Below are 72089 nucleotides of genomic sequence, written 5' to 3'. Positions count from 1 at the left end.
TGCCTTCGGGTCTTAGCCCGGATATATCAACTCGCACAAATGCCTTCGGGTCTTAGCCCGGATAAAATCACTAGCATAAATGCCTTCGGGACTTAGCCCGGATAAAATCACTAGCATAAATGCCTTCGGGACTTAGCCCGGATATCATTCAAATGCTCATGCACACATATATCAATAATCATGACACATCCATATTTCATTTTCGTTACTAAGGCTCAAACACAAAACATTTATTAAACCTTTCCAATTTCGGCTCAATAGCCACACACAAAGAGCATGATTTCAATTGGCTTTATAACATAGTCTCTATGCACATTCGGCTATCCGTCATAGTATGACTAATCATTTCAATATAATTCAAGTAGGGTCATTACTCGAAGACTTACCTCGGATGTTGTCGAACGATTCCGATGGCTATTCGACCACTTTTTCCTTCCCTTTATCGGATTTAGTTCCCCTTTGCTCTTGAGCTTAATTTAACAAATAAATTGATTTAATCATTTGAGCATCGAAAAGAGGAACTCAAGGTACTTGGCCCACATATATTCATTAGACATTAAAGTCACATATGTACGGAATCATGAATCAAACTCAACACATTAGTTAATACTCTCCTTAGCCGAATTTTCTAAGTCAAGATAAAGCCTTCAATATGCTTACCTATGGCCGAACAACACATCAACCTATGTACTCATTCATGTGGCCGATTATGCATGTCTATGTTGAGGCCAATTATATACTCAATATCACACACAAATGGCATACCTTTTACTAACTAATGCATTACATATTATAACTCAATACGCATCCATCATGTACTCCATAACCGAAACACCATCATATGTAAATATATACCTTGAGATATTGTATATGTCATACCAATACGTCATGTGCAAACATATATATATGTGCAAGAGCCGAATCTCAAAGTTGATTATAACTAAACATGAACATAAATCCAAAACACAAATCTTACCTACCATGCAATAAGCATAAATCATACTTATGGATATACCATGGCCGAATACATCACAACACCATACCATTTCAATTTTGGTCATGGTTAAACAAAGAACTTAATGTCTCACTCAAAAATGCTAAAAAGAAAATCCAAGAGTCATCAATCCACCATCACATGTATCATTAACAAGCTTCATATTTAGCATGCAATGGCATTAACACAAAATCCACCTAGGCCGAATATCATCCCCATGACATAGCAAAGATTTGAACCATGGGCTAATTAGAACTCAAGCTAGCAACTAAAAACATGCATGAATCTCATGGCACAACCTCAAACATACCTTAATCTAGATACAAGTATGGCCAAACCTCCTCCTAATCCTCTTCCAAACCAAACATGAAGCAAGAACTCCTTCCTTCTTCCTTAGAATTTTCGGCCAAAAGAAATGAAAAAGGATGAACAAATTTTTTTCTATTCTTCACTCACAGCAATGGGGGGGAACACTCACACACATTCTTTTTTTTTTGTTTTCTTCCTTCCATTTCTTATTAGTTTATTGCCCATGCTTCTTATTTTATTTTTCCATTAACACAACATGTTTCATGACATGTTTTGCCCATCATCCCTTGTCATGGCCGGCAACTAGTACTTAAATGGGGGGAAATTGACATGCAAGTCCACCCCTTTGATTACATGCACTATTAGTCCACTTGTATTTGCCTAGCACATTTCTAAATTTTCTGACATAAGTCCTATCAACTAAATTCACATGCAATTAACTAAATCGAAGCTTAAAACTTTCACACATTTATATTCACATATTTTAGGCAATAATTATCACATTCAAATAATTTGGTGACTCGGTCTAGCGGTCCCGAGACCGCTTTCCGACTAGGGTCACTTTAGGGCTGTCACAACTCTCCCCCACTTAAAAAATTTTCGTCCCCGAAAATCTTACCGGTAAATAGGTTTGGGTATCGTTCTTTCATCGAGCTCTCGGTTTCCCAAGTAGCTTCCTCGATCCTGTGTTTGAGCCATAACACCTTTACTAACGGAACCCTTTTGTTTCGCAACTCTTTCACTTCACGAGCTAGGATACGCATCGGTTCTTCATCATAACGTCGTGAATCTTTTCAAGTTCAGGGGGCAAAATCAATCGATACGCAACTGGACCGACTCGTTCGGATATTTACTATGGCCCGATGAACCTCGGACTCAATTTGCCCTTACGCCAAAATCTGAGTATCTTTTTCCAAGGTGAAACTTTAAGAAACACCTTATCTCCCACCTGATACTCAATGTCTTTTCGTTTCACATCCGCGTACGACTTCTGGCGATCTGAGGCTATCTTTAGACTTTCACGGATTACTTTTACTTTCTGTTCAGCATCTTTAATCAAATCCACTCCGAAAATTTTACTTTCACTGAGCTCGGTCCAAAACAATGGTGTACGGCATTTACGCCCGTACAAAGCCTCGTAAGGTGCCATCTTGATACTTGATTGAAAACTATTGTTGTAAGCGAATTCAATCAATGGTAAATACCGTTCCCATGAACCACTAAACTCAAGGATGCAACATCTCAACATATCCTCAAGTATCTGAATTACCCGCTCGGATTGACCATCGATTTGTGGATGAAAAGCGGTGCTAAAATGCAGCTTGGTACCCAAAGCTTCTTGCAATTTCTTCCAAAATCGCGAGGTGAATCTCGGATCTCTATCCGACACAACAGAAATCGGTACCCCGTGTAATCTCACAATCTGAGAAACGTACAATTCAGCTAGTTTATCCAATGAAAAATCCGAACGCACGGGGATAAAGTGAGCCGACTTAGTCAGTCTATCAACAACAACCCAAATCGCATCCTTCTTACTTGCTGACAATGGCAGTCCGGACACAAAGTCCATTGTGACTCGATCCCATTTCCACTCGGGTATCATGATCGGCTGAAGTAATCCTGAAGGCACTTGATGTTCCGCTTTCACTTGTTGACATATTAAACATCTCGAAACAAAGTCGGAGATGTCTCGTTTCATACCATGCCACCAAAACTGACGTTTCAAATCGTTGTACATTTTCGTACTCCCCGGGTGGATTGACATTCGGCTACAATGGGCTTCGTCCAGAATCATCGAAATGAGTTTCGAATTCCTTGGGACACACAAACGACTTCTGAACCTCAAACAATCATCATCATCAATTTGAAACTCCGATTCCTTGTTCAGAACACACTCAGCTCGTTTTGCAACCAATTCATCATTGACTTTCTGAGGTTCACGAATTTGATGAATCAATAATGGTTTGGGTTTTAATTCAGCTACTAACACATTGTCGGGTAGAACAGACAAGTGTACATTCATCGCTCGCAAAGCAAACAGTGATTTCCGGCTTAAGGCGTCCGCAACCACATTAGCCTTTCCCGGGTGATACTTAATGACAAGCTCATAATCTTTCAACAACTCAAGCCAATGCCTTTGTCGCAGATTCAAGTCTCGCTGGGTCATCAAATATTTGAGACTTTTGTGATCCGAAAATACATGGCACTTCTCACCAAACAAATAATGTCGCCATATTTTCAAAGCAAATACGATGGCGGCTAGTTCGAGATCATGGGTCGGATAATTTCTCTCGTGTGGCTTCAATTGTCTCAACGCATAGGCCACAACTCCACCTTCTTGCATCAATACGCAACCCAACCCAAGTAGGGATGCGTCACTATAAATGACAAACTCTTTGCCTGATTCGGGTTGCACTAAAATTGGAGCTTCAGTCAAATAAGTTTTCAGTTGATCGAAACTTTTCTGACATTTCTCCGTCCATTCGAACTTAACATCCTTTTGAAGTAGCTTCGTCATTGGTGTGGCTATCATCGAGAAACCTTTTACAAATCGTCGGTAATAACCGGCAAGCCCCAGGAAGCTCCAAATTTTGGTAATATTTCTTGAAGGCTTCCAGTTAAGTATGGCTGAAATTTTGCTCGGGTCAACTCGAATACCCGATGCGGATACCACATGACCCAAGAAGCTAACCTCTCTTAACCAGAACTCACACTTACTGAACTTAGCATATAACTGCTTATCCCGCAAAATTTGCAACACTAATCTCAGGTGCTCAGCATGTTCGGTCTCATCTCTTGAATAGACCAAGATGTCATCAATGAACACAACTACGAACCGGGCCAAATACTGTCTGAAGATCCGATTCATCAAATCCATAAATACCGCAGGGGCATTAGTGAGCCCGAACGGCATCACTAAGAACTCGTAGTGACCGTACCTCGTTCTGAAAGCAGTTTTGGGTACGTCCGAATCTCGAATCCGCAACTGATAATAACCCGATCTCAAATCTATCTTTGAAAACACTGAGGCTCCCTTTAGTTGATCAAACAAATCATCAATACGCGGTAACGGATATTTATTCTTTATCGTCACTTTATGCAGTTGACGATAGTCAATGCACAACCTCATGGTTCCGTCCTTCTTTTTCACAAACAATACTGGTGCACCCCAAGGTGAGAAACTTGGTCGAGCGAAACCTCTATCCGTCAATTCTTGCAACTGAGCTTTCAACTCTTTTAACTCGGTTGGTGCCATACGATACGGAGCTATCAAAATCGGCGTAGTCCCAGGTACAAGCTCAATACCAAACTCTACCTCCTGAACAGGTGGCAAACCCGGTAATTCTTCGGGAAAAACATCCGGGTATTCACAAATTACTGGTACCGACTCAAGTTTCTTTTCTAATTCCTTGTTATCAAGTACATACGCAAGGTATGCTTCATACCCCTTTCTTACATATTTTGAGCCAACATTGAGGATATTACAGCTGGCAACCTATCCAAGTCCGTAGACTCAACTCGGATTACTTCGTTATTTGCGCACCTCAAATCAATAGTCTTGCTTTTGCAATTCACAACCGCATCATGCACGGTCAACCAATCCAACCCGAGAATAACATCAAATTCATCAAATGGCAGAAGCATCAAGTCCGCCGGAAAACAGGAACCTCGAATTACTAGGGGACATTTCTTACACACTTTGTCGACAAGCACGTAACGACCCAAGGGATTTGACACCCGAATTACGAACTCAGTAGACTCAATAGGTAAAGTCTTACTGGATGCTAAGGTTTCACATATATAAGAATGAGTAGAACCGGGGTCAATTAAAGCAATTACATTAGTATCAAAGAGAGTAAAAGTACCGGTAATAACATCAGGCGAAGAAGCATCCTCGTGGGCACGTATAGCATAAGCTCTAGCAGGCGCACGAGCCTCAGATCTGGTTGTAGCATCTCTAGATCCTCTCTGACCGCCACTAGCATTGCCCGTGTTTCTAGACGGTCTACCCCGAGCAGTAGTAGCACCTGGTTTCCCACTCTGACTTACATTTTGTTCAGGCAACCTCGGGCAATCCTTGATAAAGTGGTCAGCTGATCCACACTTATAGCAGGAGCGGTCATGGAACCTACAGCTCCCCGAATACCATTTACCACAATGCTGACACTCCGTTCTGTCTCGACGTTCATTCCCAACACTGGCGACCGAAGTGCCTCGTGTACCCACAGGGGGTCGATCACGATCTCGTCTAAAAAGGCCCGAAGTGCCTCTAGACCGGCCCACATCATCTCAAAATTTCTTCGATGCCTGTTGAAGAGACTTTCCCGAGGATCTTTTACGAAACTCTCCAGTTCCCACATCAACTTTTTGTGTTTCTTTTCTAAGCTCTTCGGCTTTACAAGCTCGCTCGACAAGTACTACGAACTCTCGTATTTCAAGAATGCCAACGAACATTTTTATATCTTCATTCAGCCCATCCTCGAAGCGTTTACACGTGATAGCCTCGGACGAAACACATTTCCGAGCGTATCTACTAAGTCTAACAAATTTTCGCTCATGATCAGTAACTGACATAGAACCTTGCTTAAGCTCAAGAAATTCCTTCCGTTTTTGATCAACAAATCTCTGACTGATATACTTTTTCCGAAACTCATTTTGGAAAAACTCCCAAGTTACTTTCTCTCGGTGCACAACAGAAGTCAGAGTACTCCACCAATAGTAGGCAGAATTGCGTAGCAAGGAGATAGTACACTTTAGGCATTCATCGGGTGTACAAGATAGCTCATCGAGTACCCGGATAGTGTTGTCCAACCAAAATTCAGCTTGCTCGGCATCGTCGCTATCCGTAGCTTTAAATTCAGTAGCCCCATGTTTTCGGATTCTGTCAACTGGGGGCTTATTTGACCTTATTTGGTCAGTTACCGGAGGTATTGTAGGTGCGGGGGTTTTATTAGTCGGGAATGGAGGTTGTGGAACAGCCGTATTAGTTCGAATGTATTGGTTGAACCAATCATTCATCACGCTATAAAAAGCTTGCCTAGCCTCATCATTCGGATTGCTAACAATCGGTTGAGAGTCCGCCGGAGCTGTCCCTTGTGCGGGAGCAGGCGCCACACTCTCAAGATCATCAGCTACCGCTTGGTCGGGATCGGGATCCATTACTATAAATAAACACATTTTCAATTGTCAGAAATCACCACACTATCAAATAATCACAAAATGGCATGTATAGCTAGACCCAAACGTATTACGGTAGTCCTAGAATCGACTAAACCGTGCTCTGATACCAATAAAATTGTAACACCCCGTACCCGAGACCGTTGCCGGATTCGAACACGAGGTGCTGACCGACTTAATTCATTTACTTGCACAGTTCATTTACATAATTTATTCACTATTTAATTCCATTCCTACTATTTTTAGTGATTTTTCACATCCACATCGCTGCTGCTGTCAGCATCTGCCTTTAAGGTAGACTTTACCTATTTCATAGTTTCCATGATTCAATTAGCCCCTTTTTTTGCATACATAGCACAAAGTATAATCATGATTAACCATTCCAATGGCTAATCGTTTCCAAACATTTCCATACCTCTCGACGGACAACATACAAAACGATTATAGTACTATGCTAAAAACGTATATAAGCCATTTTCGCATGGCTATCCAAATTTACACAAAATCCATGGGTACATGACCAACAACAAGAAGGGTAGTCCTATACATGCCATATCCAGAGTTCAACTAAAAGAGTACCAAAAGGGCTTTGATAGTGTAGATGACTTCGACTTCGATGATCCCGAATCCGATAGCTAACGAACAAAATCTATAAAACAGAGAGCCAAAGCAATGGGGTAAGCATTTTAAAGCTTAGTAAGTTTCAAGTAATGAAATCGACTTTGACTAAAGTATTACATTCACATAGCTAAATGAATCACTTTATTAATACACATTCTCATAAACATACTTACTTCACACTTCATCAACATATACACACAAGGTATCAACCTATCTAAAAGCTGAAAGTTCGTTAGTCGATTGAACGAATACTATTTAAAACGAATAAACTTTTCCGATGCACATGCAAACATACCTTATCGTTTGGGTTTTTCGAGCGTATTAATTGAATTTATTACAGCACAAAACGCTCACCTTCAAACCCAAGTTTCTTCGAAATTTAGCCGGATATAACCACAAGCACAATTGCCTTCGGGTCTTAACCCGGGTATAGCAACTCGCACAAATGCCTTCGGGTCTTAGCCCGGATATATCAACTCGCACAAATGCCTTCGGGTCTTAGCCCGGATAAAATCACTAGCATAAATGCCTTCGGGACTTAGCCCGGATAAAATCACTAGCATAAATGCCTTCGGGACTTAGCCCGGATATCATTCAAATGCTCATGCACACATATATCAATAATCATGACACATCCATATTTCATTTTCGTTACTAAGGCTCAAACACAAAACATTTATTAAACCTTTCCAATTTCGGCTCAATAGCCACACACAAAGAGCATGATTTCAATTGGCTTTATAACATAGTCTCTATGCACATTCGGCTATCCGTCATAGTATGACTAATCATTTCAATATAATTCAAGTAGGGTCATTACTCGAAGACTTACCTCGGATGTTGTCGAACGATTCCGATGGCTATTCGACCACTTTTTCCTTCCCTTTATCGGATTTAGTTCCCCTTTGCTCTTGAGCTTAATTTAACAAATAAATTGATTTAATCATTTGAGCATCGAAAAGAGGAACTCAAGGTACTTGGCCCACATATATTCATTAGACATTAAAGTCACATATGTACGGAATCATGAATCAAACTCAACACATTAGTTAATACTCTCCTTAGCCGAATTTTCTAAGTCAAGATAAAGCCTTCAATATGCTTACCTATGGCCGAACAACACATCAACCTATGTACTCATTCATGTGGCCGATTATGCATGTCTATGTTGAGGCCAATTATATACTCAATACCACACACAAATGGCATACCTTTTACTAACTAATGCATTACATATTATAACTCAATACGCATCCATCATGTACTTCATAACCGAAACACCATCATATGTAAATATATACCTTGAGATATTGTATATGTCATACCAATACGTCATGTGCAAACATATATATATGTGTGCAAGAGCCGAATCTCAAAGTTGATTATAACTAAACATGAACATAAATCCAAAACACAAATCTTACCTACCATGCAATAAGCATAAATCATACTTATGGATATACCATGGCCGAATACATCACAACACCATACCATTTCAATTTTGGTCATGGTTAAACAAAGAACTTAATGTCTCACTCAAAAATGCTAAAAAGAAAATCCAAGAGTCATCAATCCACCATCACATGTATCATTAACAAGCTTCATATTTAGCATGCAATGGCATTAACACAAAATCCACCTAGGCCGAATATCATCCCCATGACATAGCAAAGATTTGAACCATGGGCTAATTAGAACACAAGCTAGCAACTAAAAACATGCATGAATCTCATGGCACAACCTCAAACATACCTTAATCTAGATACAAGTATGGCCAAACCTCCTCCTAATCCTCTTCCAAACCAAACATGAAGCAAGAACTCCTTCCTTCTTCCTTAGAATTTTCGGCCAAAAGAAATGAAAAAGGATGAACAAATTTTTTTTTCTTTTCTTCACTCACGGCAATGGGGGGGAACACTCACACACATTCGTTTTTTTTGTTTTCTTCCTTCCATTTCTTATTAGTTTATTGCCCCTGCTTCTTATTTTATTTTTCCATTAACACAACATGTTTCATGACATGTTTTGCCCATCATCCCTTGTCATGGCCGGCCACTAGTACTTAAATGGGGGGAAATTGACATGCAAGTCCACCCCTTTGATTACATGCACTATTAGGCCACTTGCATTTGCCTAGCACATTTCTAAATTTTCTGACATAAGTCCTATCAACTAAATTCACATGCAATTAACTAAACCGAAGCTTAAAACTTTCACACATTTATATTCACATATTTTAGGCAATAATTATCACATTCAAATAATTTGGTGACTCGGTCTAGCGGTCCCGAGACCGCTTTCTGACTAGGGTCACTTTAAGGCTGTCACAGTTCTGGAAAAAGTTACAAGAAGCGTTGGATACAAAATTTAATTTTAGTACCGCTTTCCATCCGCAAACTGACGGTCAATTTGAAAGGGTAATTTATATTCTTGAGAATATATTACGGTGTTGTGTTCTTGAGTTTCAAGGTAGTTGGGAAAAGTACTTACCGTTGGTAGAATTTGCCTACAGTAATAGTTTTCAGTCGAGTTTGAAAAAGATACTGTATGAGGCATTATATACGCGTAAGTGTCGAACACCCTTGTATTAGACCGAACTCAGAGAGAATCAGATTCATGAGTTGATTTAGTCAGAGAAACTGAAGAAAAGGTAAAGATAATACGTGACTGCTTAAAAGCCATTTTGGACAAATAAAAATCCTATGCAGATTTGAAACGAAAAGAGATTGAGTTTCAAGTTGGTGATAAGGTATTCTTGAAAGTATCTCCGTGGAAGAAAGTTTTGAGGTTTGGACAAAGAGGCAAATTAAGTCCATGCTTTATTGGACCATACGAGATTAGTGAAAGAATTGGGCCAGTAGCATATCGGTTGGCTTTGTCACCTGAGTTGGAAAGAATCCATGATGTGTTCCATGTGTCTATGTTACGCCAATACCAATCAGACCCTTTGCATATAACTTCACCAACAGAAGTTGAGACTCGACTGGATATAACTTATGGAGAAGAACTGGTTAAGAATTTGGCTCGAAAAGTCAAACAATTGAGAAACAAAAGTGTTGCCTTTGTGAAAGTATTACGGAAAAGACATGGGGTCGAGGAGGCTACATGGGAGACCGAGGCAAATATGAGAAACCAATACCCAGACCTTTTCACCGGTAAGATTTTTGGGGACAAAAATCACTAAAGGGGGAGAGTTGTAACAACCCGAATTAGGGTCTAGTCGAAACAGTGGTTTCGAGACCAAAAATCTGAAGTAGAAATAATTTATTATGAGGTCTATGATATAATTGCATGCTTAAGTGAAAATTTCATAAAGAAATTTAATGGAAAAAGTGTCCAATTTGACATTTAGGACTAAATTGTAAAAGTTGCAAAATGTGAGTTTGAGAAGCTTTAAGCATGAAATTGCCATCGATTGTTCATTAGATGTCCTTAAATAGCAATTTGCCCAATTTCTATTTTTATGGACAAAAATGGGCATGAATAGGAAAATTTTGAAAGAAATGCCTTAAGGGCATTTTTGTCATTTGGTTAATAAAAGAATTAAAAGGGAAAATGAAGTAAAAATCTTGTCAATCTTCTCCATCAAGTGCCGAAAACTTGAGAAGCCATAGCTAGGGTTTTTCTTCAACTTTTAAGCCCGTAAATATGTCCTAGCCCCATTTTTAATGTTCTTTATGTTTTTGAGATCTTTGAAGCATGATCTAGCTATTTCTACCATTATTTTAAGCTAGGGTTCATGTTTAAAAAATTACCCATGTGTGACATGCATGTATTTTGGTGTTTAATGGAGGAATATGAAAGTTTGATGCATGATAAACATCTTTTACTAAGTGATTTTTCATGAAAACATCTAAAAAGGATACAAATATCATGACATTAGGGTTATGTACGATCCCACGTAAGACCATGTCTGGGACATGGCTTTGGCATCGATATGTAATTTCATATAAGACCATAGCTGGGCTATCGACAACAATATGTGATCCCATGTAAGACCATGTTTGGGACATGGCATTGGCATTGATCTACGATCCCACGTAAGACCATGTCTGGGACATGGCATTAGCATCGATAGGGGATCCCATGTAAGACAATATCCGCGATATGGCATTGGCATCCTATCATGTGTATGAGAGTTCCCGAGTATCCTTTAGTAATTTAGGGTGGTTCAACGGGTAATCCAAAGACTATGTCAAAGAGATGACAAGGTATGATCATGTTGAAAGGGTACAGGTACATACACAAAGCTCATAAATATTTAGATTATGAATCGATGAGAACTCAATATGATGTGAATGAATGAATTATGATCATAAGTCTTATTGTACATTATGCAAATGACATGACTTAAAACATAACTATGGTACTTGATAACATTATGATAAATATTATCGTCTTATGTGTATAATAATGTATGGCTAATATAGTTAATTATTTACACGCAAACTTACTAAGCTTTATGCTTACTCCTTCCCTTTTCCATTTCCTTATAGTGTCGCCAAGCTAGCTCAGGGATCGAAGGACGTCAGAGTTTGATTCACACATCAAACTAATCTTTTAGGTATAGTGAATTTAAGTATTTTGAGTATCGCATGTAAAGGGACTTGGTCTTTTTGTTATATGTCATATTAGTTTAGCCAAACATGTTGGCTTATGATGATATTGATTTATTTTTGTATAAGGCGATGAGATGTGGCTCATATTGATTATTGCGTTGTAAACCTATTCATATATGCATGCATGCGCCTATGTAATTGTGATGTGGTTGGTTGTTGTGAGAATGGGATGAGATGTGTTGTGGCTATGATTGTTTCTTGATGGAATTATGAGTGAATGACATGATGAAAACTAAGGCATGAGTATGTTAAATGAAAGTAATCTACATCTCTTAGTGCATACAAATTTATAAAAAAATTGGCTTGACCAAGTGTGAAGCCTTATGCATGTTTTAGTAAAGATGAAATGATCATGATCATGTCTTGTTTATGTAAGTTTAAGTGCTCAATTATGCCATGTTAATTACCTTTGAAGTCATGTATGTGTTTGTGGAAATAAGGGTGGCAATTGGCTTGGAAAATAGCCTCAAAGTTGCTCACGTGGATAGACACACGGACGTGTGTCTAGGCTGTGTGTGACACATGGTCTACTCCATGGACGTGTGATTGACCTTGTGTCCCCTACACCCTAATTAGGTGAAATAGAATGCTCTGTAGTAAACAAACGGGTAGAGACACGACCGTGTCTCTCAGCCATGTGAAGGACATGACCTCAGGACATGGGCATGTGACCAAGCCGTGTGAAGTTTACACTTAATTTTTGGAATTTAATTCGCCACACGGCCTAAGCACACGGGCGTATGACTTGGCCGTGTAACCCTAATTGTACAATGATGTCATAAACAGAGCGTTACACGGGCTGAGGACATAGGCGTGTCCCAAGCCATACGACCGTGTGTGAGTACACGGCCTACCCACACAGGCGTGTAACCCTGTTTCATGAAAAAAATTTTAAGTTTTCCCAAAGTTTTCTAAAGTTCTCGGTTTAGTCCTGAACTACTCCCGATGTATTTTTGGGCTTCGTAGGCCCGTATAAAGGACAATTTGCATATGTATGAATGAATTTTAATTGAACAAAATTTTATGGCCTGATTTTGTATGTTTGCTTGTGATTAAGTCCGGTAATGCCTCATATCCTGTCCCGGCGTCGGGCACAGGTAAGGGGTGGTACAAGTTCATTGATAGACTAATTAGTAAAGGGACTAAATTACAGAAGTTGTAAAAGTTGGGGCAATTGTGTAATTTTAAAAAAATTTGAGGGATATTAATTGTGATGTGAATTGGAACTGAAATATATATTAATGAATGAGTAATTTTATATTTTAGATCAAAAGCCCTTAGATACTATTGAAAAAGGAAAATTAGCAGAATAGTCCCTAAAGTTCAGGAAATCTTACAATTTAACCCAGGTAAGTTCGTATGGTTAAACTTAAATATTTATATTGATTTGATGAATGGTTTATGCATTTATTCTACTATTGAAAATGAAATATTGTTAAAGTTACAAAAATTGAATTGAATGTTCAGATTAAATGGAACGTGGGATATGAGTACATTGAGAATTGATGAATTGACAACATTGGAGGAAAGTGACAGGAAATTACCCAAGTAAACTGAGGTTCAGCATTTGTTGCGGACTTTCATGTTTACTTTCTGTTTAGTTCTCACGAGCTTCTATTTAACTCATATGAGTTTTCGTTCATCTCTATTGACCTTCTGTTTAACCCTTATGGGTTTCTATTCAACTCTTACGAGTTCTTTTTAGCTCTCATGAGCTTCTGTTTAGCCTTCAGGCTTCTAATAACGATGTACTCTTATACGTAAGTCGTTCGGTAAGTTTTGATAAGTGACTTATGTAATTAAAATTGAAAGATTTATTGTTATTATTGGTATTGATTTGAAATAAGTGTGTTTATTGATTAAAGTTGTGATTGACAGAGAGATTATTGGTATTGATTTGAAATAAGTGTGTTTATTGATTAAAGTTGTGATTGACAGGGAGATTGCATGAATAATTTGCTTATTAATTTGTTATATTAGGTTCGGTAAGATTTATATTTAACCTAACGAACTTACTAAGTTTCATTAAGCTTACTTGTGTTTTTTATTGTCTTTGTAGATTATCGTGAGGTTGGGAGATCGAATCAGTACATCAAGTCACACTCTCCAACTTATTCTGGTAGCTTTCGAAATGCATACTATGGTTTGTATGGCATGTATAGGGTTGAGATGGTTTTGAGTAAAAGTTGGTTCGTGTAAATATTATGAATTACTTTTTGTTTATATTTCCAATTAACTTATATAGGTATATGCAGCCTTATCATGCTTGATATATGTTTGGGTGTGGTTAGATGAATAATTTATAGGTATGTTAGTGAATGAGATAGTATAGTATAGATGGTATAAAATGAAAATATGAGTTTTGATAAAAAAAAGGTAAATTTGATATGCTATGATATATGAGATAATATGACAGGCTTAGAGCTTGAGTTGAGTATATTGAAGGTCTTGTTATGGTCAATGAGTATGAAATTTGAAGTGTTTAGGTTGAGACTGAATTTGGGTGAGAAATGTGCCCTTAAAATGGCCTATTTTCGTCCACACGCGTAGAGACACGGGCTTGTGTGACACACGGCCTAGCACATTGACATGTGGTCTGGCCGTGTGTCCCCTGCATCTTTAAAATTGAGGAATAGAATGCCCAGGAATTTTCACACGGCCTAGCACACAGGTGTGTGGCTTGGCCGTGTAACACTTCTAACCCATATCTGTCGTCAGAACACGATTTCAAAGTATTACAAAAACATTCAAAACACTTTACAATTTATTTACATAAATTACTATACAATTACCGAGATCATTCAAAACGTCCCTTAATTGGATCCTCAAGGACCAATACGAGCATTAGAATCAAGTCGAGACTTAATCGAAAACTTATAAAAATTTTCGCGCCATTTCAAGAATTTTCCAAGGTTGCAGGGCCCACACGCTCATGTGGTCTAGGGACACGCCCATGTAGTCAGGTCGTGTACTACAAACGCCCGTGTCCCTAACTTGTGTAACTCTCTAACTTTTAAGGCATGAAGAAATTAAAGTCACACGGCTAAGTCACACGCCCGTGTGCTAGGTCGTGTGGCAAATTTTATTTTCAAAATTTAGGTGCAATTTTCAAACAGCCGTGCAACATGCCCGTGTTCAAGGCCATGTCAACGACACGCCCGTGTCTCTGCCTGATAAGTCGTAATTTATACATATTCTTATTCTCTGTTAGCACCTTTTTTGGATGAATTATCATTAGATTTGTGGAATTCGATGCTCCTAAACCCTTAATTTCATGTTTTATACTTAGGTGAACATAGGAGAGTAAAAAGAGTGAGAAACGGTCCAAAAACAGAGAAAATGGGTCAACGTGGGAAATCAAAACGGCCTGGACTTCCCACACGGGTAGACCACACGCCCGTGTCTATTTAGCAGACTCTAACACGGCCTAAGCCACCCCACACGGGCGTGTCCCTGTCGAGCCCAAGTTTAGTTCTATTCGAAAAAAGGCCACTTTTGACGGTTTAGAAGCATTCTAAAGCCTATATAAACACCCTAGAAGGGAACCTAGAAGAGACACGGAGTAGGAGGCAAGGAATTACTCGAGGAAAGCCGATTAATCCATCTCAGAAGCCGGATTCTTCTTCAAGACTAAAGATCTCCCTTCAATTTCCTTTAAGGTTTTTTGGGTTTTCTTTATGTTTTGTTATCATTATTCTTCTGAGATGTTTTGCTTTACATATATGAACTAAATTCCCTAAATACCTAAGGGGGATGAAACCTAAGACGGATCTTGTTACTATTTTCCGAATTATATGATAAACACTTGATTTGTTCTTAATTATGTGTTCTTAATTCTTGCTTAAGTCCTGTCTAAGAGTAGATCTAGCATAATTAAGCGGAGTTGATTGCACCCTTAGACATAGGGCGAAATAAATCTGCCAGACTAGGGTCAAACCTAATAAGGGAATCCATAGATCGAGTTAATGCAACACTAGGGGTTTTAATTAGAAAGAGATTTCAATTAATCAACCTAGGGTTAGACGTTGTTAGTCTCGAGAGAGATAATAATATAAATTAGGGATTTCTACAAATTGAGTCAAGTGAATAAATCGTCTAGTTCAGAGTCAAATAACAAGTGCAGTCTAGGTGGATTCTTCCTTGGGTATTGTCTAAATCAATCAGTTTTCCCAAAAGTATTTCCCCAATTTACTTCATGTGCATTTTTAGTTTAGTTAATTAGTTTAGATAAAGCAAATCCCCTTATTTTTTAGGCTAGATAATAAAATGAAGGTTAATATTAGTACTTTTAGTTCATGTGGGTTCAACATTCCAGTTTTGCTATAAGCTATACTACTGTTCGATAGGTGCGCTTGCTGATCATGATTTTATCTGATAAGTTTTATAAATTTATAATTAATCGTTCTTGAAACTAACTATTATCACGATGTAGGCAAGTGTACCTATCGAACAGTAGTATAATTTTAGCAAGACCGGATTGTCGAACCTAAAGGAACTAAAAGTACTAGAATGACTGTCTTTTTATTATCTAGCCTAAGAATAATGGGGCTTGTTTTAACTAACTAATTAACTAGACTAAGAATTCACAGAAAATAGAATTGGGGGAATACTTTTGGAAAATGATTGAATTAAGACAATACCTAAGGAAGAATCCACCTAGACTTCACTTGTTATTCTAACTCCGAATCATACGATTTATTCATTTAACTTGTTCCGTAGAGATCCTTAAGTTATGTTATTATCCCTATTCAAGACTAATAACATCTAATCCCTAGATTGAATAATTGAGACTTTTCTCTAATTAACACCCTAGGTTGCATTAACTCGATCTATGGATCCCCTTATTAGGTTTCACCCTAATCCGGCAAAATCTTGTCACCCTATCTCTAGGCTCGCAATCAACTCTGCTTAATTATGACAATTGTACTTTTAGACAGGGTATATTCCTCCTCTGAATAAAAGTTTATCTTGAATCAATATCCTGTAATATCAAAACAAGAATTAAGAACACATAATTAAGAACGAGCCAAATATTTATCATACAATTCGGAAAATAATAACAAGATTCGTCTTAGGTTTCATTCCCCTTAGGTATTTAGGGGATTTAGTTCATAACTAAAAAGGAAAACATCTCAGAAGAATAATGAATACAAAACATATAGAAAACCCAAAACTCCTGAGGGAAATTGAGGGGAGATCTTCAGTCTTGGTGGTGAATCCGACTTCTGAGATGGATCAATCGGCTTCCCTTGAGTAGTTCCCTGCCTCCTTCTCTCTGTGCCTTTTTCTTCCTCCTCTAGGGTGTATTTATAGGCTTTGGAATGCCTAAGAACCCTCGAAATTAGCCTTTTTCGAGTTGGACACAACTTGGGCTCGGTAGGGACATACCCGTGTGCGATTACTTTAGGCTATGCTTAAACCTGTTAAAATGGCACGAGCGTGTGTTCTACCCGTGTGAATCGTGCTTTGATTCTGCCAAAGTGACACGGCCGTGTGGTCTGCCCGTGTGAGGAAGTCCAGGCTGTGTTGATTTCGTACTTTGGCCCATTTTCTCCATTTTTGCCCGTTTCTCGTTCCTTTTGCTCTCCTATGCTCTCATTAGTGTAAAACATGAAATTAAAGCATTAGGAGCATCAAATTCACCAATTCTAATGGAAAATCATACATAAAATGCGTTAAACATGGGGTAAAAATATGTATAAATTACGGTTTATCAAATACCCCCACACTTAAGCATTTGCTTGTCCTCAAGCAAAATTCTCAACTCATAATCAAAATAAATTCTTCTCAACTTATAATTTCTATCGATAATATCTCAAAATAATCCATAGGTAATCATACATTGAGAATTCAACTAAAAGAACATAAAAGTTTCAAACATTCCAAGTTGAGTATTTAATCATGCAAACATAGGTGTCTCTCCTCATTTAAGTAATTACCTTTGATTCGGAATATCACAGAGTTTCACATCCTAACTACAGATTCACTCAAATCACTCGAGGTGTTTAAGGACAATAAATGAAGCACTCAATAGTCAATAATGAAAAGTCATTACCATAGGCTTGCATGAAAATCAAATCTCCACCACTATAATTTAAGATGATACATCAATCAAAAGGTCTTTAGAGGGTTGTAATGAGGTTTGGTTTAGGGGTGTGGTAACAAGCTGAAAGGGTTAGAATCGAGATTGAATTGAAAAATTACCTAACTAGAAAAAGAGTTAATTATCACTTGCATACAACAGAGCTTCTTCTCAGACTAAGGAATTTAACTTCTGAAGCTTACAAATAGAATATCACTACTAATATGTATACATGTTTTTTTTTAAGAACACATTAAATTACAGAGTAGAATAAAACATAGCTAAGCAACTATTTCAATTCAAATCTCGACAAAAATGGGGCTTAAATTAATTTAGGGGATTTCAAGAATAATGGGTTAACGGTTAATATTAAGGGTAATACAAGAAATGGCTTGTTAGGCTCAAGGGGGTTTACTAGGGGTTAATTGTGGAGGTAGGCTTTTCATGGGATGAGTGGGTTAATCCTAAGTGCCTTAATCATTTTGACATATCAAATCAAATGGTGTGGTCTCAACATGAATAATCAAGCAAGTTCTAGAATAACAGTTCACTACTGACGCACTCAAAGCAATAATAAAAGTGAGCATGAAAGAATTAATAGATGTTCAAAAGGCTCAAAAATCTCACAAAAATTATGGCTTTTTGATGATTAAAACTTGTGAATCCCAATTCAAAGTAATACCTAAACTTTGAGGAAACAACCTAAGATTTAAATTCTTAAAAATCACCTTATCATGTTTGATTCTCTAATGTCTTAAAGTTTAAACAATCAATGCATAAATGCCTATGTTTTAATTCAAGATATATCAATCAAAATCATAAATCAATCAAAATTTATCCTAAATATGATATGAGAGCTTTTCAAGAGAACAAGGCAGTCATTCAGGGATTTTTCTGATAAAGAAATAAATACCCCCCCCACACTTAAGATGTACATTGCCCTCAATGTACAAAGATAGATATTAGAGTATAAAAATAAGATAGGAAGAGAAGTGAAACTTCCTATATGATGAATTCCTCGAACTGGAGTACTGGAGAGTAATCGGTTCGAGAGTGGAGGAGGATACTCCAACGGTCGTAGAGGTTCATTAAGCCATAAGTCCTGCGCCAAAAGGATATTATCTCTAGTGGTAGCTATGGTCGTGGGTGAGCAGGACATGGCAGTCATGGACAACCTTTCCCGGTGGAGTTTTAGTTCCTATGTGATGATGAGCTTAAGAGCTCTATATAACTGTGATAAAATCAAGAACTTTTTAGGGAATATTAGGAAGAATAATTACTCAAAAAGAAATAACCGAAATTAATAATTAAAAAAAATTCTCAAATCTAATAAAAATAAAAAGTAGTTTTAATAAAAATTAAAAACATAAAATAATAAATAAATGCTTTTAAACATCTTCATCGCTGGATGCTTCACGAGGTGGGACTGGCGATGAGATGTGGAGGTGCTGACAAATCTGCTGTAGAGTAGTATCAATGTTGTCAAATCGTTGAAAACACTACTGATCGAATCGAGTGAGGCGCTCAGAGATGTCAGCATATGAAGCCGCCGCATGAACTGGACGAGAGGGTGGTGGTGGCTGGGATGGTAGGTCCTCGTGCTGTGAAGGGACATCATCAGGAATGTCCTCGTAGGACTCTTCCTCGGTGGATTGGGCGAGACGATATTGAGGAGGGTAGGTTCCTCGGCGCCTCTCGATCATCCTGATGCTAAGCATGCTTGAGATGCCTTGTGGAGACATCTGGCCAATGAGGGTCAAGGATGATACTTGGGCTGCGGTGTCGAAGAGCCCGAAGTGTTGAGCCAATCGCATTATATAGGGGCCAATGGAGATGACCCCCTTCCTTTGCCGCTTCGTCTGGTGCTGAATCGCGAGGGCAATGAAGTAGGCAAGGTTGATGACGTGCCCATGCGACATACACCATAAAAGTAGGCGTCGTGAGCGTTGACGACACTAGTGCTCTCTCGCCTCCCTGTAATCGTGTGAGCTAAAATGGCATGTAGGTACCTCAGGGATGGTGGGAGAACTGATGCCTTGGAGCCACTAGGATTGTAGGAGGCTGCGCCAGGGGCCAAAGTGTGCTAGCACTTCGAGGGAGAAAAATGTATGCGGCGAGTAAGAGCATGTAGTTCAGGAGAGGGTGACGAATTTTCGTGGTTGGACCCGCAGAAGATGATGCTCCCTTCCTCTTCTTCGAGGCAGGTACGACAGTTTTCTTTCCTCTTGAAGACGACATTAAAAGCCTATAATATAAAGAATAATAATAGGTAAACGAATTCGAAGAAGTAAAAGGCATGAATTTGAACTAACTATTTCAGCCAAGACTACTAATATGAAGCAAACTCAACCACAATAACAATGAGAATGAGAATAGAAATGTAATGGGTATGAGGTGTTCTTAATCTCAATTTAACACGAAATGTATGATAACTAACCTAGGTCATGGGAATGTATGATAGACATTGGCATGGTAATAGCATGAGAATAAGTATAGTAATGTCATGGGTATGAGGTGTTCCTAATAACTTGATTTAACATGAAATGTATGATAACTAACCTAAGAATGCAAATTAAATGATAGAAAAATTGAAAATAGTTCAAAAGATATGAAGATTATGTTGATAATAAGCATTAGAGATAAGTAAAATAGAAGTGAAAGGAGTAAACAAATGCTAAGGGAAAGAGATTGAGCGTTAAAGATGAAGTGGGAAACAGCGCACGGGCGTGGCAGAGAGGTCGTGTGGAGTTGCAGTGGCTAGGGTTAGGGTTTTTGAATGGGGAATAAAGTCTATAGTGCAGGGTATTTATAGATTTTGGGCCACATGGCCAAGGCACACGCCCGTGTTCCCCAATTTCAGCCCGTGTGATTCGCGAATTTCAAATTTGGGCGCATCTGACATTTAGTACACGCCCGTGTGGGAAATCGCCACGCCCGTGTCAATCTAACAGGTTCTTCCACGGGTGTTAGACACGGGCGTGTCGCACGCCCGTGCTAGTTTCTCAGTTTCAACCATGGGTCTTCCACACGGGCATGTCGCACACCCGTGTTGTTTTGGCAGGTTCGACCATGGCCATGTCACACGGCCGTGGCATTTTATCGTAGCCCGTGTATGGGAAAATCCTTGCCCTATTTTCACACGGCCATAAGCACGCCCGTGTGCTTGGCCGTGTCTCTGTGGAAAACCTGTATTTGAGATCTCCGTTAGTAAGTTAGATGTTGAAGGCTAAATTTTTAAAGAAGTTAATATAGTTAGTGCTCGGGTTGCCTCCCGAGAAGCACTTATTTATAGTCTAAGCTTGACTTACCTCTCCGTTGAATAATCATGGTGGTTTGAGGAGTTTATACTTCTCATTCCTATTATCAATCTCATCAAAATAAGGTTTTAAATGGGTGTTGCTTACCTTAAACGTGCCGAACTTGGGGTGCCTTATATAACACCCCTTACCCATATCCAAGGCCGGAACAGAGTACGAGGCATTACCAGACTTTTAATTACCAATTTACTAAAATGCCCTTAATAAAAAACTTTTAAATACCTATCATACCATGTCCATTTTTGTCCAAAAACTTCAAAATGGTCTAATTACCATTTAAGGACCTTTAATTTAAAAACTCATAACAATTAGACACTTCTAACATGTAGAACTTAACTTTTGCACTTTTTACAATTTAGTCCTTTTGACCAAATTGAGTGCCCAAACGTCGAAATTTTCGAACGAAATTTTCACGAAATCATTCCGTGAAATCGTATACCATAAAAATATAATAAAAATTAATTTTCCTCATCGGATTTGTGGTCTCGAAACCACTGTTCCGACTAGGCCCAAAATCAGGATGTTACATTTCTCCCCCCTTTAGGGGTTTTCGTCCTCGAAAATCTTACCAGGAAAGTGGTTTTGGTTTTTCACTTGGATTCCTCAATCCTATAATCGATGTCAAAGAACTTCCACTCAAGCTGTGCTTTTACTACCTATCTCTTTAAATTCCACATACAAAAATCGTAAGTGGTATTCACTTTACAATACTTTCACCAAAACTTAATCTGTACCTGAAAGCTCATGTACTCAAAAGTCTGATCCATACCATCATGTTACATAAACATTCGCACCCGAATCTTTTCGGATTCAAATAGCGAAACTAGTCAGTTCATCTCGGCCTCATACTCTTTATAATTCTACACAGTCCAATCCAACTCTTAGTTACCTTTCATTTCAAAGCCTCCTCTGCTTTCCCAAGAAATCATGCTATGAATCCCGGATCTCAATCCGATTTGTGGATATTAAAATTCAATGATATCCAACATTCATAAAGACATGAAATCCTATGAATCTGGTGAGTAGACATTTGGGTATACCAACATAATTTTCATATCTCATAACGTTTAACAACACTACATATTACTTTCCTCTTTCAAGGACAGGAACGATCCAGACAAGAAAATCCATATTAACCTTTTCTATTTCCATTCTAATTCTTAAACGGAAAAAATAATTCTGATGATTCTTACTATACATCTTTAAACTTTTGACATTTCAAGAATTTGTACTCAAAGATAAACAATGATCATTTCAACATTTTTAAATACCCAGATTATCTTCACGTTATCAATATCAGATCTTCTTATCACATTCGATTATTCTAGAAAACATACACTTCTTAATTAGACTATTCTTCTTTTCACCCGTGAAGAAATAAAATCTTATTCTCAAGCATGAACATTTCATTAGATTCTAAACATATATTCCATACAGATTGAACAATCAAGTTGACCTTATTCATCCGTAATTGATATTTCAAGAAATTCTCTCTTCCAGTCAATAGAACAATTCAACATGCATCATTCCAAATTCACTCATCATGCCAATCGAAGACCATAACAAATGCATTAGCATAAGTAATATTGATACCTCAACTGAATACATTAACTCTGATTAACTTACTTGAGAAAGGAAATCCACCATACACATTGGGACTTGAAATTTCACCACAATATCAGGATCAATTCAGAGGTATAGTCATATTTGTTCTTTATATACATCAATCACAAGCTAAAGGTCATGCTCTAAATGCAAGCCATGATCAATAAGTTACAAGATAAAATATCTAGAAAAACCAAGATAGAGAAATCTGAAACAAAGAAGCCTAGAATAAAGAAATCCAAGATAAAGAAATCCATGATACGAGAATCCAATTTACAGCATTGCATCAGAAGACCGAGAACCAAACTCATAAAAATATGAAAGACCCCAATGGTTTTTCAAAGAAAAGAAATCCAAAATAACATCATTCCAAACAACTGACAACAAATATGACTGGAACTATATGCTTCTCATATATATATAAAATCAATCAGAGCAATGATCGATAGAAATAGAATCATGGCACCATACACAATTTCTCATCGATTCCCAACAGGCAGAATATAACAAAATACTAGAGAAAAATAGAACCATGCAGATTATAATCCAATTAGACAACAATACTTTAGTCTAACATTAAGATCAGGGAACATTTCCTTATTTCGAACATTATTCCTTTAACTATTTCTGCCATCCCAAATTCCATAATATTCCCTTCACTAAGAAAACCAGTTCATGGGGGAATTTCAATTAATACATTTCTCGACATCATACCAGGATCGATCGTTTTACCAAAATTAACTTTTTCGCTAACTAAGATGTTGCGAAAGTTAAACAATCTTTCGATCAATCCGATATCTTTCTAGCTCATGTCTGTACTTATCAACCCATTCTCAATCTCTAATCATGCTTATAACCATTCCATCATTGAACTCTTTTGTTTCTCACCTGGGAACTCATTCAACATAAATCTCAAGAACTTTCATTACAAAACACCACTTTGGTAGGGGCGAAGGGGTCATAAGGCCTCTGACTCAACTCTCATATACATATACATGTAACACAGTTTTTATCATAGCAATCATATCTCAATCATGTCATTCATTTCGAGTAACTAACATTCATATTGATTTAATGCCCACTTTCCAGTTATCTCATTTAGTCAAGTATAATTATGCATGCATTCCATGTTTTCTGGATAACTTTACTTATCTATTCATTTAATCATATAATTCATGCACATGATATCATACATGGGCCAACAAACACAGATAAGTTCACCACAATCCATACTTTTACCTCGTACACTATCATTTAGACATATCGTTACAATCATATGAATTAGTCCAAGCAATTGAACACATTTACTTAAGCTATACGAGCTTATCAACCATGATTTTTCATATAAGCATACGTAAACATTCATTCCATCTATATCTTTGGTGAGTAATCTAAACACATGCATTCACTCAAGCAAATCAACCATTTACATCATAGAATTATCTATTAATCATAGATAAGCCATGTACACATTTCATAAATCCTCATTCGTAACTTTCCAAGTTTCAGTTCGTCATGACTATACTTTACTCGAATATTTTAGCATCACATTCAACATGGTCAGTGTAGCTCGGTTGGAGAGTACCTTTGTCTAAACAAAATTCTCTCATACGTGTCAGAAGACATCACACTATCACGGATCGGTGGCATATATAGCTGGACTTTTACACATGCTAGGTTAGTCTAAGAACTGACTAATCCATAGCTCTGATTCCACCAACTGTAACACCCTTTACCCGTATCCAAGGCTGGAACAGAGTACGAGGCATTACCAGACTTAACCATACTCATAGATCAAAATCGGGCCATAAAATTTCATTTAATTCAAAACTTTTCGAACACTTGCATAGACTCATATTTAAATACATATAACGTGGCATAAATAAGCACTTACACATCCATAATCATGAAATAACATGTCTTTCACTTTAAACATATTTGCTTACCATCCTGTATATAATATACATTCTTACATTAACTAGAACTAGACATGCTAAATCTTATTCTCATTTTATACCATCACAACGTAGTTACCAATTTGTCCATTAAACATCCATATTCAAGGTAACATTACTCATTTCCATTTAATTCATGATCCACTGGCCTACGTTTAACTTACCTGATGTATTACCAATCATGCATAACAAACAAAGCTAACTATATATCACATCAAAGCATAGGACATGGCATGATTAATTAAACTTATAAACCATAATGGATAAGGACCACATCTCATGATCATACCCGATAACTCAATGCAAACTGATACGTATGGTCAAAATCATAATAATAATACATATCACAAACCAACTTCCTATACATGCCACTCATTTGATATCTCTAATATTTGAATTAATTATCTCAAAAATGATAGTTTGATAGTGTGATTTTGCCTCTGACGATCTCCAACCCCGAGCCGACTTGCCTAACCACCTGATACACGTAGTTGTCTGCACATAGTACTACACACGTGATCGAAGTTATCGGGTACACATAGTAGCCTGCACTTAGTACTACACATGTGACCTCACAATAGATCGTTCGCATCGTTTCTATTCCGAAGGCTCACCCGGGAAATTCCTCACTTTCCAACATGTTACAAATTTATTCATAGTCCTTTTTCAATTTGCAATTTACAACAAATAGTCATTCTATAGGCAACCACATTTCATATGATAACAAAATATAATAAAATAAAAAGAATCGATAAACTATTTACATACAAACTTGTCTAAATCTCATCAGGTACAACCGTGTAGCAATTCATACAACCCAGGTAATAGTAATTTAACACTCAATTCATGTAACAATAATTTGCCATTCAATTTCACATGACACAACAAGCATTACATTTTTTCATATCATACATACCATCAATCAACTTCTCTTAAACATATTAAATCATACAATTTATGCCATATCAATAGAGAATTACAATTCATGCATGGTATTGCATTATTATTAACACACAAACTTTCATCGATCCAGAAACGGTAATTTACCATTTTAGTCCATAACCTTGTATTTTCTCGATTTAAGCCCGAATCTCGATTTCCTTCATTTATAATATCAAAATTAGCCTAATAATTAGTCACATTATATATACAAGTCCAAAAATCATATTTTTACAAATTTTCATTTTGACCCCTAAACTTTTGCATATTTGCACTTTTGCCCCAAGGTTCAGAAATTAAAATTCATCCTATTTTCTTATGTTTTATGACATGCTGATCATTTTTCCCTTCTATTGCAACATCAAATTCTCACTCTAACATGTACTTATGAACATTAGGTATTTTTACTGATTATGTCGTTTTACTCGTTTTCACGTAAAATCACTTAGCAAAAGTTGTTTAACACAATTTCAAGCTTCATATTCTACCATTAAACATCAAAATACATGCATATCATTCATGGATAAATTTTTAAACACAAACCCTAGCACAAAATAATGGTAGAAATAGCTAGAACATGTTATCGGGACTTCAAAAATGTAAAGAACATTAAAAACGGGGCTCGAGATCACTTACAAGTGAGCTTGGAAAGCTTGAAAACCCTACCCATGGTGTTTTTTATGAAAAATTTGACCATGAGGAAGAAGATGAGCAAATTTGGCTTATTTTGGCATTTTTAATTCATTTAATTACAAATTTACTAAAATGCCCTTAATGAAAAACTTTTAAAAACCTACCATACTATGTCCATTTTTGCCCAAAAAATTCCAAATGGTATAATTACCATTTAAGGACCTTTAATTTAAAAAATCATAGCAATTAGATACTTCTAACATGTAGAACTCAACTTTTGCACTTTTTAATTTAGTCCTTTTGACCAAATTGAGTGCCCAAACGTCGAAATTTTCGAACGAAATTTTCACGAAATCATTCCGTGAAATCGTGTACCATAAGAATATAATAAAAATTAAATTTTCTTATTAGATTTGTGGTCTCGAAACCACTATCCTGACTAGGTCCAAAATCAGGATGTTGCACCTTACCTCGACCGTACCGAATGGAAAGATACTAAGTACCGTAAGAGGGATTTCTTCATTCGATGTGGTAACGACAGTGTGGGGATCTGTAGCATCTAATAAGACTCTATCTCCAATCTTAAGTTGATTTGGAAAGGTATTGAGCTCGTTCTATCGTAGATTCGGTTTGTCGAGCATTCTTGGTTTATGCGTCCACCATTCATCGAGTTCCTTGATTTGTAATCTTCGATCTTTATGAACAGGTCCTTTACTATTGCTTGAGAATAACTCGTGTGCTTCCTTCAAACTCATTTCCTGTAAAATAGGTTGTATCATTGATAAATCATAATTTATACATATTTCTACCCATGTTTTACGCATTTTATGGATCATTTTCCACTAAAATTGGTGAATTCGATGCTCCTAATGCTTTAATTTCATGTTTTACACTTAGGAGAGCATAGGAGAGCCAAAGGAATGAGAAACGGGCCAAAAATAGAGAAAATGGGCCAAACTATGAAATCAACATGGCCTAGACCTCCTCACACAGGCAGACCACACGGCTGTGTCAATTTGGCAGGCTCGAGCACAGCCTGAAGTAATCGCACACGGACGTGTCACACGAGCGTGTCCCTGCCGAGCCCAAGTTGAGTCCAATTCAGAAAAGGCTAATTTTTAGGGCTTTTAGGCATTCCAAAGCCTATAAATACACCCTAGAGAAGGAAAAAAATGGAGGACAGAGTAGGGGGTAAGGAATTACTCCAAGAAAGCCGATTGATTCATCTCAGAAGCCGAATTCATCATCAAGACTGAAGATCTCTCCTCAATTCCCCTTCAGGAGTTTTGGGTTTTCTTTATGTTTTGTATTCTTTATTATTCTGAGATGTTTTCTTATTTAGTTATGAACTAAATCCCCTAAATACCTAAGGGGAATGAAACCTAAGACGAATCTTGTTATTATTTTCTGAATTGTATGATAAATATTTAACTTGTAATTAATTATGTGTTCTTAATTCTTGTTCTGATATCCTAGGATACCGATTCAAGATAAGCTCTTATTCAAAGGAGGAATAGACCCTGTTTAAGAGTACATTTGTCATAATTAAGTGAAGTTGATTGCGCGCCTAGACATAAGGTGACAAGATTTTGCCGGATTAGGGTGAAACCTAATAAGGGGATCCATAGATCAAGTTAATGCAACCTTAGAGCATTAATTAGAGAAAAGTCTCGGTTCTTCAATCCAGGGATTAGACGTTATTAGTCTTGAATAGGGATAATAACATAACTTAGGGATCTCTACGGAACAAGTTAAATGAATAAATCGTCCGATTCGGAGCCAGAATAACAAGTACAGTTTAGGTGGATTTTTCCTTAGGTATTGTCTTCATTCAATCGATTTTTCCAAAAGCAATTCCCCAATTCCATTCTCTGTGCATTCTTAGTTTAGATAATTAGTTATTTAAAATAAAAACCTCTTTATTCTTAGGCTAGAAAATAAAAAGACAGTCATTACTAGTACTTTTAGTTCATTTGGGTTCGACAATCCGGTCTTGCTAAAACTATACTACTGTTGGATAGGTACACTTGCCTACTTCGCGATAATAGTTAGTTCAAGAACGAGTAATTATAAATATTTAAAACCTATCATGAAATCACGCGATCAAGTTTTTGGCGCCGTTGCCGAGGAACTGAAATATTAGGAACATTCAATTTTTATTACTTTAGCCAATTATTTTTCGTGCACTTTAATTTATTATTATTGTTTATTGATTTAGTTTTTCCTTCTCTTGGCAGGTCTTTATAGTTTATGACTAGAAGAAATCCGTCAGGACCATTACTTTTTGACGAAGAAATCGATCGTACAGTTCGCAGAAATCAAAGAGAAATAAGGCGAAGCTTAAGATACATAGAGAACGAGCAAGAAAACGATACTCAACCCCTCAACCGAAGAGATGGCTGAAAACCAAGACAATCAGCTACCTCCTGCAATTGCGGTTAATCAAAATCCGGCTGCACACACTATGTATGATTATGCTAAACCTTTTTTAACAGGAACTGAATCGAGCATAGTTAGACCTGCTATAGCTGCAAATACTTTTGAATTAAAAGCTAACACTTTTCAAATGATACAACAATTTGTTCAGTTTATGGTTTGCAGGATGAGGATCCTAACACTAATTTAGCCAACTTCTTAGAACTATGCGATACATTTAAAATTAATGGTGTCTCTGAAGATGCCATTCGTCTTCGGTTATTCCCTTTTTCATTGAGGAACAAAGCTAAATAGTGGTTGAACTCGTTACCACGTGGGTCAATTACTACTTGGGAACAAATGACCGAAAATTTTTTACTAAAATATTTTCTGTCAGCTAAAACGGCTAAATTACGTAATGATATCTCTTCTTTTGTGCAGATAGATTTAGAAACACTCTACAATACATAGGAGAGATACAAGGACCTTTTGAGAAGGTGCCCTCACCATGGGTTACCGCTTTGGCTATAGGTTCAAACGTTCCATAATGGCTTGAATCCTTCGACTCGACAAATGGTTGATGTAGCTGCTGGCGAAACCATCAATAATAAAACACCTGAAGATGCCTATAAGTTTATAGAGGAGATGTCACTGAATAACTATCAATGGAAAGTCATGAGGACAAAGCCAATGAAAACAGCCGGCGTTTATAACGTCGATTAGGTCACCATGCTGTCTAATCAGGTAGAACTCTTAAATAAAAAGATTGATGGTTTTCTTAGTTCTTCACAGGTTCACCCAGTAATATAGTGCGACGCAAGTGGAGGTGGAACAAGCCATTCAGAATACGAACCTTATGGCCACAACATGGATAACGAGCAATTAAACTACGTGGGTAATAATCCTTGACCTCAAAACAATCAATATAGTAACACTTACAATGCAGGTTGGAGGAACCACCCTAATTTCTCATCGAGCGGTCAAGGAAATTAAAGACCATAACCACCTCTAGGCTATCAACAACCACCCTACCAACAGGAAAAGAAGTCGAACCTTGAAAAGATGCTCTCAATGTTTATTTTGGTGTCAGAAACTCATTTCCAGAACACCGAGACAACACTTAAAAATCAACAAGAGCCGATCCAAGGGCTCGAAACTCAGATAGGTTAGCTTTCCAAACTAATTTCTGAAGGACCACAAGGTAGCTTGCCAAGTAATACTGAACCCAACCCAAGGGAACAAGTCAACGCAATTAATATTCAAGATGAAGAAGGAGTTGTTGAGTTTGAACCAAAATCGAGGCAAGAAACTATGGTAAGCAAAGGTCAAGGTGAGGTAGATAACAATAAAACAAAACAGTCAATGTCGAATATAAACCTCGTGTACCATACCCCAACGCGACAAGGAAAGATCGCTCAGATGAGAAATTTGGTAAATTCCTTAAACTCTTAAAAAAATTACATATTAACTTACCGTTTATTGAAGCCCTATCGCAGATGCCAAATGCAATGAAATTTTTAAAGGAACTTTTAGCAAATAAGTAGAAGTTGGATGAGGCATCGCACGTGGAGCTAAATGCAGTTTACTCAGCTATTCTCCAAAATAGTCTACCAAACAAACTAAAAGATCTAGGGAGTTTTACAATTCCTTACTTAATTTGTAGTTTAGATGTTAATAATGCATTAGCTGATTTAGGGGCTAGTATTAACGTCATGCCCTATAAAATGTTTAAGCAATTAGGTCTCGAGAAACCCAAACAAACTAGGATAAGCATTCAATTAGCAGATAAAACTATAAGGTTCCCTAGGGTTATTATTGAAGATGTACTAGTTAAAATCAATAAATTTATATTTCCCGCTGACTTTATTGTTCTAGATATAGAGGAGGATAGCAACACTCCTTTAATTCTAGGAAGGCCCTTTTTAGCTACTGCTAAAATGATTATTGATGTTGGTATAGGTGAACTCACACTCCGTGTGAGAGACGAAACAATCACCCTTCAAGCTCGCAATTCTGCCAACACATTGAGAATTGAAGGTGATCGTTTAACCCATTCTCCTAGAACTGACAATATGGTACAACCTACTCTACAGGAAATGAGTTTGAAGGAAGCACACAAGTCATTCTCAAGCAATAGTAGAGGACCTGTTCATGAAGATCGAAGATTACAAATTGAGGAACTCGATGAATGGTGAACGCATAAACCAAGAACACCCGACAAACTGAATCTACGACAGAACGAGCTCAATACCTTTCCAAATCAACTTAAGATTGGAGATAGAGTCTTATTAGATGCCGCAGATCCCCACATTGTCACTACCACACTGAATGAAGAAATCCCTCTTACAGTACTTAGCATCTTCCCATTCGGTACGGTCAAGGTAAGGTACCCCAAGTTCGGCACTTTTAAGGTGAACAACACCCATTTAAAATCTTATTTTGATGAGATTGATGACAGGAATGAGGAGTATAAACTCCTCAAACCACCATGATTATTCAACAGAGAGGTAAGTCGAGCTTAGACTATAAATAAGCACTTGTCGGGAGGCAACCCAAGCACTAACTATATTACCTTCTTTAAAAATTTAGTCTTCAACATCTAACTTACTAACGGAGCTCTCGAATACAGGTTTTCCACAGAGACATAGCCAAGCACATAGGTGTGCTTATGGCCATGTGAAAACAGGGCAAGGATTTCCCTAAACACGAGCTACGATAAGATGCCACGGCCATGTGACATGGTCGTGGTCGAGCTGGCCGAAACAATACGGGCGTGTGACACACCCATGTGAAAGACTCGTGGTTGAAACTGAGAAACTAGCACGGGCGTGCGACACGCCCGTGTCTAACACCCGTGGTCGAACCTGTTAGATTGACACGGGCGTGGGAGAAGCGAACAATGGCAAACACGGCCTTGTGACATGGCCGTGTTCACCCATATGCCCAAGGAACACGGGCGTGTACTAAATGTCAGACGCGCCCAAATTCGAAATTCGCGAATCACACGTGCCAAAATTGATGAACACGGGAATGTGCCCTGGCCGTGTGGCCCAAAATCTATAAATACCCTACACTATTCACTTTCTTCCCTATTCAAAAACCCTAACCCTAGCCGCTGTAACTCCATACGGCCTCCCTGCCATGCCCGTGCGCCGCTTCCCACTCTATTTTTGACGCTCAACCTCTCTCCCTTAGCATTTGTTTACTCCTTTCACTTCTATTTTACTTATTACTCATGCTTATTATTAGCATAATCTTCATTGCTTTCGAACTATTTTTCATTTTGCTCATTTTTTTATCATTTAGTTTGCATTCTTAGGTTAGTTATCATACATTTCGTGTTAAATCGAGTTATTAGGAAAACCTCGTACCCATGACTTTACTATGCTTATTCTCATGATATTTCTATGCCAATATCTATCATTTAACTTGCATTCTTCGATTATTTATCATACATCTCATGTTAAAACAAATTGTTAGGAAAGCCTCACTCTTTTGTCATACACATGTCATTACTACGCCTATTCTCATGCCATACAATGATAATGTCACGAAATTATTATATTAGTTATGTTTGGTTGTGGCTAAAATTCTATTTTTTATTTGAAAATTGTATTCCTTTTCCTTTGACCATTCATTAAGATGTCTTGATGATTATAATTGCAGGCACAATGTCGTCTTCACGAGGAAAGAAAACTGTCGTACCTGCCTCGAAGAAAAGGAAGGGAGCGTCATCTTCCGCGAGTCTAACTACAAAAATTCATCACCCTCTCCTGCAGTTCCCCCGAGGGCCCTAGGAAGAGCTTTTCCAAATACTTCGGGCCCGACCCTTAATTGCGGGTCGCTGCATCAATTGGGCTGCTGTAGAACAAGTTCAGTTGGCTGATGCGATTCGGGCCCTCCTAACCATCGACCCTTGGGAGCTGTTCTTTGGGATCATCGAACCAATATACCTCGAGCTCACGATGGAACTATGCTCAATGCTCCATCTTCAGATAGTAATGACAAATTACGATGATCCCGACACGTTCCAATTTCATCTAGGCGGGTTAGTCTGCCAGCTAAGCGTCCCAGAGTTCGGTGCTGCACTAGGCTTATATACGGAGGAGTTCAAGGAGGAAAATAAACTACATGCTCTTACTCCCCACATACACTTTTCTCCCTCAAAGTGCTGGCACACTTTGGCCCCTAGAGCAGCCTCCTACAATCCTAGTCGCTCCAAGGCATCAGTTCTCCCACCATCCCTGAGGTACCTACACGCCATTTTAGCTCACACGATTACAGGGAGGAGAGAGAGCACTGGCGTCGTCAACACTCACAACGCCTACTTCTTATGGTGTATATCGCACGGGCACATCATCGACCTTTCCTACTTCATCTCCCTCACGATTCAGCACCAGACGGAGCGGCATAGGAAGGGGGTCATCTCCATTGGCCCCTATGTAACGTGATTGGCTCAACACTTCGGGCTCCTCGACACCACAGTCCAAGAATCATCCTTGACCCTCATTGGCCAGATGTCTCCACAAGGCATCTCAAGCATGCTTAGCATGAGGATGACTGAGAGGCGTTGAGGAACCTACCCTCCTCAATATCGTCTCGCCCAATCCACCGAGGAGGAAGCCTACGAGGACATTCCTGATGCTGTCCCTTCACAGCACGAGGACCCACCATCCCAGCCACCACCATCCTCTCGTCCAGTTCATGCGGCGGCATCATATGCTGACATCTCTTAGCGCCTCACTCAATTCAAGCAGCAGTGTTTTCAATGGTTTGACAACATTGATGCTACTCTACAGCAGATTTTTCAGCACCTCCACATCTCATCGCCAGTCCCACCTCGCGAACCATCCAGCGATGAAGATGTTTAAAAACATTTATTTATTATTTTATGTTTTTAATTTTTATTAAAACTACTTCTTATTTTTATTAGATTTTAGAAATTTTATTTTTAATTATTAATTTCAGTTATTTCTTTTTGAGTAATTATTCTTCCTAATATCCCCTAAAAAGTTCTTGATTTTATCACAGTTATATAGAGCTCTTAAGCTCATCATCACATAGGAACTAAAACTCCACCGGGACAGGATCTTCACGACTGCCATGTCCTACTCGCTCAGGACCATAGCTACCACTAGAGATAATATTCTTTTGGCGCAGGACTTATGGCCTAATGAACCTCTACGACCGCCGGAGTATCCTCCTCCACTCTCGAACAGATTACTCTCCAGAACTCCAGTTCGAGGAATTCATCATACAGGAAGTTTCACTTCTCTCCCTATCTTATTTTTATACCCTAATATCTATCTTTGTACATTGAGGGCAATGTACATCTTAAGTGTGGGGGGATATTTATTTCATTATCAGAAAAATCCCTGAATGACTGCCTTGTTCTCTTGAAAAGCTCTCATATCATATTTAGGATAAATTTTGATTGATTTATGATTTTGATTGATATATCTTGAATTAAAACATAGGCATTTATACATTGATTGTTAAACTTTAAGATATTAGAGAATTAAACATGATAAGTTGATTTTTAAGAATTTAAATCTTAGGTTGTTTCCCCAAAGTTTAGGTATTACTTTGAGTTGGGATTCACAAGTTTTAAACATCGAAAAGCCATAATTTTTGTGAGATTTTTGAGCCTTTTGAACATCTATTAATTCTTTCATGCTCACTTTTATTATTGTTTTGAGTGCATCAGTAGTGAACTATTATTCTAGAACTTGCTTGATTATTCATGTTGAGACCACACCATTTGATTTGATATGTCAAAATGATTAATGCACTTAGGATTAACCCACTCATGCCATGAAAAGCCTACCTTCACAATTAACCCCTAGTGAACCCCCTGGAGCCTAACAAGCCATTTCTTGTATTACCCTTAATATTAACCTTTAACCCATTATTGTTGAAATCCCCTAAATTAATTTAAGCCCCATTTTTGTCGAGATTTGAATTGAAATAGTTGCTTAGCTATGTTTTATTCTACTCTGTAATTTAATGTGTTCTTTAAAAAAAACATGTATACATATTAGTAGTGATCTTCTGTTTGTAAGCTTTAGAAGTTAAATTCCTTAGTCTGAGAAGAAGCTCTGTTGTACGCAAGTGATGATTAACTCTTTTTCTAGTTAGGTAATTTTTCAATTCAATCTCGATTCTAACCCTTTCAACTTGTTACCAAACCCCCTAACCAAACCTCATTACAACCCTCTAAAGACATTTTGATTGATGTATCGTCTTAAATTATAGTGATGGAGATTTTATTTTCATACAAGCCTATGGTAAAGACTTTTCATTATTGACTATTGAGCGCTTCATTTATTGTCCTTTAACACCTCGAGTGATTTGAGTGAATCTGTAGTAAGGATGTGAAACTCTGTGACATTCTGAATCAAAGGTAATTACTTAAATGAGGAGAGACACCTAAGTTTGCATGATTAAATACTCAACTTGGAATGTTTGAAACTTTTATGTTCTTTTAGTTGAATTCTCAATGTATGATTACCTATGGATTATTCTGAGATATTATCGATAGAAACTATAAGTTGAGAAGAATTTATTTTGATTATGGGTTGAGAATGTTAATTGAGGACAAGTAAATGCTTAAGTGTGGGGGTATTTGATAAACCGTAATTTATACATATTTTTGCCCCATGTTTTACGCATTTTGTGGATGATTTTCCATTAGAATTGGTGAATTTGATGCTCCTAATGCTTTAATTTCATGTTTTAAACTTAGGAGAGCATAGGAGAGCTAGAGGAACGAGAAATGGGCCAAAAACGGAGAAAATGGGCCAAAGTACAAAATCAACACGGCCTGGACCTCCTCACACGGGCAGACCACACGGCTATGTCAATTTGGCGGCTCGAGCACGGCCTAAAGTAATCGCATACGGGGGTGTCACACGGGCATGTCCTTGCCGAGCCCAAGTTGAGTCTAATTTGAAAAAGGCTAATTTTGAGGGCTTTTAAGCATTCCAAAGCCTATAAATACACCCTAGAGAAGGAAGAAAAGGGAGGACAGAGTAGGGGGTAAGGAATTACTCCATGAAAGCCGATTGATTCATCTCAGAAGCTAGATTCATCATTAAGACTGAAGATCTCTCCTCAATTCCCCTTCAGGAGTTTTGGGTTTTCTTTATGTTTTGTATTCTTTATTATTCTGAGATGTTTTCTTATTTAGTTATGAACTAAATCCCCTAAATACCTAAGGGGAATGAAACCTAAGATGAATCTTCTTATTATTTTCTAAATTGTATGATAAATATTTGACTTCTTCTTAATTATGTGTTCTTAATTCTTGTTTTGATATCCCAGGATACCGATTCAAGATAACCTTTTATTCAGAGGAGGAATAGACCCTGTTTAAGAGTACATTTGTCATAATTAAGCGGAGTTGATTGCGTGCCTGGACATAGGGTGACAAGATTTTGACGGATTAGGGTGAAACCTAATAAGGGGATCCATAGATCGAGTTAATGCAACCCTAGAGTGTTAATTAGAGAAAAGTCTCAGTTATTCAATCTAGGGATTTGATGTTATTCGTCTTGAATAGGGATAAGAACATAATTTAGGGATTTCTACGGAACAAGTTAAATGAATAAATCGTCCTATTCGGAGCCAGAATTGTAAGTACAGTCTAGGTGGATTTTTCCTTAGGTATTGTCTTCATTCAATCGATTTTTCCAAAAGCAATTCCCCAATTCCATTCTCTCTGGGTTCTTAGTTTAGATAATTAGTTAGTTAAAAGAAAAACCTCTTTATTCTTAGGCTAGATAATAAAAAGACAGTCACTACTAGTACTTTTATTTCCTTTGGTTTTGACAATCCGGTCTTGCTAAAACTATACTACTGTTTGATAGGTACACTTTCCTACATTGCGATAATAGTTAGTTCAAGAACGAGTAATTATAAATATTTAAAACCTATCACGAAATCACGTGATCAACCATATTGTCAGTTCTAGGGGAATGGGTTAAACGATCACCTTCAATTCGCGATGTGTTACCAGAATTGCGAGCTTGAAGGGTGATTATTTTGTCTCCCACACGGAGTGTAAGTTCACCTGTGCCAACATCAATAATTGTTTTAGTAGTTGCTAAAAAGGGCCTTCCCAGAATTAAAGGAGTGTTACAATCCTCCTCTATATCTAGAACAATAAAATCAACTGGAAATATAAATTTATTGATTTTAACTAGTACATCTTCAATAATACCCCTAGGGAACCTTATAGTTCTATCTGCTTATTGAATTCTCATCCTAGTTTGTTTGGGTTTCCCGAGACCTAATTGCTTAAACATTTTTTAGGGCATGAAGTTAATACTAGCCCCTAAATCAGCTAATGCATTATTAACATCTAAACTACCAATTAAGCAAGGAATTCTAAAGCTCCCTGGATCTTTTAGTTTGTTCAGTAGTCTATTTTGGAGAATAGCTGAGCAAACCGCGTTTAGCTCCACGTGCAACGCCTCGTCCAACTTCCACTTATTTTCTAAAAGTTTCTTTAAAAATTTCATTGCGTTTGGCATCTGCGATAGGGCTTCAACAAACGGTAAGTTAATATGTAATTTTTTTAAGAGTTTAAGGAATTTACCAAATTGTTCATCTGAGCGGTCTTTCCTTGTTGCGTTGGGGTATGGCACACAAGGTTTATATTCGACATTCACCATTTTGTTTTTATTGTCATCTACCTCACCTTGATCTTTGCTTACCACAAGTTCTTACCTCGGTTCTGGTTCAGGCTCAACAACTCCTTCTTCATCTTGAATATTAATTGTGTTGAGCTGTTCCCTTGGGTTGGGTTCGGTATTACTTGGAAAGCTACCTTGTGATCATTTGAAAATTAGTTTGGAAAGCTGACCTATCTGAGTTTCGAGCCCCTGGATCGACGCTTGTTGATTTTTAGGTGCTGTCTCGATGTTTTGAAAATGAGTTTCTGACACCAAAATAAACTTTGAGAGCATCTCTTCAAGGTTTGACTTCTTTTCCTGTTGGTAGGGTGCCTGTTGGTAACCTGGAGGTGGTTGTGGTTTTTGATTTCCTTGACCGCTGCACGAGAAATTGGGGTGGTTCCTCCAGCCTGCATTGTAAGTGTTACTATATGAATTGTTTGGAGGTCGAGGATTATTACCCATGTAGTTTAATTGCTCGTTATCCATGTTGTGGCCATAAGGTTGGTATTCCAAATGGCTTGTTCCACCTCCACTTGCTTTGCACTGCATTACTGGGTGAACCTGTGAAGAATTAAGAAAACCATCAATCTTTTTATTTAAGAGTTTGACCTGATTAGAGAGCATGGTGACCGAATCGACGTTATAAATGCTGGTTGTTTTCATTGGCTTTGTCCTCATAGCTTGCCAGTGATAGTTATTCAGTGACATCTCCTCTATAAACTCATAGGCATCTTCAGGTGTTTTATTATTGATGGTTCTGCCAGTAGCTGCATCAACCATTTGTCGAGTCAAGGATTCAAGCCATTATGGAACATTTGAACTTGTAGCCAAAGTGGTAACCTATGGAGAGGGCCCCACCTCTCCCATACATCGTAGAGTATTTTTAAATCCATATGTACAAAAGAAGAGATATCATTATGTAATTTAGCCGTTTTAACCGGCGAAAAATATTTTAGTAAAAAATTTTCGGTCATTTGTTCCCAAGTAATAATTGACCCTCGTGGTAACGAGTTCAACCACTGTTTAGCTTTCCTCAATGAGAAAGGGAATAACCGAAGATGAATGGCATCATCAGAGACACCATTAATTTTAAATGTATCACATAGTTCTAAGAAGTTGGCTAAAAGAGCGTTGGGATCCTTATCCTGTAAACCATCAAACTGAACAAATTACTGTATTCATTTGAATAGTGTTAGGTTTTAATTCAAAAGTATTTGTAGCTACAACAGGTCTAACTATGCTCAATTCAGTTCCTGTTAAAGAAGGTTTAGCATAATCATACATAGTGTGTGGAGCAGGATTTTGATTAACCGCAATTGCAGGAGGTAGCTGATTGCCTTGGTTTTTAGCCATCTCTTCGTTTGGGGGTTGAGTATCGTCTTCTTGCTCGTTCTCTGTGTATCTTAAGCTTCGCCTTATTTCTCTTTGATTTTTGTGAACTGTATGATCAATTTCTTCGTCAAAAAGTAATGGTCCTGACGGATTTCTTCTAGTCGTAAACTATAAAAACCTTCCAAGAGAAGGAAAAAGTAAATTAATAAATATAATAATAAATTAAAATGCATGAAAAATAAATGCTAAAGTAATAAAAATTGAATGTTCCTAACATTGCAGTTCCCCGGCAACGGCGCCAAAAAACTTGATCGCGTGATTGCATGATAGGTTTTAAATATTTATAATTACTCATTCTTGAACTAACTATTATCGCGATGTAGGCAAGTGTACCTATTGAATAGTAGTATAGTTTTAGCAAGACTAGATTGTCGAACCCAAAGGAACTAAAAGTACTAGTAATGACTGTCTTTTTATTATCTAGCCTAAGAATAAAGAGGTTTTTGTTTTAACTAACTAATCATCTAAACTAAGAATGCACAGAGAATGGAATTGGGGAATTGCTTTTGGAAAAATCGATTGAATGAAGACAATACCTAAGGAAAAATCCACCTAGACTGTACTTGTTATTCTGGCTCTGAATCGGACGATTTATTCATTTAACTTGTTCCATAGAGATCCCTAAGTTATGTTATTATCCCTATTCAAGACTAATAATGTCTAATCCCTAGATTGAATAATCGAGACTTTTCTCTAATTAACACTCTAGGGTTGCATTAACTCGATCTATGGATCCCCTTATTAGGTTTCACCCTAATCCGATAAAATCTTGTCACCCTATGTCTAGGTGCGCAATCAACTCCGCTTAATTATGACAAATGTACTCTTAGACAGGGTCTATTCCTCCTCTGAATAAGAGCTTATCTTGAATCGGTATCTTGGGATATCAAAACAAGAATTAAGAACACATAATTAAAAACAAGTCAAATATTTATCATACAATTCAGAAAATAATAACAAGATTCGTCTTAGGTTTCATTCCCCTTAGGTCTTTAGGGGATTTAGTTCATAACTAAATAAGAAAACATCTCGAATAATAAAGAATAGAAAACATAAAGAAAACCCAAAACTCCTGAAGGGGAATTGAGGAGAGATCTTCAGTCTTAATGATGAATCCAGCTTCTAAGATGAATCAATCGGCTTTCTTGGAGTAATTCCTTACCCCCTACTCTGTCCTCCCTTTTCTTCCTTCTCTAGGGTGTATTTATAGGCTTTGGAATGCCTAAAAGCCCTTAAAATTAGCCTTTTCCGAATTGGACTCAACTTGAGCTCGGCAGGGACACGCCTGTGTGACACGCCTGTGTGCGATTACTTCAGGCCATGCTCGAGCCTGCTAAATTGACACGATCGTGTGGTCTGCTCGTGTGAGGAGGTCCAGGCCGTGTTGATTTCGTACTTTGGCCCATTTACTCCATTTTTGGCCCGTTTCTCGTTCCTTTTGCACTCTTATGCTCTCCTAAGTGTAAAACATGAAATTAAAGCATTAGGAGCATCGAATTCACCAATTCTAATGGAAAATCAATCATAAAATGAGTTAAACATGGGGTAAAAATATTTATAAATTACGGTTTATCAGCGAGGTGGGGGTGGCGGTGGGATGTGGAGGTGCTGATAGATCTTTTGTAGAGTAGCATCAATGTTGTCAAATCGTTGAAAACACTACTGCTCAAATCGAGTAAGGCGCTCAGAAATGTCAGCATATGATGCCGCCGCATGAACTGGACGAGAGGGTGGTGGTGGATGAGACGGTGGATGACATCATCAGTAATGTCCTAGGGGGCCTCCTCCTCGGTAGATTGGGCGAGACGATATTGAGGAGGGTAGGTTCCTTAGCGCTTTTTGATCATCCTCATACTTAGCATGCTCGAGATGCCCTGTGAGGACATCTGGCCCATGGGTGTGAAAGAGGATGATTGGGCTGCTGTGTTGGGGGCCCTGAAGTGCCGAGCCAATCGCGCCACATAGGGTCCAATGGAGATGACCCCCTTCCTATGACACTCTGTTTGGTGTTGAATGGCGAGGGCAATGAAATAGGCAAGGTCGATGACGTGCCCGTGCGACATGTACCATAGAAAGTAGGCTTCGTGAGTGTTGACGACGCAAGTGCTCTCTCGCCTTCCTGTTAATGTGTGAGCCAAAATGACGTGTAGGTACCTTAGAGATGGAGGGAGAGCCGATGCCTTGGAGTGACTAGGATTATAGGCGGCTAAACCTAGTACTAATGCATCCCAGCACCGTGAAGGAGAATGATGGATATGGCGATTGAGAGCATCTAGTTCATTTTCCTCCTTGAACTCTTCCATATATAAGACCAGTGTAGTACCGAATTCTGGGACGCTTAGCTGGTGGACTAATCCACCTAGGCAAAATTGGACTATTCTGGGATCATCATAGTTCGTCATTACGGTCTAAAGATGAAACGTTGAGCATAGTTCCATCGTGAGCTCCAGATATGTTGGCTCGATGATCCCAAAGAAAATCTCCCAAGGGTCAGTGGTTAGGAGGGCCCGAATCGCATCAGCCAATTGAACTTGTTCTACTGTAGCCCAGTTAATGCAGCGGCCTGCAATTAAAATTCGGGCCTGGAGTATTTGAAAAGTTCTTCTTGGGGCTCGATGGGGAATTGCAAGAAAGGGTGGCGAATTTTCGCGATGGGACCCGAGGAAGATGACACTCCCTTCCTTTTCTTTGAAGTAGGGACAGCGGTTTTCTTTCCTCGTGAAGACAACATTGTATACCTGCAAGCAAAACCATTATTTCGTCGTGACGAATGTTGAAGGTAATACAAAAGCAAATCCAAAAAGACAGAAGTCATAAATTAGAACTAATAATCTCAGTCACAACTACTAGCAAACTTAATTAAAAATAATTTTATAGTGTATCATTAGCATGACAATAGTATGAGTTTCCTAAAAAAATGGCAAATAATTCTATGTTAGTACATTTTATTGATGGAGAATATCAACCCAAAAGTCATGAGTATTTTCACTTTAAACTAATAAAATGTAGCAGATAAATCATGCAATGAGGAAGAACTTCGACATTAAAAGATAATAACTACTCTAGATATGAAATGTGAGTGATAAAGAGATGAAAAGAACATAAAAAAATGCATAGTACTATGATAACTTAACATGAAAAATGAGTGCAGTTAAAGGGAAAAGAGTAAACAAATGCTAGAATGGGAAGAATGAGCGTCAAAAATAGAGTTGGATGCGGCGCACGGGCGTGGTGGGGAGTGCATGTGGACTAGCAGCGGCTAGGGTTAGGGTTTTTGGGTGAATAAGACAATGAATAGTGTAGCATATCAATAGATTTGGGGGCACACGGCCAGGTAACACGCCCGTGTTCCCCAATTTTAGCCCGTATGATTTGCAAATTTTGAATTTGGGCGCGTCTGACATTTAGTCCACGCCCGTCTTCCTTGGGCGTATGGGTGCCCACGGTCATGTCACACGACCGTGCCTGGCTTCATTCGCTTCTCCCACGCCCGTGTATGTAGGCCCACGCCCGTGTTAATTTAACAAGTTTGACCACGAGTGCTAGATACAGGCGTGTCGCATGCCCGTGTTAATTTGACAGTTTCAACCACGGTTTCAAGGCACAGGTGTGTCGCACGCCCGTGTTGTTTTGGCAGGTTTTCCCACGGGCATATCGCATGGCTGTGGCAATTTATTATAGCCCGTGGTGGAGAAATCTTTACCCTGTTTTCACACGGCCTAAGGCATGCCCGTGTGATAGGTCGTGTCTGTGTGGGAAACCTATATTCAAGAGCTCTGTTAGTAAGTTAGGTGTTAAACACTAAAATTAAAAGAAGTTAATACAGTTAGTGTTCGGGTTGCCTCCCGAAAAGTACTTATTTATAGTCTAAGCACGACTTACCTCTCCATTGAATGGTCATGGTGGTTCGAGGAGTTTATACTCCTCATTCCTGCTATCATTCTCGTCAAAATAAGGTTTTAGACGAGTGTTGTTTACCTTAAAAGTGCCGAACTTGGGATGACTTACCTCGACTAGACCGAATGGGAAAATGTTAAGTACCGTAAGAGGGATTTCTTCATTCGGTTTGGTAGTGACAATGTGAGGATCTGTGGCATCTAATAATACTTTATCTCCAACCTTAAGTTTATTTAAGAAGGTATTGAGCTCGTTCCGGTGTAGTTTTGGTTTATCATATGTTCTCGGTTTATACGTCTGCCATTCATCTAGCTCCTCGATTTGTAGCCTTTGATCTTCATTAATAGGTCCTTTGCTACTGCTTGAGAATGGCTCATATACTTCCTTCAGACCCATTTCCTGCAAAGTAGGTTGCACCATATTGTCAGTTTTAGTAGAATGGTTTAGACGATCACTTTCAATTTTCGATGTATTGCCAAAATTGCGAGCTTAAAGGGTGATTGTTTCATCTCCCACACGAAGTGTGAGCTCACCTATGCCAATATCAATAATATTTTTAGAAGTTGCTAAAAAAGGTCGTCCCAAAATCAAATGAGTGTTGCTATCCTCCTCTATGTCTAGAATAATGAAGTCAACGGGAAATATAAATTTATCAATTTTAACTAGCACATCTTCAATAATACCCCTAGGAAATCTTTTATTTTTATCTGCTAATTGAATGCTCATCCTAGTCTGTTTGTGTTTCCTAAGACCTAATTGTTTGAACATTTTGTAGGGCATGATGTTAATACTGGCCCTTAAATCACTTAATGCATTATTAACATCTAAACTACCAATTAAACAATGAATCGTAAAACTCCCTAGATCTTTTAGTTTGTTGGGTAGTTTATTCTGTAGAATAGCTAAGCAAACTGCATTTAGCTCCACAAGCGACGCCTCATTCAACTTCTGTTTATTTGCTAAAAGCTCCTTTAAGAATTTCATTGCGTTTGGCATCTGCGATAGAGCTTCAATAAACAGTAAGTTAATATGTAATTTTTTTAAGAGTTTAAGGAATTTACCAAATTATTCATCTGAGCGGTCTTTCCTTGTCGTGTTGGGGTATGGCACACGAGGTTTATATTTGACATTCACTGATTTGTTTTTATTATGACCTACCTCACCTTGACCTCTGCTCACTACAGTTTCTTGCCTCGGTTCTGGCTCAGGCTCAACGAATCCTTCTTCATCTTGAACATTAATTGTGTTGAGCTGTTCCCTTGGGTTGGGTTCAGTATTACTTGGCAAGCTACCTTGTGGTCGTTCGAAGATTAGTTTGGACAGCTGGCCTATCTGAGTTTCAAGCCCTTGGAGCGACGCTTGTTGATTTTTAAGTGTTGTCTCGGTGTTCTGGAAATGGGTTTCTGACACCAAGATAAATTTAGACAGCATCTCTTCAAGGTTTGGTTTCTTTTCCTATTGATAGGGTGGTTGTTGAAAACTCGGAGGATTTTGTGGCCTTTGATTCCTTTGGCCACCCCAGGAGAAATTTGGATGGTTCCTCCAACCTGCATTATAAGTATTACTATATGGGTTATTTTGGGGTCTGGAGTTATTGTTACCCATTTATTGGACTTGTTCCTCCTCGATGCTAGGGTTGAAGGGTTGATATTCTGTGCATGCTCGTCCTCCATTCGAATCGTACCTCATCACTGGATGTACCTGAGTAGAACCACACAAACCATGAATCTTTTTATTTAAGAGTTCTACTTGGTTAGATAACATAGTAACCGTGTCGAGGTTGAAGATACTGGCTGCTTTCGTTGGCTTTGTTCTCATAACTTGCCACTGATAGTTATTCAGTGACATCTCCTCAATAAATTCGTAGGCTGCCTCAGGTGTCTTATTCTTGATAATTCCTCCAGCAGCTGCATCAATCATCTGCTGAGTCGAAGGATTTAGGCCATTATGGAATGTTTGAACCTGTAGCCAAAGCGATAACCCATGGTGAGGGCACCTTCTCAAAAGGTCATTGTATCTCTCCCATGCATCATAGAGTGTTTCTAAATCCATCTGCATAAACGACGAGATGTCATTGTGTAATTTGGCTATTTTAGCCAGTGGGAAATATTTTAATAAAAATTTTTCGATCATTTGCTCCCAAGTAGTGATTGACCCTCGTGGTAACGAGTTCAACCACTGTTTAGCTTTGTTCCTCAGTGAAAAAAGGAATAACCGAAGATGAATGGCATCATCAGAAACACCATTAATTTTAAATGTATCGCAGAATTCCAGGAAATTTGTCGAGTAAGTGTTTGGATCCTCATCCTGCAAACCATCAAACTGAACAAATTGCTATATCATTTGAATAATTTTAGGTTTTAGTTCAAAATTATTCGCAGAAATAGCAGGCCTAACTATACTTGACTCAGTTCCTGTTAAAGTAGGTTTAGCATAATCATACATAGTATGAGGAGTAGGATTCTGATTTGCTAGTTCAGCGGGTATCGCAGGAGGTAGCTGATTGTCTTGATTGTCAGCCATCTTCTCGGTCATAGTTGAGATATCGTCCTCTTGCCCTTCCTCTGTGTATCTTAGGCTTCACCTTACTTCTCTTCGACTTCTACAAGCTGTGCAATCGATTTCTTTGTCAAAAGTACTGGTCCTGACGGGTTACTTCTAGTCATAAACTATAAAAACCTACCAAGAGAAATAAAAAATAAATTAATAAATAATAATAATAATAAAATAGAATTAACTTGCAAGAAAAATAAATGGCTGAAGTAATAAAATTGAGCGATCCTAATATCTTAGTTCCCCGGCAACGGCGGCAGAAACTTGATTGTGATTTTATGTGATAAGTTTTATAAATTTATAATTAATCGTCTTGAAACTAACTATTATCATGATGTAGGCAAGTGTACCTATCGAACAGTAGTATAGTTTTAGCAAGACCGGATTGTTGAACCCAAAGGAACTAAAAGTACTATTAATGACTGTCTTTTTATTATCTAGTCTAAGAATAAAGGGGTTTGTTTTAACTAACTAATTAACTAGACTAAGAATTCATAGAAAATAGAATTGGGGGAATACTTTTAGAAAACGATTGAATTAAGACTGAGATATTAGGAACGCTTAATTTTTATTACTTTAGCCATTTATTTTATTGCAATTCAATTTTTATTTTAATTTTGTTTATATCACTAAATTTTCTTTTATTTACTTTTGGCAGGTTTTTATAGTTTATGACTAGAAGAAACCTGTCAGGACCTCTACTTTTTGATAATGAGATTGAAAGCATAGCTCGTAGAAATCGAAGAGAGATAAGGTGAAGTCTACAATACATAGAGGAAGGGCAAGAGGACGATATTCAAACCACAACCGAGAAGATGGTTGATAATCATAATAATCTGCTACCTCCTGTGGTTGTTGCAAACCCAGTAAATCAAGATCCTACTCCACGTACTATGTATGATTATGCTAAGCCTAGTTTAACAGGAGCTGAATCGAGTATAGTTAGACCTGCTATTGCTGCAAATAATTTTGAACTGAAACCTAACACGATTCAAATGATACAACAGTTTGTTCAGTTTGATGGTTTGTAGGACGAGGATCCAAACACTCATTTGGCAAATTTTCTGAAATTCTACGACACTTTTAAAATCATTGGCGTTTCTGATGATGCCATTCGCCTTCGGTTGTTTCCCTTTTCATTGAGGAATAAGGCTATATAGTGGTTGAACTTGTTACCATGAGGGTCAATCAAAACTTGGGAACAAATGACCGAAAAATTTTTACTAAAATATTTTCCGCCGGCTAAAACAGCTAAACTAAGGAATGATATCTCTTCTTTTGTGCAGATAGATCTAGAAACCCTGTATGATGCATAGGAGAGATACAAGGACCTATTAAGAAGGTGCCCTCACCATGGGTTACCTCTATGGCTGCTGGTTTAGACTTTTTACAACGGTGTAAACCCCTTAACAAGACAACTCATCGACGCAGCCACCGGTGGAACTTTAAACAACAAAACACCTGAAGAGGCTTATGAATTTATTGAAGAGATGTCACTGAGTAACTATCAGTGGCAAGTCATGAGAACAAAGCCAACAAAAGCAGCCGGTGTTTTCAACTTCGACGCAGTTACTATGCTATCTAACCAGGTAGAACTATTAAATAAAAAGATTGACGGTTTGTATAGTTCTACTCAGGTACATCCAGTGAAGAGGTGCGATTCAAATGAAGGACGAGTACACACAGAATATCAATCCTTCAACCCTAGCACCGAGGAGGAACAAGTTCAATATATAGGTAATAATAATTCTAGATCTCAAAATAACACATACAGTAACACTTATAATGCAGGTTAGAGGAACCATCCCAACTTCTCATGGGGTGGCCAGGGAAATCAAAGGCCAGAACATCCCCCAGGTTTTCAATAACCACCTTACCAGCAGGAAAAGAAGCCGAACTTTGAGGAGATGCTAACAAAATTCATCTCGGTGTTAGAAACTCGTTTTTAAAATACCAAAACCACACTTAAGAATCAACAAGCGTGGATCCAAGGGCTCCAAACTCAGATAGGCCAGCTTGCTAAATTGATTTCTAAATGACTACAAGGCAGCTTGCCGAGTAACACTGAATCTAACCCAAGGGAACAGCTTAATGCGATTATCGTTCGAAATAAAGAAGGGTTAATTGAACCTGAACCAGAACCGAGGTAAGGAATTGTGGTGAGTAAAGGTAAGGATGAGGTGGACCACAGTTAGTGAAAATCGGTAAGTAAAGAGTACAAACCTCGCGTGCCATATCTCACTGCGACAAGGAAAGACCACACGGACGAATAATTTGGTAAGTTCCTTAAATTATTAGAGAAATTACATATTAACTTACCGTTTATTGAAGCTCTTTCGCAGATGCCAAATGTAGTTAAATTTTTAAAGGAGCTTTTAGTAAATAAACGGAAGTTGGATGAGGCATCGTATGTGGAGTTGAATGCAGTTTGCTTAGCCATTCTGCAGAATACACTGGCCAACAAATTGAAAGATCCAGGGAGTTTTACAATTCCTTATTTAATTGGTAGCTTAGATGTTAATAATGCATTGGCTGATTTAGGGGCGAGCATTAACGTCATGCCCTATAAAATGTTTAAACAACTAGGACTTGGGAAACCCAAACAAACTAGGATAAGCATTTAGTTAACAGATAAAACCATTAGATTTCCTAGGGGTATCATTGAAGAAGTTCTTGTCAAAATCAATAAATTTATATTCCCAATTGATTTTGTTGTTCTAGACAGAAGAGGATTGTGACGTACCTTTGATTTTAGGACGACCCTTTTTAGCAACTGCTAAAACCATTATTGATGTTGGTACAAGTGAACTCACACTTCGTGTGGGTGATGAAACAATAACTCTTCAAGCTCGTAATTCGAGTAACACATCGAATATTGAGGGTGGTTGTATAAATCATGCTACTAATACTAATCATGTGGTGCAACCTTCTTTGCACGAAACACATTCGAAGAGCATATATGAGGCATGTTCAAGTAACAACAAAGCACTCATCTATGAGGAGCAAAGGCTACAGATTAAGGAACTAGATGAATGGTGGACATAGAAACCGAGAACACACGATAAACCAAAACCACGTCATGACTGACTCAATGTTTTATCAAATCAACTTAAGGTTGGAGACAAAGTACTATTAGATGCGGCAGACCCTCATATTACCACTTCTGAACCCAATGGAGCAATCCCTTTTACGGTACTTAACATTTTCCCATACGATATAGTCAAGGTAACTCATCCCAAATTCGGCACTTTTAAGGTAAACAGTACTCGTCTATAACATTATTTTGATAAAATTAATAGCAGGAATGAGGAGTGTAAACTCCTCGCACCACCATGACCACACAGCAGAGAGGAAAGTCGAGCTTAGACTCTAAATAAGCGCTTCTTGGGAGGCAACCTGAGCACTAATGGTGTTGATTTCTTTAAATTTTAGTTTTTAACATCTAAATCATTAACTGAGTCCTTGAACACAGGTTTTCCAATTCCACACGGCCATGCACACGGGCGTGCCGTGCAATACAGCCGTGTGAAAATAGAGCAAATTTTTCCCAAAACACGGGATTGCGACATGGCCGTGGACAATCTTGCCAAAACAACATAGGCGTGCGACATGCCCATGGCTATAAGCTGTGGTAGAAACTGAGAAATTAACACGGGCGTGCAACACACCCATGCCCACCAAATGTGGTTGAAGCTATCAAAATAACATAGATGTGCGCATATATACAAGGGCATAGGAGAAGCGAACGAAGTAAGACACAGCCGTGCAACACGGCCGTGTACACCAACACGCCCAAAGCACACGGGCGTGGGCCAAATTCCAAACGCGCCCAAATTTGAAAACCATGAAACACACTGGCTAAAGGCACGGCCGTGTGCCCCAATATCTATATAAACCCACACTATTCATCATCCCCTTCCCCAATACCCTAACCCTAGCCGCTGCTCCCACCGCCGTCGTCGCCATCTAAGCCGACCATCACCCCAAAATCTACCCTTTCTCCTCCCTTTTCCTCTATACACATCAAAATCCTCCCTCTTGTCCTCTCTTCCATACACGTTCCTTTCTCTTTCTCTCTTTCTCCACTCATCCTACACCCCACCGTCGCACCAGCACCATCGCGCCATCGCTCCTCCAGCCATCGGTCCTCCACTAACGGTTTTCTCTTCTCTTTTACTTTCTTTTGATGCTTACTATCATGATTTTACCCTATTACTTATATTTTACTATTAATTGTTTATCATATCACATCCATTCTTAGGATCTATTTCATCTATTTCGTGTTGAATTTAGTCATGCTATTACTATGCCATTTGCCATAAATTTTTTTCGTCAATTTTGATTGCTTTTGGTTGAGTCTTGTTAATGTCATTAGTTTTCGGTTGAATTTGTTAGTTTATATTCATGGTTAATTCCTTTTTGAATTTGTTAGCATATGTTATATGCTCCATTCATTAAGATATAATACCCTATTCTCCTTGCAGATATACCATGTCAAATCCACGTGGTAAGAAAACTGCCGTCCCCTCGTCAAAAAAGCGAAAGATACCCGGGGCCATATCAGCAAGCGCATCTGCCGAAGTGTGCCACCCCTTCCTATAATTTCCCTCGGGACCCCAGGAGGAACTTTTTCAGATACTACAGATCCAACTCGCTGACGCCTAGGTGTAGGCCGTTGCATTGATTGGACCGCCTTAGAACAGATCCAACTCGCTGACGCAGTCCGGGCTCTCCTGACTACTGACCCATGGAGGCTCTTCTTTGAGATTATCGAGCCAACATATCTCGAGCTCACATTAGAACTCTGTTCGACCTTCCACCTTCAAGCCATTATGACAGAGTTCGATGATCCCGGAAAGGTCTAGTTTCGTCTCGGTGATTTAGTTCGCCAGTTGAGCGTACTTGAGTTCGGTGTCGCATTAGCACTATATACGGAGGAGTTCATGGACGACAACGACTTCGAAAATCTCCATCGCCACATCTACTATTCTCTTTCAAATTACTGGAAGGCCCTAGTGTCACGGGGCTAGACCTTTCGTCTCGCAATTCATGCGGCCTTAGGCGATTTGCTCATCTGAACTCACCCAAGTCAGCCTTTACTCGAATGAGGGTTCTTTAAGAACTCCTCCAAGGCACCAACTCGTACAGCGGAAGCAAACTTGTGCCAAAAGAAGCTTATAAGAACAACAGAAAGGGACGCTCGCAAAGTGTTTGAGTAAATGCTCTCTATTCTCTTATTCACAAAGAATAATGAAACAATGAATGGATTCAGTACAAATGAGGGGGAGGCTCTCTATTTATACTTGAGCTCCCCCAAAACCGACAGTCAAGATATAATTACATCGACGGACGAGATTAATCAATCCCATGATTTAAGGGATTTTACAAGATATTGCCATATCAAATCCTATCTAATCTTTACAAGATATGATTCCCTTTATCTTTAAAGATTAGTTACCATAGTTGGCTAAGTTGCCATATCTTCGCTATCGGGCCAACTAGGCTTCAATCTAACAGGCTTCTCTAATAGTTCCTTGAATCGGGCCAGCTCTCGTGCGCCAAATGATCCCCATCTAAGTAATAGACCTCCATCAGATGTATTTGGTTCGATGGTCACGGGCTTTGAACTCTGGCCCGTGACATTCTCCCCCACCCATTCTCGTAACGTTCTCGTTGCGACTCCCGAATGGCACTGACTTTATTCGCCTTGGATCCCACTCGTTGCCTTAGCTCTTCTCTTCCTTCGAGACTTTTGCCTCAGCTTCTATCGCTTCTTAACTTGAGCCATCCTACTCGTTTGTACATCTCGACGACAAGGAGTTATGTCACTTCCTTGCCCACATTCTAACTTCCCTCGAACAGAATCCTCGTGATTCATAAGACTTGGCTTCGCTTTGCCCACAGTCTCTCGGCCTCCTTGCTCAAGAACTTCAAAAGGGCCCCTACGTTCTCGCCAAGTACACAAGTTAGAATGCAAAACACTATCAGAGTGTTTCAAATGTACCTTTGCATTTACTCGGGTCAACTGTCCCACATGTATCTCTTCTTTTTCCTTGAAGTCCGATGCACCACCCACCTCTCCCATAGGTGGAAGCCTTGTCGATGACTCGGTCAACTCCGACGCTTCACTCGATTCGAGCCTCATTAGTCCCAACTTCATTGTTTTCATCGCAACTTCTTTCTCTAAGTCTGATGACAAACTCACCTCTTTCTTGGGTGGAAGCCCCTCCGACGACTCACTATGCTCGGATGTTGCCTTTCCTTTTACTACGGCATGCTTTGGACAGTTCCGCAACTCATGCAAACCACGGCACAAGAAGCATTTTACTCGCTTCTTTTTGCTTCTCTTAGCCCTTTTGGCTTCGGCTTTACCCTTGCTCGAACCAAGCTTCTTGGGCTCCTTGTCTGCTCCATCGTTCCCTTCGATGACAGACTTACTCCTCTTTGCCCTCTTGGCTTCGGCTTTTCCCTTGCTCGAACCAAGCTTCTTGGGCTCCGTATCTATTCGATCACTCCCATCAATAACAGACTTCCTCAGACACTTTCGCAACCTATGCAGACCATGACATAAGAAGCACTCGACTGGCTTCTTCCCGCTTTCAGCCTCCTTGGCTTCGACACCCCTTGTGCTCAAACCAAGTCCCAAGGCCTTACCCACCGGCTTCTTTCTAAGCGCGGATTTCATCAGACATTTCTTTAACATGTGTGGACCGTCGCAGAGAAAGCATTTCAGCTTGTCCCTTTTCTTCTTGGGTTTCTTCTTCCCAACTCATGGTTTCCCATTACCACAATTGTCGCCGTTGCCATTGCCATACTCATCCGTATCTTCCCTGTGATTCCCTTCACATACGTCCCTTTCCTCAGACTTGGAAGATCCAAGTTTGTCTTTCCCTAGACCAAGCTTAACCACGGATACCGCTACCTTCATGGCTTTCGACAACTTTTGGACACCTCTTTGTTCCACCTCCTGTCTGACCCACAGCTTCAATCCCTCTTGAAAAGCAAGCATTGCTTCTCTCTCGGTCACATCCAAAACTTGGAGCATGAGTTCCTTGAACTCACGAACATACTCCCCCACTGTGCCCTGTTGCGTTATCCCTTGCAACTTTGCCCGAGCTTCTTCCTCGGAAAACTCCGGGTAAAACTGTCCCTTCAACTCGCATTGGAACTTCTCCCATGTTCCAATCTCACCTTACCTTTTATCTGTGGTCCTACCTCGCCACCATAAAAGTGCAATATCAGTAAGAAATAATGAAGCAGTTTGTACCTTACCCGCATCATCCACGATGCCTTTGGCACGGAAGTAGTTTTCCATCCTCCACAAGAAATTGTCCACATCACATGCAGACCTTGTCCCCACAAACTCTTTCAGCTTCGGGACATACTCGCTACTGAGTGCTGCACATGACACTCCTTCCCCCACAACTGCTCAACACAAGGCCAGCTCTCCCTCGAGCTCCTCTATTCTTGTGCTCAAAGCCAGCGTCGTGGCCATTATTTCCTCCTTCAAAGCCATCAACATGGCCTCAAGAGCATCGTTCCTGTCTGACAGTTTATCTTTATGTGAATCAAATAACTCGTTTACCTTATCCATGGTCGAATCAAGAGACATCTTTACATAGTCTCTGGACTGTTCCTTCCAGTTGTCTATGTGACCCTTGAACCCATCGAGTGCCTCCTTTACGTCCTCCATGGATCCTTCGAGTTTACCCACACGCTCCTCTACTGTCGACAGCATCTCCCTCAAACCTTTTCTTGCCCTCCTTTGTTCGCACTCTTCTTTCAACATCCCAACAGTGCCTTCAAACCGACAGCTCGGATACCACTTGTCACGGGGCTAGACCTTTCGTCTCGTAATCCGTGCGGCCTTAGGCGATTTGCTCATCTAAACTCACCCAAGTCAGCCTTTACTCGAATGAGGGTTCTTTAAGAACTCCTCCAAGGCACCAACTCGTACAGCGGAAGCAAACTTGTGCCAAAAGAAGCTTATAAGAACAACAGAAAGGGACGCTCGCAAAGTGTTTGAGTAAATGCTCTCTATTCTCTTATTCACAAAGAATAATGAAACAATGAATGGAGTCAGTACAAATGAGGGGGAGGCTCTCTATTTATACTTGAGCTCCCCCAAAATCGACGGTCAAGATACAATTACATTGACGGACGAGATTAATCAATCCCATGATTTAAGGGATTTTACAAGATATTGCCATATCAAATCCTATCTAATCTTTACAAGATATGATTCCCTTTATCTTTAAAGATTAGTTACCATAGTTGGCTAAGTTGCCATATCTTCGCTATCGGGCCAACCAGGCTTCAATCTGACAGGCTTCTCCAATAGTTCCTTGAATCGGGCCAGCTCTCGTGGGCCAAATGATCCCCGTCTAAGTAATAGACCTCCATCGGATGCATTTGGTTCGATGGTCACGGGCTTTGAACTCTGGCCCGTGACACTAGTCTCTGCTTCGACCACTTATGACCCTAGCCGCTCTAAGGCATCGGCTCTCGCCCCATCACTGAGATACTTACACGCTATCCTGGCCTTCACCCTGATAGGACGACGAGAAAGTACCGGTGTCGTCAACACTAACAACGCCTATTTTTTATGGAGCATGGCGCATGGGCACATATTCGACCTCGTTATTAATCGTCCTTGCCATTCGCCATCAGACAGAATGGCATAGGAAAGGAGTCATTTCCACCGGCCCTTATGTGTCTCGCCTAGCGCGGTACTTTGGTCTCCTCAACATGGCAGTGCAATCATCCTCCTTCACCCCAGATGTCCCCATAGGGCATCTCGAGTATGCTCCACATGAGGATGATCGAGCGACGACGTGGATTTGATCCTCCTCAATACCGCCTCGTCTAGTCAGCTGAGCAGGAAGACCCAGAGGACATTACTGATGATGTCCCTCCACCTCACAAGGATCCACCATCTCAGCTACCACCTATTCATTGCCCAGTTCATGCGGATGCTTCACTCTCTGACATCTCTGAGCGTCTCACTCGATTCGAGCAGTAATGTTTTCAGTGCTTTGATCATATTGATGCAACCTTACATAAGATTTGTCAACACCTTCACATCTTATCGCCACCCCCACCTCGCAACCCATTTGGTGATGAGGATTTTTGAAGACTCTTTATTTTTATTTTTTTTTTAATTTTATATTTATTTATCTTTTTTAACTTACTTTTTATTTTAGTTCTCTTTAATACTATTTTTAGGTTTTATAATTTATATTAAGCAATTTATGTTTTCGGCCATTTCTTTACGAGTAATCATGCTACTTTATATTTCCTAAAGAATTATTGATTCTATCGCAGTTATGACGAGCTCCAAAGCATACTATTACTTAGGAATTTGCACCTCCACTGGAAAAGGTCCTCCACGACTGCCATGCTCTGCTCGACTACGACCATAGCTACCACTAGTTATAATATTCTTTTGGCGCAGCACTTGTGGACTAACAACCTCTACCACCACCGGAGTATCCTCCTCCAAATCTCACCCTTGCCTTAGCCGATTACTTTCCACGACTCTAATTTAAGGATTCCATTTAAAATTCAGGAAGTTTCACTTCTCTCCCTAGCTTATGATCTTATATCTATATTTTTCAATAAATATATCTTTGTACATTGAGGAGAATGTACATCTTAAGTGTGAGGGGGTTATTTATATCATTATAAGAAAAATCCCTGGATTTTGACTCATTCTCACGTGACTCACTCATATCACTATTAGAATGAATTTTGATTAATTTATGATTTTTATTGATATGTCTTGAATTAAAACATAGGCATTTATGCATTGATTGTTTAAACTTTAAGGAATTAGAGAATCAAGCATGATAAGTTGAATTTTGAGAATTAAAAATTTTTAGGTTATTCCCTCAAGTTTAGGTATTATCTTGAAGTTGAAATTCACAGGATTAACATCAAAAAGCCATAATTTTTGTGAGATCTTGAGCCTTTAGAGCATATATTATTTCTTTCATGCTCACTTTTATTGTTGCTATGCGTGCGTCAATATTGATTTGTTATTCTAGAACATGCTTCGATTATGCATGTCAAGACCATACCATTGATTTGATATGTTGAGATGATAAAGGCACTTAGGTTTAACCTACTCACTTCATAAAAGTCTACCTTCATAATTAACTCTTAGTGAACTCCCTTGAGCCTAACAAGCCATTCATTGATTTACCCTCAATATTAACCCATAACTCATTATTGTTGAAATCCTCTCAATTAATTTGATCCCTATTTTTTTGGAGATTTGATTTGAATAAATTGCTTAGCTATGTCTTATTTTTAATAGTTAGCAAAGTTCTATATTACTTGATTTGTTCTTAAAAAAAATGAAGTTGCTGCAATTGAGATGGTCTAGCATATTACAAAATTATGTAAGGCTTGGTTTAAAACGATGTTTACCATGAAGAAAAGCTCAATTCTAGGATCATCTAATTAGGAATGTAATTTGTCAGCTTTAGTATTTTTCTAGTTATGTTATTTTTCAATTCAATCTCGATTCTAACCTTCTCTTTCAATTTGTGACCACACCCCCTAACCACAGCCACGTTACAACCCTCTAAAGACCTTTTGATTGACACATCATCTCAATATATAGTGGTGGAGATTTGATTTTCACGCAAGCCTATGGTAATAACTTTTCATATTGAATGATGAGTGTTAAATTTGTTGTCCTTAAACACCTCAAGTGATTTGAGTGAATCTTTAGTAAGGATGTTGAATTCTGTGATATTTTGAATCAGAGGTGATTATTTAGATGAGGGGAAACACCTATGTTTCCGTGGTAAAATGCTCAACTTGAAATGTTTGAAAATTTGATGTTCTTCTAGTTGAATTCTCAATGTATGATTACTTATGGATCATTTTGAGATATTATTGATAGGAATTATAAGTTGAGAAAAATAAATTCTTCATTGTAAATTGAGGATTTTGCTTGAGGAAAAGCAAATGCTTAAGTGTGGGGGTATTTGATAAGTCGTAATTTATACATATTTTTATCCCATGCTTAGCACATTTTTTAGATGAATTATCATTAGATTTGTGGAATCCAATGCTCCTAATCCCTTAATTTCATGTTTTATACTTAATGAGCATAGGAGAGTAAAAAGAGTGAGAAACGGGCCAAAAACGGATAAAATGGGTCAACGTGGGAAATCAACACGGCCTGGACTTCCCCACACGGGTAGACCACATGCCCGTGTCTATTTAGCATACTCTAACATGGCGGCCTAAACCACCCCACACGGGCGTGTCACACGGGCATGTCCCTGTCGAGCCCAAGTTTAGTTCTATTCAGAAAAGACCACTTTTGAGGGATTGGAAGCATTCTAAAGCCTATAAAAACACCCTAGAAGGTAACCTAGAAGAGACACGGGAGTAGGAGGCAAGGAATTACTCGAGGAAAGCCAATTGATCCATCTCAGAAGTCGGATTCTTCTTCAAGACTGAAGATCTCCCTTCAATTTCCTTCAGGGGTTTTTGGGTTTTCTTTATGTTTTGTTATCATTATTCTTCTGAGATGTTTTCCTTTACATATATGAACTAAATTCCCTAAATATCGAAGGGGGATGAAACCTAAGACGGATCTTGTTACTATTTTCTGAATTACATGATAAATACTTGATTTGTTCTTAATTATGTGTTCTCAATTCTTGCTTTAATATTCCAGGATATTTATTCAAGTATTGATGTACTTATCCAGAGGAGCAAAAGTTCTTGTCTAAGAGTAGATCTAGCATAATTAAGCGGAGTTGATTGCACCCCTAGACATAGGGCAACATAAATCTATCGGATTAGGGTCAAACCTAATAAAGGAATCCATAGATCGAGTTAATACAACACTAGGGGTTTTAATTAGAAAGAGATTTCAATTAATCAACCTAGGGTTAGACGTTGTTAGTCTCGAGAGAGATAATAATATAAATTAGGGATTTCTACGAATCGAGTCAAGTGAATAAATCGTCTAGTTCAGAGTCAAATAACAAGTGAAGTCTAGGTGGATTCTTCCTTGGGTATTGTCTAAATCAATCAGTTTTCCCAAAAGTATTTCCCCAATTTACTTCATGTGCATTTTTAGTTTAGTTAATTAGTTTAGATAAAGCAAATCCCCTTATTTTTTTAGGCTAGATAATAAAAAGAAGGTTAATACTAGTACTTTTAGTTCTTGTGGGTTCGACATTCCGGTCTTGCTATAAGCTATACTACTGTTCAATAGGTTTACTTTCCTTTATCGTGATAATAGTTAGTTTTCAAGTACGATCAATCATAAATATAAAACTTATCACGCTCATCACTGCCTGTGTACCCAATTCTGAGCATTCTTTTTCTCATTTTTAATATGCAGGGGACACACGACTGACCACAAGCCCATAGGACACGGCCAAGACACACACCCGTGTGTCTGCCCGTGTGGGCAAAATAAAGCCATTTCCTAGCCTTATTTGCCACCTAAAACTTACCATTTTCCTGCACCAAAACTCATAAGCATATATTTACCAATCCAACATCATATTCACATAGCCATCAATCATGTGATATTATCTCATGCATCAAAGGATATAAACTTACTCTTAGCATAAACTTATATGCTAACATAATTCTGACAAACTAACACATAATAAGCACTTATGTGATTACCAAAATATTACTTCAAAAATAGCCAAACTTAGACCATCACTAGCCACTTCAATGGCTAGATTACAAAACAACAATTACAAGCCATCATTGGCCAAATAATTTTATACATGCCATTATACCAAAATGAGATTTCTATTTACACCAAAATGAGATAGTGGATAGTGTGATGACTGCTCCGACTGACTTCCAACCTTCGCGAGCTTTGAGCTCTATAAACCAGGGAAAATCAAATGAAGTAAGCATTTTATGCTTAGTAAGTTCGTATAACAAAAAATAAACTAACTGGTCATATTTACTAATACAAGCATACATAAATTTACATTCCATCAATTTTGGGTAAGTTACCTAATCACATACACTTATTCAACAAGTTAGTCATATAATCTCATATGAATATCAAGTAAACATAGATAAGCTCATCATATTACAAGCTTCCATTAATTTTACCTTTCCACACTTTAAAAGTCTTTTCCGTCAGACTATTGAAATCTCGATCGATGTTCGGGTATTATACATATGTGCAAAAGTACCCACTAGGGTACATAATAAAAAGGCACACTCTTGAGTCATTCATTTTATAGTAGGATTAGCAGTCCAAGCTAAATCCTATCCGTAGCATATTCTCTAAAGAGTTTAATATGGATTACCCATCCGGGCTAAATTCAATTTACAACTTAAGCTCAAGAGGGCTTACATTAAAATTACCCGTCCGGGCTAAATTCTATCTGCAACATATGTACTATTATTTTTAACCCATCGAAATTCAATATTCAACCGGAACATGATAATTTGTCCATATTACTCAACTTAAGACTATGCCATTATGCATATATCATCTCACATATCAACACAATCATACAATTTAATTTAAGCATATTAACTGTAACAGTCCGGTTTTGACCGTAGTCAGAATAGTGGTTTTGAGACCACAAATCTGAGTTAGAAAAATATTTTAAATATTATTTTCTGTGCTTGTGATATGTGAATTAGCATTTGTGAAAGTTTCATATTAAAATTTAACCGTATGTGTGCTTAATTTGCAAAAAGGACCTAATCGCGTAAAGTGTAAAAACTGTGTGCTAGATGTTAAAAGTTCCTATTTGACTTGGATTTGTTTATGAGAGGACCTTATGTGGTTATTATGCATTTTAAAAGGTTAATGGACATTAATGACCTTTGTTAAATGGTTTGTTAATATTTTATACTAAGGGCAAAATGGTAAACTAATTATAAAATGAATTATAATTAAAATAAGGTATGAAAATAAGCCATTATACATGTCCTTGGCCGAAAATAAGAGAAAAAGAAAAGAGAAAAGCTTTGGCTAGGGTTCGGCACTTACAAGCTTTGATTTAGGTATGTTTTTGTTTCGATTTTTAATAATTTCTACGTTTTTATAATCATTGCTTCGTATATTATCGAACCCATGCCTCAATTTTTGATTTTTTTGATGATTTTAAAATGTTCCATGGATAGATTCATGAGCTTTGTAATGTTATAAGATGAAATATTAAAGTTTGATATTTGGTTTACATGTTTTGTCTTTGGATTTTTGATGAAATTGAGTATTTTGGGCTCATGTGTAAAAATGTTATTTTGAGGGACTAAAATGTGAAATAAATGAAATGTATGGACTTGTATGAGAGCTATGAAAATTCGGCTAAGCTTTTGTATAAGCAAATTTTGTGTATTTTGTGATTTTGTGAATTAGGGACTAAAGTGTCGAAATGTGAAAATGTGAGGGCTAGTATGCAAAATGCTCCAAATATGTGTTCATGGATTGTTTTGAATAATTTGGTGAATAAAAGGGTTAGTTTTGAATACATTTAGATCAAGAAAAGAGGAATTCGAATTTAGACCGAAATATTGTAGAGTAAATAGTCTGAGTCGACAATTCAGAGTACTAGGTAAGTTCGTACTTAAAACATAACGTTAAGTATATTTTCATGTTTTGATTATATATACATTGTATATATCTTTGGTTTGGATGAATATGATGATAAATTAATAGTATTTGGCACTAAGTCTGCGATTTAAACTAGCTTCGGCTATATGAGGCACTAAGTGTGCGATATCGACTTAGCTTTGGCTAATTGAGATGGCACTAAATGTGCGGAATCGTTCTAGTTTCGGCTAACTGTTACAGCACTAAGTTTGCAGATGTTCAAAGCACAAATAATTTACAGAAATTCTTAAAATATTTAAACGAAAGGTGAGAATGAAAATGAATAAGTACGAGAAGATTCATGTACGATACCTACGTGGTAGATGATACTATGTATGTGAAGCTCATTGATTTGGTATGAACATATGGATTGTGTTGGTATAGATTTGATAGATGATTTGAGAATTTGTAAGTATTTATGTATTGATGATTTTTGGTACGAGCTTACTAAGCTTTTGAAAGCTTACTTTGTGTGTGTTTGCATTGTTTTTTTTTAGATATCGAAGTTACTGCAAGCTCGAGGATCGTCAAGGATCGTCACCACACTATCAAACCTCATTTTGGTATTTTGAAATTGTATATTTTTAAGTATGGCATGTATAGGCTAGTAGTTGTGGGATTATGTTTTGTGATGTATATATATTTAGCCATGTGATTTGGCTAGTTTATGTTTGAACTTATAGTTTGATAATGGTATATAATATGTGATGCCAATGTTCAATTTGGTATGTTTTGGTTGGTTAAAAGAGAAGGTAAAATGGCAAGTTTGGTAAGTTCATAGCATATGTTTGAATGATGTATCGATTATTTGGTTAGGTATGATGTTAGTTTAAGATTTGGTATGAATTGAGTAATGAATTGAGAATGGAAATGATTGGTAATGTTTTAGCATAACTTATGTATGATTTGGTATAGTTATTGGCTGAAAAGGTTGAGTAAATATGCTTGTTTCTCTGCTTGAAGGTTGACCCATTTTGGGGTGGCAATTTGGTTATTCAAATGGCCTATTTTTATCCACACGGGAAAAGACACGGGTGTGTGTCTCAACCGTGTGTGGCACACGGTTATGTTGCACGGTCGTGTGTCCCCTGGGGTACCCTACATTTGTAAGTCAGGCCCGAACACGGCCAAAGCACATGGACGTGTGGCTAGCCGTGTGGCCCAAGTCAGGCTCGACCACGGCCAAGGCACGTGGGCGTGTCTTGTAGCCATGTGAGCAAGTCAGTAGCTATACCCTGATTTGACACGGCTTAGACACACGGGGGTGTCTAAGGCCATGTGAGGCACACGGCCTGTTCACACGGGCGTGTGACCTTTGTAAAGTTAAAAATTTTTATAAGTTCTGAAACTTTTATATGTTATCAATTTAGTTCTGAATGCACGTTTAAGTATCGTATGCTCAATTTTATGTTCTTAATGAATGTGAATGAATGATATTTATTGTAATGACTTGATATTTGATATATGAATATTCTGAGTTGAGTTGTGGGTTAAGTAATGCCTCTTAATCTATTCCGGGGACGGTTACAGGTTAGGGGTGTTACATTAACATACATTTTTATGTTACAAGAACTTACCTTGAAAATGGTTCGTGTTTGAATTTTAACTAATTCGAAACCTTTTACTTTCCTCGATCTATTTCTATGGTTAGTCTTTCTGGATCAATATGGGAAAATTTAACTATTAATCTATCACATTTCATATACATTTGCATCATATTATATCCTAGGTAAAATTACCATTTTGCCCCTATCTTTTTCAAAAATTCCAATTCCATCCTTAAGCTCGGCAAAATGAAATTCATGAAATTTAACCCTCTTTCCAAGCCATCGTATTTGCTTTAAAAATATCCGACCCATGATCTTGAACTAGCTGCCATCGTATTTGCTTTAAAAATATGGCGACATTACTTATTTGGTGAAAAGTGCCATGTATTTTCGGACCACAAAAGTCTCAAATATTTGATGACTCAAAGAGACTTAAATCTGCGACAAAGATGTTGGCTTGAGTTGTTGAAAGATTACGAGCTTGTCATTGATTACCACCCGGGAAAGGCTAATGTGGTTGCGGACGCCTTAAGCCGGAAATCATTGTTTGCTTTACGAGCGATGAATGTGCACTTGTCTGTTCTACCCGACAATGTGTTAGTAGCTGAATTAAAAGCCAAACCATTATTGATTCATCAAATTCGTGAAGCCCAGAAAGTTGATGATGAATTGGTTGCAAAACGGGCTGAGTGTGTTTCGAACAAGGAATCGGAGTTTCAAATTGATGATGATGATTGTTTGAGGTTCAGAAGTCGTTTGTGCGTTCCAAGGAATTCGGAACTCATTTCGATGATTCTGAACGAAGCCCATTGTAGCCGAATGTCAATTCACCTGGGGAGTACGAAAATGTACAACGATTTGAAACGTTGGTTTTGGTGGCATGGTATGAAACGAGACATCTTCGACTTTGTTTCGAGATGTTTAATATGCCAACAAGTGAAAGCGGAACATCAAGTGCCTTCAGGATTACTTCAGCCGATCATGATACCCAAGTGGAAATGGGATCGAGTCACAATGGACTTTGTGTCCGGACTGCCATTGTCAGCAAGTAAGAAGGATGCGATTTGGGTTGTTGTTGATAGACTGACTAAGTCGGCTCACTTTATCCCCGTGCGTACGGATTTTTCATTGGATAAACTAGCCGAATTGTATGTTTCTCAGATTGTGAGATTACACGGGGTACCTATTTCTATCGTGTCGAATAGAGATCCGAGATTCACCTCGCGATTTTGGAGGAAATTGCAAGAAGCTTTGGGTACCAAGCTGCATTTTAGCACTGCTTTTCACCCCCAAACCGATGGTCAATCTGAGCGGATAATTCAGATACTTGAGGATATGTTGAGATGTTGCATCCTCGAGTTCAGTAGTTCATGGGAACGGTATTTACCTTTGATTGAATTCGCTTACAACAATAGTTTTCAATAAAGTATTAAGATGGCACCTTACGAGGCTTTGTACGGTCGTAAATGCCATACACCATTGTTTTGGACCGAGCTCGGTGAAAGTAAAATTTTCGGAGTTGATTTGATTAAGGATGCCGAACAGAAAGTAAAGGTAATCCGTGAAAGTCTGAAAGTAGCCACAGATCGTCAAAAATCGTATGCGGATTTGAAACGAAAAGACATTGAATATCAGGTGGGAGATAAAGTGTTTCTTAAAGTTTCGCCTTGGAAAAAGGTACTCAGATTTGGCCGTAAGGGCAAGTTGAGCCTGAGATTCATTGGGCCGTACGAAATCTCCGAACGAGTTGGTCCGGTTGTGTATAGATTGATTTTGCCCCCTGAACTTGAAAAGATTCACGATGTCTTTCATGTTTCGATGCTTTGACGTTATAGATCCGATCCGTCACATGTGATTAATCCCTCAGAAGTTGAAATTCATTCTGACTTGAGCTATGAAGAAGAACCGATTCGTATCCTAGCTCGTGAAGTGAAAGAGTTGCGAAACAAAAGGGTTCCGTTAGTTAAGGTGTTATGGCTCAAACACGGGATCGAGGAAGCTACTTGGGAAACCGAGAGCTCGATGAAAGAACGATACCCAAACCTATTTACCGGTAAGATTTTCGGGGACGAAAATTTCTTAAGTGGGGAAGAGTTGTGACAGCCCAAAATTGACCCTAGTCGGGAAGTGGTTTCGGGACCGCTAAACCGAGTCACAGAAATGTTTGAATGTGATATTTATTGTCTAGAATATGTAATTATGAATGTGTGAAAATTTCAAGCTTCGATTTAGTCGATTGCATGTGAATTTTAGTAAATGGGACTTATGTGAAAAAATTTAGAAATGTGCTAGGCAATTGTAAAGTGGCTTATTAATGCATGTTATAGAAATGGTGGGTTTGCATGTCAAATTGCCCAATATTTGAGCTAGTGGCCGGCCATGCTATGAGTGGAAACATGTCACAAACATGTTATGTTAGTGATGTATGTTAGGAACAATAAAATAAGGAGTATGGGTAATAAAGAAATGGAAAAAGGAAAGAATGTGTGTGATTGTTCTTCCCCTCTCCATTGCCGTGAATGTAAGAAAGAAAACAAAAAAAAGTGTCCATCTTTCTTCATTTCTCTTGGCCGAATGTTCTAAGGAAGAAAGAAAAAAAAACAAGTTGTGTTCTTTGGTTCTTCTTGGCCGAATTGAAAGGAAGAAGAAGGGAGTGAAGCAATCGGTCATCTTAGGTCACTATTAAGGTAAGGAAGTTTGTACTAGCTTTTGAAATTTTAGTTGATATTGAGTGAGTTATCAAGTGATTTTTGTAAACCATGTTAAAATTTTGATTTTGGGGGTGAGTATGGTTTTCGGCTATAAAAGATTAATAAGGGTGATGATTGTGTTTCATGCCAAACTTAGATTAATAATGGTAGTTGCTTACATCTTGATATCTATGAGTTCCTTTCTTGGCTCTACCATAGACCCACGAAGTATATGTTTAGTTGGTGTTGTTGGAGGTTTATGATAGAAGCTAATGAGTGAGAGTTGGATAGGTACTATGAGGTTAAACTTCATGAGATTGTAAGCTTGTAAGTTGGATGATGAAATTCATGCTTTGTGAAGGTAAATGGTGTAGAAGGAGCATTCAGCCATGAAAACAAAATAAAAGGGGAAATTTATGATGAATTAAGTTGGAAGCTATTATAATGTACTTGTGCATTCGGGTATGGGATGAAAAATATATATATATGAGATGGCTATAATCAGCCTTGTGATTCGGCTTTTGCATATATATATATATTTGCACATGGTGTATTGGTATGATACATATATATGTCATCCCAAGGTATATGTTTATATATGGTGACGGTTTAGTTATGGAGTAAATGATGGATGCATATTGAGTTGTAATATGTAATGCATTAGTTAGTAAAATGTATGTCATTTATATGTGGTACTAAGTATATAATTGGCCTCAACGTAGACATGCATATTCGGCCACATGAGATGGATTGGCGTTGCATGTATTCGGTTAGAGGAAAGCATATTAATGCTTATATCTTGGCTTAGACAATCGGCTAAAAGGAGTGTGGGATAATATGTTGAGTTGATGCATGATTTCACATGTATGTGACTTTAATGTCTAATGTATAAATATGGGCTAAGTGCCTTGTGTTCCTCTTTTCGATGCTCAAATGATTAAATCAATTTATTTGTCTAATTAAGCTCAAGAGCAAAGGGGATCTAAATCCGATAAAGGGAAGGAAAAAGTGGTCGAATAGCTATCGGAATCATTCGACAACATCCGAGGTAAGTTCTTGAGTAAAAGAGCTTAAATTATGATTTGATTAGATCATGTTTTAAGCAAATTAAAATCACGCTCTTTGTGTGTGACTATTGAGCCGAAATTGCAAGAATGATAAATGTCTTGTGTTTGAGTTTTGCTAACGAAAACGAAATACGAATGTGCCATGATTTATTGTTAAATGTGCATGGTTATTTGAATGATGTCCGGGCTAAGTCCCGAAGGCTTTGTGCTAAGTGACCATATCCGGACTAAGATCCGAAGGCAATTGTGCGAGATACTAATTCCGGGCTAAGCCCGAAGGCATTTGTGCGAGTTACTAAATCCGGGTTAAGTCCCGAAGGCAATTGTGCGAGTTACTATAACCGGGCTATGTCCCGAAGGCATTTGAACGAGTAGCTATATCCGGTTAAATTCCGAAGGTACGTGATTTGGGAATGAATGATCTTGCTGTAAAAATTTCAGTAAATACTCTAGAAACATCCCAACATTGAGGTATGTTTCGTATGTGCTTGAATTTAGTTGAGCCCTTACAAATAAGTATTCGCTCAGTTGATAAATGAGCTACCGGCCTTTGGCTAAGTTGATCTTTGTGTATGAATAAAAGGGTTGGTAATGTGAAGTAAGTATGATATTGAAAAATTGTGCGTATGAAATTATCCGTTTAGCTACATGAATGCTATACTTTTGTTGTGCTGGAATCCCTTGCTCAAAACTTACTAAGCATAAATTGCTTACTCCGTCTCCTTGATTCTCTGTTTTATAGATTTTGGTTCTCCAGCTATCGGACTCGGGATTTTGAAGTCGAAGTCGCCCACACTGTAACACCCCGAACCCGAGACCGACACCGGAGTCGAACACGAGGTGTTAACAGACTTTAAACCCTTTATAAAAATATTTCTCAGACACTGCCAATCTGCGTACTAGTCGCTTTAAAAATCATATCTTGAGTTTCACAACTCGAAAATCAGTTTCGTGATTTTTCCCTGAAACTAGACTCATATGCCCATCTACATATTTTTTTCTAGAATTTTTGGTCGGGCCAATTAGTACAGTTTATTAGTCAAAATCTCCCATGTTACAGGGATCGACTACACTGACCTTTGCGCATTACGACCTGGATATCTCCCTGCACAGAGCTTCAATACTGATGTCGTTTGTTTCTATAGAAACTAGACTCAGAGTGGAATCTATCCATATATGGTATGACTCCTAATTGACTCTGGTTAATTTATAATGAATTTCCAAAGTCGGAACAGGGAATCCAGAAACCGTTTTGGCCCTGTCTCACAAGAACCTGAATATCTCTTAACATACTGTCCATATGATCTTTTCGTTGCTTCTATATGAAAATAGACTCATCGAGCTTTGAATGCATAATTTATTCATCAATTAATTCCACTCCTACTATTTTTAGTGATTTTTCAATCTCACGTCACTGCTGCTGCCAGCATCTGTTATGAAAGCAACTATGCCCATTTCGTGATTTCTCCTTGATCTAACTAGTAATTCGTCATACATATCACAAATTATGATCATGACTAGCCATGCCAAAGGCTAATCATTGTCAAACATCCCCCTACTACACTATTGCCATATCATGAATTTTAACACCAAAATAATCAACCATGACATATGGCATAAAAATCGTATTACCAAGACTTACGACCCAATATTAGAACCAAATTCAACCGAACATTATGCCATTTTCGCATGGCTAAAAGTTTACATACCAAATTTCAACAAAACATATTAGCCTATACATGCCGAAATGTTCTCTTAGACCAACTAAGAAGAAAATACCAAAGGTTGCTAGCCGGTGTGATGACTTCGACGACGGCACGATCACGCAAAAAGAGACGAGTCCAAGAAACCTAGAATAGGTGACAAGCAAACACCGAATGAGTATATAACTCAGTAAGCCATAAGCATTCCACAACCATCCATTAATAAAATTATCACAACAGGAAACAATGAAATGAGGTTAAGTACTCCATCCATACCAAACTATACCATAGTTCCTTAAACCCTATGGTTCAATCTCATACCAAGTCCTACATTGGCCTTTCATACATCATTTTATTTTCGTTATAATCATACAATTAAACGAACTTTCACCTATTCCACAATGAACCTTATGTACGTGACTTCAACTATAATCGTCACATAGGTTCAAAACTTACCAAGCTCAACTCCAAATATAAACATAGCGCCTATTAGCCATGAACTCAAGGTACTTACCCTTTCCGCTGTCCAAAATTGACTCGGTAAAGTCGCACCCTTCATGTAAATAATTTATAGAAAATATATATTGGGTTCGCACACATAGTGCTTAATAATCAACCGCGCACACTTAGTGCCATGTACTTTAAACTCACACACTTAGTGCCATGCATTTCAAGTTCGCACACTTACCTTTTCCGCTGTCCAAAATCGACTCGGTAAAGTCGCACCCTTAATGTAAATAATTTATAGAAAATATATATTGGGTTCGCACACATAGTGCTTAATAATCAACCGCGCACACTTAGTGCCATGTACTTTAAACTCGTACACTTAGTGCTGTACAATTTAAACCCGCACACTTAGTGCCAATCTCATGACCGTGAACACTTATTGCCCACACACTTAGTGCCGAAAACCAGCCACTCAATAGGCTTCACTTCCTTTTTACATTCGACAAATTTCATCTCTACTTACATATACATTTGTATACATTTCATCTCATTAAACACAATGGTATAGGTATTACGATCCTTTAAATCAATACCAAAGATATGCTTAATGACTTACTTGTGTTGGGTAAGATGGTTCCAACTCGGCTACTCGATGATCTTTTCTTTGCCTTTGCTCGATTCTCCTCCTTTAACTCCTTGAGCTTAATCAATAAATCAACTAGTTTAACCGCCTTGCTAAATATTTACAATCCAATTACACATGCATATGTATGTTAGTATATTCGGCAATCACCCTTACTAATCACCCACTTGATCAATTATAGAGAATCAAAGTTAATATCACAATGTGTACCCTATATGGCCCATTATACATAATCAAATTTAACATCATCTATATATTTACTCATATGGCCGAATATACCTAATCATACATACACCTAACCAAAAATAATTTCTAAAATCTTTATATCATTTATACACTAGTAAAGCATCCTCTCCATTTCCATCAATTTAGCACATGCATTACTCATTAACATGCAAAAGTTATATTCGGCCTTAGCACACAACTTGCTAGCCGATTCTTCTCCATTTAGCAACCAATGCACATATGTGCTCACTCAAAAATGCTAAAAAGGAGGTTCAAGAATCATCAAGCCACCATCACATGCATCATTAACAAGCTTCATATTTAGCATGCAATGGCATTAACACAAACTCCACCTAGGCCGAATCTTAACTCATCCTCATGCCTCATCACCACAACATCAAACATCAACCAAGAATGATGCATCCATGGCCGAGTGTCATTTCCATCACATAGCAAGATTTAGACCATGGGCTAGGTAGAACTCAAGCTAACAACTAAAGCATGCATGCATCTCATGGAACATCATCAAACATACCTTAGCCTAGCTACATGCATGGCCGAACCTCTTCAACCTTTCTTCTTCCTTCCTCCTTAAAATTTTTGGCCAAGGATGAACCAAAGGATGAGCATTTTTTTTCTTTGTTTTTTTCTTTCTAGTTTCGGCTAAATGAAGATGAGAAAGGATGAACAAAAATTTTCTCCTTTCTTTTCTTTAGCTCACGGCAATGGGAGGGGGAAAACAACTACACACATTTTTTTTTTTGTATTCATCATACTCCTTTTCATTATTTTATGCCCATGCCCCTTATTTTATTTTTTTCCTACATACCTCACTAGGCCAACATGTTCCCAACATGTTTCCACCCATAGCATGGCCAACCACTAGCTCAAATTTTGGGTAATTTGACATGCAAACCCATCATTTTCACAACATGCATTAATAGACCATTTTAAATTAGCCTATCATATTTTCACCATGTCTCATATCAATCCCTATTTAATAATTTCTCATGCAATTGGCAAAATTGGAGAATGAAACTTCCACATACTCATGTACACACATAATAAGCATAGAATATGGAAATCAATTATTTTTATGACTCGGTTTTGTGGTCCCGAAACCACTTCCCGACTAGGGTCAATTTTGGGCTGTTACAACTCTCCCCCACTTAAGAAATTTTCGTCCTCGAAAATCTTACCGGTGAATAGGTTTGGGTATCGTTCTTTCATCGAGCTCTCGGTTTCCCAAGTAGCTTCCTCGATCCCGTGTTTGAGCCATAACACCTTCACTAACGGAACCCTTTTGTTTCGCAACTCCTTCACTTCACGAGCTAGGATACGCATCGGTTCTTCTTCATAACTCATATCGGCTTGAATTTCAACCTCTGATGGGCTAATTATGTGCGATGGATCAGATCGATAGCGTCGAAGCATCGAAACATGAAAGACGTCGTGAATCTTTTCAAGCTCAGGGGGCAAAATCAATCTATACGCAACCGGACCAACTCGTTCGGAGATTTCGTACGGCCCAGTGAATCTCGGGCTCAACTTGCCCTTACGGCCAAACCTGAGTACCTTTTTCCAAGGCGAAACTTTAAGGAACACTTTATCTCCCACCTGATATTCAATGTCCTTTCGTTTCAAGTCTGCATACGATTTCAGACGATCTGTGGCTGCTTTCAGACTTTCACGGATTACCTTTACTTTCTGTTCAGCATCCTTAATCAAATCAACTCTGAAAATTTTACTTTCACCGAGCTCGGTCCAAAACAACGGTGTACGGCATTTACGACCGTACAAAGCCTCGTAAGGTGCCATCTTAATACTTGATTGAAAACTATTTTTGTAAGCGAATTCAATCAAAGGTAAATACCGTTCCCATGAACCACTGAACTCGAGGATGCAACATCTCAACATATCCTCAAGTATCTGAATTATCCGCTCAGATTGACCATCGGTTTGGGGATGAAAAGCAGTGCTAAAATGCAGCTTGGTACCCAAAGCTTCTTGCAATTTCCTCCAAAATCGCGAGGTGAATCTCGGATCTCTATCCGACACGATAGAAATAGGTACCCCGTGTAATCTCACAATCTGAGAAACGTACAATTCAACTAGTCTATCCAATGAAAAATCCATACACACGCGGATAAAGTGAGCCGACTTAGTCAGTCTATCGACAACAACCCAAATCGCATCCTTCTTACTTGTTGACAATGGCAGTCCGGACACAAAGTCCATTGTGACTCGATCCCATTTCCACTCGGGTATCATGATCGGCTGAAGTAATCCTGAAGGCACTTGATGTTCCGCTTTCACTTGTTGACATATTAAACATCTCGAAACAAGGTCGGAGATGTCTCGTTTCATACCATGCCACCAAAACCAACGTTTCAAATCGTTGTACATTTTCGTACTCCCCGGGTGACTTGACATTCGGCTACAATGGGCTTCGTTCAGAATCATCGAAATGAGTTCCGAACTCCTTGGAACACACAAACGACTTCTAAACCTCAAACAATCATCATCATCAATTTGAAACTCCGATTCCTTGTTCAGAGCACACTCAGCCCGTTTTGCAACCAATTCATCATCAACTTTCTGGGCTTCACGAATTTGATGAATCAATAATGGTTTGGCTTTTAATTTAGCAACTAACACATTGTCAGGTAGAACAGACAAATGCACATTCATTGCTCGTAAAGCAACCAATGACTTCCGGCTTAAGGCGTCCGCAACCACATTAGCCTTTCCCGGGTGGTAATCAATGACAAGCTCGTAATCTTTCAACAACTCAAGCCAACGTCTTTGTCGCAGATTTAAGTCTCTTTGAGTCATCAAATATTTGAGACTTTTGTGATCCGAAAATACATGGCACTTTTCACCAAATAAGTAATGTCGCCATATTTTCAAAGCGAATACGATGGCGGCTAGTTCGAGATCATGGGTTGGATAATTTTTCTCATGTGGCTTTAATTGTCTCGACGCATAGGCCACCACTCGACCTTCTTGCATCAATACGCAACCCAACCCAAGTAGGGATGCGTCACTATAAATGACAAACTCTTTGCCTGATTCGGGTTGCACTAAAATTGGAGCTTCAGTCAAATGAGTTTTCAGTTGATCGAAACTTTTCTGACATTTCTCCGTCCATTCGAACTTAACATCCTTTTGAAGTAGCTTCGTCATTGGTGTGGCTATCATCGAGAAACCTTTGACAAATCGTCGGTAATAACCGGCGAGCCCCAAAAAGCTCCGAACTTCAGTAATATTTCTCAGAGGTTTCCAGTTAAGTATGGCTGAGATTTTGTTCGGGTCAACTCGAATACCCGATGCGGATACCACATGACCCAAGAAGCTAACCTCTCTTAACCAGAACTCACACTTACTGAACTTAGCATATAACTTCTTATCCCGCAAAACTTGCAACACTAATCTCAAGTGTTCAGCATGTTCGATCTCATCTCTTGAATAGACCAAGATGTCATCAATGAACACAACTACGAACCGATCCAAATATGGTCTGAAGATCCGATTCATCAAATCCATAAATACCGCAGGGGCATTAGTGAGCCCAAACGGCATCACTAAGAACTCGTAGTGACCGTACCTCGTTCTGAAAGCAGTTTTGGGTATGTCCGAATCTCGAATTCGCAACTGATAATAGCCCGATCTCAAATCTATTTTTGAGAACACTGAGGCTCCCTTCAGTTGGTCGAACAAATCATCGATGCGCGGCAACGGATATTTGTTCTTTATCGTCACTTTATTCAGTTGACGATAGTCAATGCACAACCTCATGGTTCCGTCCTTCTTTTTCACGAACAATACTGGTGCACCCCAAGGTGAGAAACTTGGTCGAGCAAAACCTCTATCCGTCAATTCTTGCAACTGAGATTTTAACTCTTTCAACTCGGTTGGTGCCATACGATACGGAGTTATCGAAATCGGCGTAGTCCCAGGTACAAG

The 72089-nt window shown here is 38.4% G+C and overlaps 3 non-coding genes across 3 annotated transcripts; 1 reads left to right on the top strand and 2 right to left on the bottom strand.

Moving 5' to 3' along the window:
- Positions 1-29075: 29075 nt before the first annotated feature.
- On the bottom strand, positions 29076-29182 carry LOC121205400 (small nucleolar RNA R71). Its single transcript, XR_005900478.1, has one exon. It is a non-coding gene; the product is annotated as a small nucleolar RNA R71 (small nucleolar RNA).
- Positions 29183-44612: 15430 nt separating this feature from the next.
- On the top strand, positions 44613-44718 carry LOC121205168 (small nucleolar RNA R71). Its single transcript, XR_005900253.1, has one exon. It is a non-coding gene; the product is annotated as a small nucleolar RNA R71 (small nucleolar RNA).
- Positions 44719-46440: 1722 nt separating this feature from the next.
- On the bottom strand, positions 46441-46547 carry LOC121205198 (small nucleolar RNA R71). The gene has a single exon (XR_005900283.1). It is a non-coding gene; the product is annotated as a small nucleolar RNA R71 (small nucleolar RNA).
- Between the last annotated feature and the right edge of the window lie 25542 nt (positions 46548-72089).

This window comes from Gossypium hirsutum, chromosome A08, assembly GCF_007990345.1.
Source record: "Gossypium hirsutum isolate 1008001.06 chromosome A08, Gossypium_hirsutum_v2.1, whole genome shotgun sequence".
Lineage (NCBI taxonomy): Eukaryota > Viridiplantae > Streptophyta > Magnoliopsida > Malvales > Malvaceae > Gossypium > Gossypium hirsutum.
This window is presented reverse-complemented; position numbering and strand designations above follow the sequence as displayed.